The sequence below is a fragment of the Barbatula barbatula genome (assembly GCF_947034865.1).
Source record: "Barbatula barbatula genome assembly, chromosome: 1".
Taxonomy (NCBI): Eukaryota; Metazoa; Chordata; class Actinopteri; order Cypriniformes; family Nemacheilidae; genus Barbatula; species Barbatula barbatula.
Genome location: NC_136766.1, coordinates 11442624 through 11514712, shown reverse-complemented (window position 1 = coordinate 11514712; position 72089 = coordinate 11442624). Strand labels below are relative to the sequence as shown.

At 38.5% G+C, this 72089-nt stretch overlaps 1 protein-coding gene across 2 annotated transcripts; it reads right to left on the bottom strand.

The window, feature by feature from the left end:
• Positions 1-18038: 18038 nt before the first annotated feature.
• On the bottom strand, positions 18039-68263 carry mtss1lb (MTSS I-BAR domain containing 2b). 2 transcript variants are annotated; one of them, XM_079463862.1, is made up of 14 exons: positions 67724-68263; positions 58008-58069; positions 57820-57893; positions 32168-32252; positions 31558-31649; positions 31391-31465; positions 28577-28734; positions 27767-27874; positions 27276-27373; positions 25751-25970; positions 23652-23726; positions 22714-22890; positions 21183-21348; positions 18039-21038 (listed from the first exon to the last, which is right to left on the bottom strand). In XM_079463862.1, exons 1-14 carry the CDS (start codon positions 67805-67807, stop codon positions 20263-20265), a joined length of 2250 nt encoding a protein of 749 aa, XP_079319988.1. In that variant the 5' UTR covers positions 67808-68263; the 3' UTR covers positions 18039-20262. The 2 variants fall into 2 exon arrangements, with proteins under 2 accessions (XP_079319988.1, XP_079319989.1); XM_079463863.1 differs by having other exon boundaries at positions 25751-25883.
• Positions 68264-72089: the final 3826 nt, after the last annotated feature.

Below are 72089 nucleotides of genomic sequence, written 5' to 3'. Positions count from 1 at the left end.
TAAATGGAAGGTACTACTCGCTGATAGGCTAACCCTGCTGTCAATCACCTAATCCCGTTACATCAGCAGCCCTTATCCAATGTGATCGAAGCAGGTCCGTCCCCATGGCCACTTAAAAAGGAGTTTGGACGCAGTGAACACAGTCCTACAAGCAGAGCTACACAGTGTGCAAACTTCCGTCTTTAAATAAAAACACACGCTGAGGCGCAGCGTTCCTGACCGTTAATTACTCCAGTCATCACAAACCCTAAGTTACCAAATTCAGTTTACAAACCACAGTGTGCAAATCCATAAAGAGCCAGTAGACCAGCACGTCCCAAAGTCACACTCTGGTTCTGTTAAGCCTGTTAATAATGGGAATGCAGCTACTTGTAATGAGACAATCAGTTTCTAATTGCACTATTTGCATCTCAGCAATTATTACACCAATTAGTCTTCTTCTAAAACACTTCCAGCAAATATTCCACATCTATACCTACATCACAGTTTTAATTAAGACCTTGTTGAGTTGTATCAAGCTTTCTGCACATTAATCTGTCTGCATTACCATGTTTAACAAGAGTTTTGTGTCAGCAAACTACTCTGATTGGATAGGGGATAACGGCTCCGGCATCAGATTTGCTTTCCCCTGAAGCAACGTTCCATGTGCTCTACTTTTTTATTTATTTAAATTCTAATGGGGCAGTAAATTGCAGTTTTTGGCAACAATGAGGGGTCTGTAGGAAGTGGCGCTGTAATTTTTCACAACAGACACTTAAATAATAAATCAATAAGAGGCAGTCTAATGTAGTTTGCTTAGTCAGTGTGTTCGAACAGGGTCAGAGCGAGGCATTTCATTTTGTGTCTCTGCATTTCCGCATCGTTACTATTTCCATGTTGCTTTCCAATTGCATCCCATTGATGCTTGGTAATTGTTTTCGCACAAATGTTTGTGAGCCTTTATTTGAGGACTTTTTTACAACAGTGCATCTCAAAATGATACGGTAGATGATTTGTGCTGATCTAAAACTGTAGCCACAGGTCTGTGCCTGCTTGAAATTCTGTGTTAAATGCAATGGTAAATAAGAGCCTTTTTTGGGATTTCTATATATGGTTTCATCAGATGCACGCGTCTGGCTCGAAGTTTCCTTCCAGTCTGTGTTTGTTGATCGGTCTGGCTAATAATATAACAATTCATTTTATATTAAATTTTTCCTTATATTCATTCATATTAATATTTTACTATATGTTAATTGTAATAAATTAAAACTACTCAACAGTTATTGATGTCTACCGGAAGATACGTTTGTGCCACATAACGTTTGTTCACGTTGTTGCCCCTAAAACCGTCTATTCTGTAAATATCTTTGTCGTTGTCATACAACAGAAACTATTTGCCATATTTTGTGTTTGCTTGTGTAATCTTGGTTAGTTCACCATCCACATCATTGGTATTTCTGGGCAGTCTTCATCAAAAACGTTGTTGTAAAACTTACTATCACGCTAGAAAATTTTAATCAGTCTTGTATTCTACCTACTCCCTGATCTCAGTTCAGTGTGCACAGTCCAAAATATCGGTATTGTTTCAGCTCTGTTGCATCTGTACTGGCCAGATTACAACAGAAGCTTTTACAAGGTTCACTGGCTCTTATGTATTAACTGGCCCCGGGCAATGTGCACACATTCACGTAAACATACGAGTACACGTGCATGTTGAGCCCACAAAGCGAAGTAAACAAATGTTGATTTGTGTACAAAAGCAAACAGAGAAAAACAAAGATATGGCTCGAGTTCACGTACAGCATTTTACAGGGCTTAAGGAGACATGCACAATCCTCATGGGCGCATACAATGTGCTGTGGTTTGCTTCAGCACACACATAAATGCGCACACACTCTCTCTCTCTCTCTGTCTCTCTCTCGGCCTTACTCTTAACTGTCTCATTAGTAAGTACTGTGCCCTCTGTGTTAGCTTCTCGGGCCGGCAAGACTGGGTCCTTGTCATGTTATCCCTGCATAATCTTCCACTAGACATTTGCAGTTCCTCACTGATTAAAGCTGGCCAGCAGGAAACCGGTTCAATCCTCTTATTGCGCTCAGATTTCCCCATGCCATATCAGCCATGTTCTGAGCCAAATGACTCAAACTGAAAGAATCTGACTTAATTTCTCCTCTTTTCCTGTCTCACGCTGCCTTGTTATTTTAAAGTCAGCATGCGAAACACAAGGCTTTGGGTTTGTCATAAAAACTATGAGGAACTGAGATCTCCCCATGGTAATACAAAGCACTTTGAAATCTAAGTGTTTGGGCTGGAAGACTGGAAAATCAGCCCTACTTCTTAATGTCTGCTGGATCAGAATCATCACAACGTAATCCTCAACGGACACAAAAGCTGCTACATTTGTTGAACCAATTCTCGTGTCTTACTTCTTGACTCACAGGGAATCTAGTTAAAAAATCTAGTTGAAGAGGGTTTGCTTATGGTCTAAGATGGTCATTAGCCAGTCTAAAGGTGTTTGGCTCTTTGCCTGCTCAAAATTCTATGTCAAGATGGGATGCTGCATAAGAGCAAGACTGAATTCTGCCGCCCTGAACCACCTCAGCCACTTGGGTCAGAAGCAGTTTCGGATGCTGACTTGCTTGTGCGAACGAAATGAAATATGAGAAAAAATATCTTAACACATGTATTTTATTGTAAATTGTATTGCTTATTTTCACTGTTATGCAGTAGCGGCGCATTTGATATTTCGCATGCTCATATAGAAGGAAATATTCTTGGGCCCATCAGTTTTCTGAAAATGGTCAAAAAAGATACTGACTGGAAAATACTGGCTGGAAAAGAGTTAAGTTTTATATTTTCATTTATGTTATACTATTTAGGTCAAGTTCAATTCAACTCAATTATTGCTTGAATCCGTATGGACAAGCTTAGAAACCATCTTTTAAGACACGGCTACCGACTTAAGCTGTTTTTTATTCAGCGGGGAAGGAGATAAACTCACAGGATCTGCTTCTATTAAGATAAGATTTAAATCCGATTTCTTCATTGTTATTGTTTATTCATCTTGACCGAAGCCAAAACCTAACTGGGAGTAAAGCGTTAATACAAACATCTTTAAAGCCTTCAAATAAACCACTGCAACAACAAATAGTCACTGCACAACAGTGACCAAAGTGGTTGTAAAATGTAGTACTTGCGTAGTCTTTGATGCAGGCTCTCTGAGTGTGAAATATTAAACTGTGAAGCATACAGTCATGTCATACACTGAGGGATTTTCGATTCACAGGTGAAGCGAATAGAACAGAGAGTCTTTTACTGCAGAGGGTCTGCAATTCACAAGCTTCTAACAAGTGTGAAGAGTTGTAGCGAATCAATGGAATATGGATTGCGAGTAGAGTGTATGAGGACCACGGCAGTACATCAATATGAAATGCTTCATTCTACTTATGGCTCTGCGTAGACTTTTAATAGCTCGGTAACATCAAAGGAAGAAAACAAGCCGTCAGGAGTAATGTGGACCAACAGGCTGTGAAACAGAGCAAAACATCGACATCTGAGGAAAGATGAAAGTTTGAGAAAAGAATGTGAAGACAACGTGGTAAACACAGAGTTACCGAATGACATACGTGGCATTTTTATTTGCAAAAATATACAATATTTTTTTATGGTTGTTATGGTGCCCCATCTCAGCTGCTTACATATTTTCAAATATATCTGTGTGTGTATTGGAACAACTTGAGGATGAGTAATTTGGGTGGACTATCCCTTTAATGACAGAATTGGACAGAACTGGAGTATACAGTACATTGTGATTGTATTGAGTGTAAATAAAAAACTTCCATCAAAATTATGAAGCAAATCACCTTCTGTTTCACAGAAAACTCAAAAGTCCACTGAGAAATTCTATCCGGATATGAATGTCTGAAACTGTGGTTATTTTTCACAATGAGACCTCTCATATATTTTGACTTTCATTAAATATATGTATTCATCTGCTAGAAGTTTTTATATAAAACAGCGCATTTAATATACTACCATATAGTAAGCGACGGTTATTTTGTTCATTGTAGATCTGGACGTTTTTTTCCGTACTTTCTGGGTAAAATAACAGTTGGTTGTTCAAGTAGTCATCCATCTTGTGTAAAAATAGATTGAACTCTATAATGAGAATCTGGATTCAGAGTCTGCTCAGAATGGCCACTGATTTTAATTAATGTCATCCCTTTAATGTTACACATAACATTAAATCATAGATACTTGAAGTCTTGTTTTTCTAATCAAACATCTGCCTATATCCCATCTGAATCAGCATCTGAAATCACAGTCTCTGTTAATAAACTCCAAAGTTGTTGCGAAAACTAATCTCATCCAAATAGTGCTTAGGTCAGTGCTGATTTGGTCAACACCATTTTCTTAAAGGAAAACAGTCTGAGGAATGCTGAGTTGGCTCCTTAATTTAGATGTACTGTATTTTAAAATCAGACCAAATGAAAGACAGTTTCAAATGAAAGTGGGTGTATTATAGCATATACTGTAAATCATCTTCATAATGTACTGCATGAGTGCTTATTTGTTGTTGAATATAGTCAGTAGCTCATGTCCCTTTGAAACTTGACACACTTTAGCACTACAATGTCTGCTGGTCAGACCACTCGAGGACTGGGACCCCAGGGCAAAGAACATGGCAAAAGCCTTTCATTATGATTGGATATAAAGTAGGGCTCCAGATGCCTCTCTGTTATTTTCGGGGCCTTTGGCTCCAGCTTCCAAAGGCTGGAACATGTTAAATTATATTCATAAATGTAATGATCATCACCCAGTTGACAAATATAGAACAGATTTGTATTATTTAAATACAAACTGGGAGAAGGAAAAAGACAGTGAGCGAATAAGATTACGGAGAAAATATGCAAATTGTGCAAGAAGATTAAGAAGATGAGCAGGAGCTGTTGTGTGCAGAGCGAAGGGCTTATGATGCGAGAGGAGGGAAGATCAGACGAACCTGAGGGAAGGTGAAAGAGAAACAAATAAGGAAAATAGGAGACTTGGAAGTGGCTTGGAAGTAGGTGAGAATTGATGGGGGCAGGATGCTGAAAAGATCACAAGAAAGAAAGAAGCATAAATGTACCAAAGACAAACAAAATACAGAAAACAAAGACTGGAGAAAAAGGGGTTATGAGCAAGTCAATGAAGACTTTTGCAGTTTCAGAAGATGCTTTGAGGAAGATAAAAAAGATTGCAAAATAAATGGTTGTTGTCTGCTGTACTTGCTTCTTATAATAAAACATTAATGAATTCTCTTCAAGTCTTCCCAATTAACTACAATTAATTATGTGCTGTCAATATGTAGCTTTCGGAGTAAAATTTTATGCAATTTTTTGCGCTTTACTGCTTCCACTTCACCCTTTTTATGCTATCACTCCATAAATCATCTGTTTCTTTTATTCTTCTAGTTTGATAAACAAATAAATAACAGTTTGTTTCACTAAAGCACTAAAGTCTTTTTTTCATAGCAGAGCATCTCATTTAGGAATAGATTCATTTTCAGCAGTGCCTCTGACTTATCACTGTAACAGATCGGCTAGAATGATAACGGTTTACACAAACTGTGGGGAAAAGAGAAAAGCAGAGGATCATCTAGAATGCAAAGACTACAAAACACTTTTGATTTATTAACCAAGAACATCCAGCTGCATAATCGTGGTATGTCTCCATATGTTAAGTTCTAAAGAAATGTGAAATTTAACTGCTTTCCAACCAAGCAGGAATGTCAAATAGGACGGGGTATTTTTAAAAGATCAAGATTTTATGAAACCCATGCTGACTGCTCTGTTAAGTGGGCTTTAGTACTAAAATATCCTCATTTGCAATGTTCTATTGAAGATGCTGTAAAAGTCTTAATAACATTCATAAAATGTTCCCTGAAAGATATTCTGAGATCTCTGTCATAGCCCTAGACATCGCAGGAAGCAAACATGAGTCAAAAAACGTTTCTGTTTATGTTCTTACAGGGTTTTGGAGACAGGAGAGATGTTAAAGAAACAGAGCCCATCTTTTGTGATTGGTGTACCGCTTAGAGTGTGCCTTGAGAAAGAAAATATCTTCATTTTCAGTGTCCTGCTTATGCTCAAACAGCTTACTACTCACTAACTAAATTTAAGGAAGGGAAATTCCATCAGACCTCTCCTTTAAAAATATCATGGCCACGCAGGCAGAATGATCCACATTGATTACTGTTTTGTATCTATAAGAAAACTATAAGCAAAACATATAAGGTTATGCAAGTCAAAACACAGGTCAAATATCAGACAGACTATACATTCCTTTATGCAGTGTTAATTTAATAAAACTATAAAATTCTTCTAAATTTACCAGATCGGGCTATTAGGAAAATCAACCTACAACATTACTGTGATAGACCAGTGTTTGTCTCTATAACAGCATAACATAATGGATACGTGGCAGAACTTTAGTCATACTGCATTTGATATTCCACTTATATTAGTCTCAATGGTAATACATTATTGACTTCAGCGTAAAGTTGCCTGCTATAGGTCATGGTCTGTAGCTTGATCAAAGAGATATCCTCAGGCCTAGATGAGTTTTATCATGTCATTCATCCATGATTTTTCATTTCCAAATGTCGTCTGTGAACATCAAAGAATTTAGTTTTTATTGCGACTGACCTGCTCCCTGATTCGCTATTATCATTAGAAGTGGTTTCTATTTAATTAAACATCATTTTGGTAGTTAGCTGTAGATGAGAGTGTAAGGCATGTTCAAAGCCTCAATGTCGAAATTGCCTTAAAACAACAGTACTGGGTAAATACAGGTAAAAGTCAATCTTTGATATACTTTTAACATATACACTCACTGCCCACTTTATTAGGTACACCTGTCCAACTGGTCGTTAATGCAAATTTCTAATCAGCCAATCACATGGCAGCAACTCAATGCATTTAGGCATGTAGACATGGTCAAGACGATCTGCTGCAGTTCAAACCGAGTGTCAGAATGGGGAAGAAAGGTGATTTAAGTGACTTTGAACGTGGCATGATTGTTGGTGCCAGACGGGCTGGTCAGAGTATTTCAGAAACTGCTTATCTACTGGGATTTTCACGCACCACCATCTCTAGGGATGGTCAGAAAAAGAGAAATGGTCAGAAAAAGAGAAAATAACCAGTGAGCGGCAGTTCTGTGGGCGCAAATGCCTTGTTGATGCCAGAGGTCAGAGGAGAATGGCAAGACTGGTTAGAGCTGATAGAAAGGCAACAGTAACTGAAATAACCACTCGTTACAACCGAGTTATGCAGAAGAGCATCTCTGAATGCACAACACGTCGAACCTTGAGGCGGATGGGCTACAGCAGGAGAAGACCACACCGGGTGCCACTCCTGACAGCTAAGAACAGGAAACTGAGGCTATAATTCGCACAGGCTCACCAAAATTGGACGATAGAAGATTGGAGTTTCGATTTCTGCTGCGACATTCGGATGGTAGGGTCAGAATTTGGCGTCAACAACATAAAAGCATGGATCCATCCTGCCTTGTATCAACGGTTCAACGGTGGTAGTGTAATGGTGTGGGGGATATTTTCTTGGCACACTTTGGGCCCATTAGTACCAATTGAGCATCGTGTCAACGCCACAGCCTACCTGAGTGTTGTTGCTGACCATGTCCATCCCTTTATGACCACAGTGTACCCATCTTCTGATGGCTACTTCCAGCAGGATAACGTGCCATGTCATAAAGCGCGAATCATCTCAGACTGGTTTCTTGAACATGACAATGACTTCACTGTACTCAAATGGCCTCCACAATCACCAAAATCTCTGAGGAATGTTTCCAGTACCTTGTTGAATCTATGCCATGAAGGATTAAGTCAGTTCTGAAGGCAAACGGGGGTCCAACCCGGTACTAGTAAGGTGTACCTAATAAATTGGCCAGTGAGTGTACATTTTCTGAAAAGCTGTTTTTTAAAGAATGTGTGTAATGAAAAGAGTTATACAAATAAACATGAACTGAATTAAATACATTTTTATATTGTTTGCGGTGACATGTTAGTAGGAATTATGCCCCGGTTAGATTAGACTTTGAGCATGTGGAAATGTGAATTCGGAAATCTAACTCGTAAATCTAACTTGAACTTTGTTACACAGTGAAATATCTTCCGACAGTCTTGCGTTTCCAATCTGACGCATTCGTATGCATATGAATGGAAGTCAATGGAACGAAAAGTCAAGTGTGACCGCTGCATTATACAGTATATGCTTTTTTTCATTATTATCTGACATTAACTTGAATGAACAAGTCATAATAAAAAGAGACCCACATATCTGATCTGATCTCACCATCTTTGAGTCAAAAGCGGTTTTAAAAGCGAAGTGTGATCACACAAAATACTGATTTGATTCAGTTGACAGAAGTAAACTGAGAAATATTCTATTCATTAACCGCATCAAACTTTTCACTGTAATGTCCAGGTAGTTTGTCTCAAACTAATTTGAAGAAATATTAAGTCTCAAAAACTTTTGCACACTACAGATCACAATTACAATAACATTCAATGATAGAACAATATAAAAAAAATCATTTTGCAGATTTGCAGTCTGTGGGAAAATGTCTATAGGGTAATAGTTGAAATGGCAGTTGGTTCCTTCAAGCCTTCTTTTTTTCTACTTCCTAAATGTTAAAATGTTAAACTATTGTATTTTATTCGACTTTACAGTTTCTAATCAAACTCAAAATGTGTAATCAAACCAGATAATCAACTAAAAACCAAACAAGATATGGATGTAATCCCAGGATGTTTATCAGAGATAATCATTTATTTAATCTTTCATTTTGTTTATCAAATAACAAATAGTTCACACTAAAACATCATCCAAAAGTTCCAACATTTGTTCAAAGTTTGTTGTCGGTTTATTTCATGTTTGATTTGGTAATGTGGATATGCATAAAAATTATTTGAACCAAGTAAATGCAATTGAGAAAGTTTGCCCTGTGGGCTTGTGTCTTTGTTTTACTTTTTTAGAGGTCTTTCAAGTGTTATTGCATTTGCAAAAACAGTACATTTATCTCATGAATCTCGCAATTTAAATAAATAATTTCTCATGGCTTATCTTGGAGCTGGAAACATGCCTATAATTACTGCATACACTCAAATATAATTATAATTAGTAACATTCCAACCTTCAAAACCAAACTGTCTCCAAATAAATTGTTGCTAATTATACCCTGCATGGAGAATATGACTTGGACAACAAAAACGAATGAATCCATCTTTTTATTTTCCCAATTTTTCTTTGTGAAGTGAAGAGAAAAACTCAAGAGTTGCATAGACATTCTGCCAGATCCATCACAAATACCATCCATTAAAACATGACGGGGATTCAGTCTTTCAAGATGGCCACTTAAAAACTCCCATGTTACCATGCCATCCTATGTTTGTTTTAAAGTAAGAATTAGTCTTTGAAGAATAAAACAATGATGAAAAGGTCATGTCACACACGCCCAATCATTTTGAGTGTCATGAGACTTCTTATCCTTTTTCACCCTAATGTTCAGTTTTACTGCTGTCTGTGCCACTTTCCTGGCATAGGCTACCAAACTAAATAAGATATGGTAACTTAAAGTGATAGTTCACCCAAAAATGAAAATTCTGTCATCATTTACACACCCTCTTGTAGCTTCAAACCTGTATGACTTTCTTTCTCCCGCAGAACACAAAGGAAGATATTTTGAAGAATGTTGTTAACTGGCACCCATTGCTTTTGTGTCCATACAAAAGAAGTAAATGGGGGCCAGTGCTGTTGGTTACCAACTTTCTTCAAAATATCTTCTTTTGAGTTCTGCAGAAAAAAGAAAGTCTAGAGGTTTGAAATGACAAGAGGGTGATTTTTGTTGTAATTTCAGTTGAAATTAAGAGCCGAAACAAGGAAAACTTACAAGATAAAATGTATTAATTCAGTTGCATATGTGTGAAAAATTCAGCATGCATAACTTATTGCTATAATGCTGTTTTGAAAGTTGTATTGTATTATCAAAATAAATCACTGTAACTGTTCTACCTAAAAAAACCTAAATAATAATACTCATTTTAACCTTAGGAGGCCACCGTGTTCTTTTTCGATGGTGTTAACTGGTTACTCGCACAGCTAGGCAACCAAACTAAACACAGACACACAAATCAGTTATACAGTAAAATAAGGTTCTGTAGGATAATATATATATACTGTATATAATGCTAAAATAAGAAAGAGAAAAAATAAAGACGCTATTTGGTGTATTTTCATACATTTTAATATTGTTTGTCAGAAACAATACAAACATGCATATTAACCAAAATTATTTTGAATTTATTATATACACAATGTCTTAGCCATCATACAATGCATTTTATCCAGATTTTGACTTTCTGATGTTGATTTATCAACATCAGTAGCGTAATGTTATTCTCTCTCGGGGGCTAATATTCACGTGTGCTCTAATTCAGAAAAAATAACCAAACCACAAGCATCTTATTATTGTGTTTATCAGTATATTCTCATAATGTATAAAGTATACGATTATGGTTGATGCTGATGTCTTAAATAGTCTAAAATGTCTTAAAGGCAGTAGTTTAAAGCTTTGATTTAGCTTACCTTGAACAGACGCTTACTGATACTGAACGCTTTCTTCTTTTATGGCAGGCAGGCTGGCTTGTGTCAAGAGGACATACCGCCACCTACTGTCCCTGTGTATTTATATATCTGATCTTATGTTTTACGTGTTATATTTTACTGTTATATATGGAAAATGGGTGTGCTCGGCTGGTGCGAAAGAGAACAGGTTTAGGTTTCAATCATTTGACATCACAGATTTTGATGCAAAAAAAATGCAAAGTGCAAAGTTAATTTTTACTGTGATAGTTACACTGTTTTTTTATTTCAGAATTATAAAGTCAATGCCATTGTTCATATATTATACCATACATCACTATATACACGAGACTGAGGTTTCATCCAGTACACCTCTTTTATGATGCTTATGACAGACAGAAAATTATTGTTTTGACGATTCACTTGATGTGATTCAAAATAATCTAACAAAATTGACAAAAATTGCCCATAAGAATTTTATAATGGGTTGTGTCCAGTGCTTAAGACACATTTGTAATAGTTTGTCGGAGCTGCAATCTGCTCAGTGCATCAGACAGTAGTGCAAAAACTCTTTTAAATGCTCATTTAAAAAAAGGCACTTATTAGAAAGAAATGAAAATGTCACACATGCCCATTATATTTGCTCGCTTCAAACAAGAGTGGTGAAACACTTTTACTAACATACATGTTATTGCTGTTTGAAGATTTCGTGTATCCAATAACTTTACTTAGTATACTATATTATACTGATGCATAACTACAAAAAGCTTGAAAGGACAAACTTCTGGTATTTTTTTCCTATTATTTTACTTTTAATTGCAGCATTTTTACGTAATCTTGGCGTGTCTAAGCCTGAGACAGTTAATGGCATTTTTTTACTTTTAATTCAGTGATATTCAAAGCTTTGCTTACAGTATTCATCACATTTTTTAATGCAAGGATTTATCATATTTTGTCAAAGGATAACCTCAAATATCTGCCGATCCTGGAACTGACCCTGGATTTCGGGGCTTTGTGTAACCTGCCAGAGTTGATTATGGGATGAGTGGCATAAACAACCAGGTGCATTTGCATTTAGCACAGTCATGTCTTGTTTCTTTATGTGTATTTTGCCACAGAAACCATCTTAAATGCATCTTGCAAGGCCTTTATAGTACACTAAGTCTTTTTATGATCAGTTAAATACATGAAATGTATTTCAAAAAGGGTTTTAACACAAGCAGAAGAGATTAAGTGAAACTGAACCCTGAGAAAACAATCAATAAAACTCAAATCTGCCAACGCTCCCGAAACCAAAATTGCGGCACTGGAGTAAATCACTGAGCTCCTCTTAAAGAAAGTGATATCTTCTCATGCATAGTATTAACGGCTAGGTTCAACAATACAAAAACCACATTGATTTTCATTTCCCATTCAACGAGAGAGAAAAGAGTAGAAAAATGCTGCTTTGCACATTCTTTCTGCTTTCTGTGAGGCACTCCACAAAGAATAGCAGACTAAATGAGTTTTGTTAAAATGATACAGGGAGAAAGACATTGAGGTTGTTTCACGAGGGAAGCTAATTTAATTAATATGTTTTTGTGAGGTATCAACCGTATGCTTTTTCTACTAGGGATGACTCTATTTTGTCTATGCACAGACAGAGCAGACACAGAGGGAGTATTGATATGCTAATGTTGCTCCTCATTAACTACAATTAATTAGAACTGGCCGGCTGAGCTGTGCTCTGTTAGCGTGCCATGCTGTTTATCTGGAAATAAGATGCGCTGTACCGTGATGCACAAGAGCGAGGATATGATGTGAGGGTAAGTAACACCAGGGCACCAGACCTTGATGAAGTCACACCATTACGAAAGGTTTGCTTTGAAGAGGAAGAACAGAGTTTGGAAGAGAAGGATGAGAGAAAATGATACAACAGTCTTTCTCTCAAAGCAAGAACCTGCTTTTTTTACCGCTTATGTCTCCATCAGATATCTTGTTTCTGGGGACCACAAAAGAACATTATTTACGACGCAAATTGAATACAATATATTTTACCAACAACCTAACAGAATTAGCCCGATGGAAGCTAATTTTCTTTTACACAGCGAACAAAATACTTTGCTGTTTTATATTACAGCTGATGTTAATGTGACTATATTGGTACACTCTAAAAAATTGTGCTATATAGCACTAAACGGGGTTCTTGGATCGTAATCATATGGGAAACACTTATAGTGCTACATAGAACCATGTTTTGGTGTTTCAGTGGTTCTCTGGGATGACTGAGGTGCTACCGCTGAAGAAACATACAGGGGTTTGACAGATTCTTTATACGGAACTGGTTCTATATAGCACCTTGGTCACCCCAAAGAACCTCTGAATTGAAAAGTGGTTCCCCTATGATTACGAGCAAGATATATAGAAGATATAGCACCATTTTTGTAGAATGCACAGTATGCATTTGTATGTCTTCTTTTTTTAATTCTGGTGCATTTCTTTTCGGCACACATTAATTCAACCATGGAAAGCAGGTTGCGCGAGCTACTTCTGTATCACATCTTAGACTGGACTTATGACCTACTTGCACTGAGCAGAATAGAATCATCATAAAGTGACCAGGAACTGGTGCATCCTGAAATAAAAGACTCTTTCTATACTCCATCAGCATATGATCACGGTAAGACCTTCCCCAAATATATTCTAATGATATCTTAAATTGTATAATTGCCCATTTTACCAAATAATACAATAATTTTAACTATCATTAATATTTCATGTGCATTTATTAAATGATTTGGTAAGCAACAATGACGGGCCGATTGTCCCTTGCCAAATCTTACATTAAGCATCAGTCTCCATCTGATTTCGACTTCTGTCTCCATAAAGTGGTAAGCCCAAAGCTGTTGTGTACAGAGAGCAGATGAGAGGAAGGTTGGGAACGCTGAGTCATGGAGCTGATCTCATAGCAGAGAGATGCAGGTGATGGTGACAGAGGCTGTCAAAACAACAAATCCCATGACTGCAGACTGGCAGCCACACCTCAAGGGCTCCTTTGCCGACTGTCTGAACCTATGTGAACTCTTCCTCTCTCGCTCTTTATCTTCTCCATATTTACTCTATCTTCCCTCTCAGAGTGACATTTAATGTGTGAGTTTTATCGAGAACACATCTTATCTAGTTTAATAACTTTGTATTGCCCCCAACTGGATGAATCACCTCAATAGAATAAATAATGTTCGTGAAGGTGTGTGGTAATGGAATTAAGTAGCATCGCTCACACAGAGAAATATTACGGGATTTGGGACATTCTTCACTTATTTAAATACATTTAAATCAACTATAAATCTATGCTACATTGCAAAGATTATGGCGTAAATGGGTTATAGTTTAAACTGGTTTACCACCTGAAACAATACTATTTACTGTCAGCCTACTTAATGCAATTTCACTTATAGAACTGCTTATTGTACACAGTAAAAAAAATCTAGTTTTGCACTATACACAATTACATAGCCAGTGGGGAATAATATGCAGGTCACAATGGTTGCAGGTTGACTGAATCATAATTTTAACTCATTTAATGGTCAGGATTTATGTTCCTCATAATGTCCAGTTTCCCATTGTACAGGCACGTGCAATTCAGCATCAATGATGAATAGATAAACTGATTTAACAGATAAACCTTCAGATATTCCAAGGTGAAGCTTTGTTAAACAAAAAAAACCACTCTGTAAAACCTAAAGCGTCGTATAGGAATTTTAATTGAAGAAAAACCACAACCAAGAATTCCAGTAACCTTATATAAAAAAAGAAAGAGAGTGTGAGAGTGAAGCAAACAAATTTCAAGATAACATGGACGAAAAAAGATCAAGTACTCTGTGCTTTAGTGCAATTCTCACGCTGTTAAACGCAGCCTGCTGATTTATCAACAAGGTAAAAGGAAACAAAATCACATTCCTCCTCTTAGTTTATTCCATTTAACTACTCTGAATAGTGTAGGTGGAAGAGGCGTGAGAAATCCCCCCTTGAGTCCTGCGGCAGCTCACTGTGTTTCCTTGATAAGTGGGAGGATAATAAGGTGCCGAGTGGACATGGATTTCATTTCACATTTTATTGAACACGTCCACGCTTGTGGGAGAATGGTGCGAGCCGATAGATATAAATTTATTATGGCCAATAAGAGCAATCCGGGGGTGTGAGGGCCAGATTAGAGGGTCCACTCGGCATGAAGGGTGCACTCGTACCATTCAAAAGATCTCAGTTATCTGAAGTGATCGGGGTCAAGCGTGGAAGGTTAGGTATAGGTAATCTATATCAAAGGATAGGAAATTTTAGCAGTTTCAAAATGTATAAATCTATCATTCTGTGTGATTCTTTCAAATAATATCTTTGTTAAAAAGGTTGACATGAGGTTTCACAAGATGCTGATCAACTAGCTATAGAGACCAGTAATATTTACATTTACAGTACATTATGTCAGATGCTATTCATCCAAATCGCATTTTTAAGGTATAAAGTAAAAGAATTGTACCTGTATTTGCGTTCCCTGAATCAACCCAATGACCTGTGCTGCTGATGCAACTGAGCAACAGGAGAATCAAAATCGGACCGAGATTTGTTTGCTCAGAGAACAGTCACAGATGGCCTTTTCCCATCATCTATATGATCCTGTTGAGTACTAAATATTTATGGTTTGATACACTAAACGAGCACACAGTAAATACTCTTTTCATCTTCTAAAATTTACTAAAGCCTTTTATCGTCCCATTGAATATCATTGTTAAGATTTCTAGAATTAATTGTGGCCTACTTATTTTTAATTAAAGTTGCATTTGTGTGGTTTAAGAACACACCAGAGACGTGAGGCGCTCACAAGACGTCCTAATGAAGTCATGTGTTTTATATAGATGAAGCGACTTGACTACTATTGAAGACACACACTTGAGCTCCGAGCAGTCCAGTGTGCAACTGGGACTCTTTATACTCTTACATGGGCTTCCTCTGCAAATAACACGAAGCTGATGGCAGCAATGAAGGCTAAATTGAGAAGCTTTGCCTTTCACCGCTGAAGAGCTGAGAGTGGGATTGGTGCTTGGAGACTGACTCGCTGGATATTTTTAAATTATTTTGGGGTGTGAAAGACAAGAGTTGTTTGTGTTGCAACCTTGCACCTTAGAATAGGCTTTCAGGGTATTTTTAAGATGCAAACGCCACACATTTTAGACCGTCTTTGGCGCCCCCTGGTGTTTAAGAACAACCTTCTTCGCTTTACGATAGTCTAGCAGTCCCTTTAGCAAGGCTGTTTCTATAAAAATGTCAAGATCAATCTTATTTTTAAGTATTTCTAGTAAATATGCCTGTAGTCGCCATAGGTCTCGAATCCCGGCTCTCGTCCTGTCTTCCTCACTACAATGCCATTTAATTCAATCATTTTTTTATGCATTAAACACGTGTTTTATTGTGTTAGTTAGCAGTATTTTATTTAAAAAAAATGTATAGGATCAGAAATGAATGTCCAGTCTTGTGTATAATAACCCCTACAACTGGTAACTTGGGACAGAAGCTCACATCCATTACCATTAGTGTACCACCATCCCAACATCCCTAACATGCATACCTGCCACATTTGACAAGAAAATGAGATTCAATAAATACAGAATAAATAATGAACAACCATGACCTCGCACAGTTTAAGTACAACTTTTATTAATACTGGAATCATCACAGTGTGTTTTGTTACATTAGCTGTGACTAAACTTAACAAAATTAGAAGGATAGATATTGCCAAAAAGGAAATGATGTTATCAGCAACAGTGGCAAAACAGCTTTAGGAAAACGGCACAATAAACTAAAGCAGGAGTGTAAGAGAGGAAGCAGAAACATCACCTGTAGAATTACTCAAATCAGAGGAGGGGGCTGGGTACGAAAAACAAATACACATTAATCTAGTACACAAGAACGAAATTACAAAACGTGATAAAATGCACTGAATAAAAGTGTTGAGCTATGAAGCCTGCTGTTTTGGGTCTGTTATTAAGTTTGGGGAAATGAGGGAGTGCGCAATGCTCATCGTGAGTGTATGTGAGCAGCAAAGAAGAGACTGTGAGTCAGTCTGATAGCTTAAGACACACAGCTCAGTTTCCATGACACCCGCTTCCATGACTTCCTCCGTGAGTACAAGACCAAGGCAGCAAGGGGAGATTGCGATGTCGTGGCTGAACTGAGCGTAGGAGACAGGTGTCTTTCAGGGCATCTTCGAGGAACGGAGCGCGAGGAGGGGGTGTTCCGGTGTGTGTTCCAGTCTAAATTAGAATTTCGTCCCTCGGTTGGCGGTGCCACATGCTCATGTATTGTCTACGGTTATGTGAGAGGTGTGAAACACGATTGGAAACGAAACCGCAGATGGTGAAAAGCTACTGAGGGTTACAGCATGTGAATGTCAAAGGCATGAAGTTGCATAAGGCTGACGTTATATTTAATGATTGTGCGCTAACTCTATACACACATATATATATATATATATATATATATATATATATATATATATATATATATATATATATATATATATATATATATATATATATAATTTGGTTAGTTGTTACTCAACGTAAACAACAAGGTTGGCCAATTCACTTCTATTTGGCATTTGTCTGGCTTAAAAAATTATACACAAAGGCAGAACTAAAGCCACTTGTTTCATTTAATATGTGTTTGTGTGTGTGTGTGGGGAGGGGGCAAATTACCCTACGTTACAACAAAGCAAGCAGTTGTGAGACCATGTTAAATTATTGCCCTCAAAAATAAACATACACACCACCAAAGCACAAATTTCTAAACCACATCTTTCACTATCTGTGAATCCTGAGCTTTAGAAAACAGGCCAATGATTTCATTTTCACGTCTAAACTGTGAGGTCTAACATACGAACATACGGACACAGACTTATAGCACATCATGGCGTACACCAGGAGACAAATGAGCGCGACATGAGTAATGTTAAACATGACTGCACAAACCCGCGAATAATCACCTGAGAACCAAAAGTCGACGCTGCTGCGTGTGGGTGGGTTTAGAGACACTGATGGCTGAGAAGTGACAGATTTTTTTCCATCCCCCAGTTTCACTGTCATCTTTCTGCGTGACCTCGGGGGCAGAACCCGCTTAGACTGACGTTACAATAAAGAAACAACAGTGAGCCAACTACCTGAAATCAGACTCTTCTCTCTTATTTTCTCTTCACCTGCTCTTTGCCTTTCTGTTTCTCTCTCCAATTACTGTCCACCGGCCTCATCTTTCTCACCTCATTCTACTTTCTCATTCTTTTCCATTCAAGTCTCTTTCACTTGCATTAACTCTGCCATGAAAACCAGTAAAATGAAGTTCTGGATGCATGCTCTGGATATGTAACTTATTGATTATGCTTTTTTTGTCTAACATGAAACTTAGAGACATAGAGACCGTTCAACTTCTTGCGTTCTAAATGCAAGTATATGAATATATACAGAGTTATGTACTGCTCTTTCAACGTGGCCTGTAAGGAACAGTTCGCCCCAAAATGAAAAATCTGCCTTTATATACTCACCCTGGAGTTGTTGTAAATCTGTATAATTTTCTTTATGATGAACACAGCGAAAGATATTTGGAAGAATGCTTGTAACCAAACAGTTCTTGGACCCCCACTGACTACCATATTAGGACAAATGTATGTGTTCTGTTGAACACAAAAGAAGATATTTTGAAGAATGTAGGAAAGCAAACAGTTCTGGGGCAATTTTGACTACCATTGTTATTTTTCCATTCTTTCAAATATCTTTCTCCGTATTTACATCAGAACAAAAACACATTCGAGGGTGAGTAGATGACATCGGGGTGAACTGTCCCTTTAAATTGTGTTACCCTTGTTCTTTCATTTGATCTCGCTCGAATATGGTCTCGGCATTCCAGAACAACTCTATTTTCAGCAGAAGTTAGAACATTCACGCACATCCGTTCTCACTGTGGCAATGCAGATGTACTTTGTTCTTTTTTTATGCTACAGGCATTCCTACAACAGAGTGCTCCATTTACGCAAAATAAATAAAAGCGAACTGAAAGTCGGGAAGAAAGTAGTAAGCGGCTGACCTTTGTCTTGGTTTTCTCAAACAACAACACTATTTATGACTGCAGGGTTGACAGGGAGTCTTGGGAGAACAGAAAGTCACTCACAAACAGACACTACAGGACTCAAACTATGTTTAGACCTTCTATATCACCATCCAGTATCATCAGAGCATTGTGTTCCTCCCGTCAGGTGATAACAGGGAATCAGTACTGTGGTAAATAAAGATTCCCGGAGTAACCGCCAAATTTCCGATTGGTAGGTTTTTATTCCTATGTCATCTATGACAGGCAGTGGAATGCTTTTATCATAAATAACTGGATGTCCCTCCTCGAGTTCATTCTCTCATTTTTTCGTCCCTTCTTCCCTTCCGCAGATCCGTTAAGTCCCCAAAAATGCCAGCCAGGTGTGTGCCTTCATCTAAGCTCTTTCAACAAGTTCCTGAAAAAAGATATAATACAAACTCAAATCGGAAATTAAATATTTCAATCTACTTCCTTTCCAAATCATTCTTTTGATTCTTCCCATCTTTGCCTCAAGTCCTGTCCCTCTCTCTGAATGCATCATACGCATCATCATACGCATCATCTCTGTGTGTCGCAGGGCATGGGACCACGTCCTCTCACAGCATTCACCACACACAGTGTGGCCACAGTGACAACTAGTGGTCAAAACTTCACCTTAAAAGTGCTAATTTCTCATCCTTATTTTATTAAATAAGCCACACTTGGACTTATTAAACAAGAAGTAACCGTCTTCAAAGGCTTCTGAAGACACCTGAAACCATACTAAAGCTTTATTAAAAGCAGAACCTTCCCCATCATTGAAAAAAAGGGAAAAAACATTATTGCTCTATATTATCACTGCGGTTTCTCACCTTAACTCCACCAATCCATATACCTGACACAAACATACTACTAAGAGTTAGGTGGATTAACTGCTCGTCTGGTAAATAAAGCAAACAAGAAAACAGAAGTGTATAAACAAAATAGAAACCCCGTCCCTCTACGCCAACCACAAGCTGACCTGCAGCAGAGCCCAGCTCACCTCCAGCTCAACTATCAGACCAAACACTATCAGATAAACACTTTCAAAATGTGGTGTCTTATTCACTGGAGGTGAGGACGGGGTTAAACAGAGTGTTGTGGAGGGCGGAATTTGTGAAACGCCCCTGAAATAAAAATGAGCTTCTCCGGCACTGATCCTGGGGTCCATAGTTTGGGGTGGCTGTTATTTTAGGGGGACCATAGAGGACCAGATAATCCTCCAACGTCCTTGTCCTGGATTCTTTCAGTAGTTCATTGTCTCACTACAGTTCAACTATCCCGTGGTGATGGGCGTGTTAATAAGACAAACATGCGTTCGGACACGCTACAAGTTATATTGGCCTCGGCCTGCTGTTACATATCATTAACTTTTTTCATTATTGTTATTCATTATTTCATCACGTACTTGCTCTAATGACTTTAAACATTTATAGATTTTTTTTTAATCCTCTTCAAACTCATTTTCTTAAGAGTCAACTTGAAGTTTTCTCCGGTCTAGTTTCTCCAGGAGCCATCACAAAATCCTGGGCGCGGAGCGATCGTTGGAGACAGTTTTGCGCAGTCGGACACCTCGACGGATAGAAACCAGCATGTCCTCACCCTCTTCTGGGTCAGGCTGGGACTCGGGGCCTGGCGGAGGCTGATTCGGCACTGAGGGGAAAGGAAACTGGCCCTCACCTAAGGCATGAGCGCTGGCCACCAGCTCCCCGATCTTCTCCACCAAACTGTGACGGTTGGCAGCCAGAAGATGATCCTCTTCGCCCGCTTGGCCATACACGCTCATCTCTAAACCGCCTACGCCACCCCCGCCCCAGGCTGTGTTGGGTAAGCTCAAGCGCTTCGGAGAGGCCTTCACATACTCCAGAGCACCCGGGGAGCCATCGTCCGGCACATAAAAGACACATTCCTCGCTACCCACACGGGCGGGTGGGCCTGTGTATCCGCCGGGTGAGTCAGGCACAGTGGGGGTCTTAACTGGCACAATAGGTGGGCGTATAGGAATTGGGCCAGCGCTGGAAAGGGTGCGTCTCACTCCGGGCTTGGTAGATGGCGTTCGGCGAATGGTGGCGGTGCCGTGCAAACCACCCCCACCTCCTCCCCCAGGTGGTCCACCCAGAGCACCGACTCCGCTGGGCAGGCCTGCCGTGCTGGCAGGGCGTTTAGTCTGTATCATGCGCCGGTAGTTCTGGGCAATATTACTGTGACGGGGAATTGTGTAGGATTTATCGAATTCGACCTGGCCATCGGCCTCCGTGTCTCCATTGACTGAATAGGCATCATAATCAGAGCCTGATAAAAAAACACATCCATGAATAAAATCATTAAAGTCAGGTTTCTACTGAACCCCCCAACCACTTGACTTTTAATATTATATGCACATAATAAAGGCTGTGCGTTAGAGAGTAAATGTGGGCGTTTGTGAGTGTGTGTTACCCTGTGAGGGGATAGTATCTTCTGAACAGGATGGTGTGGTGGTCTGTGTGCTGTATCCACTGGAATACTGAAGGGAATCTCGGCTGCTCTTCTGCTGCTCCATGCTGAGTCCTCGTGTCAACACCATGGCCAGATCACTAGCAGCTGGAGAGACCTCCTCCCCGTGCTGACCAATAACATACAAACATCAGTTATAAAACCGACTCTTAAAGGGATAGTTCACCCAAAAATGAAAATTCTTCAAAATATCTAATTTTGTGTTCAAACTAGAAATATAGTAATTTTTTCTACTATGGTAGTGAATGAAAAATTGCTTACATTCTTCCAAATATATTTCTTTGTGTTTAACTGAAGAAAGAAATGTACACAGGTTTGAAACAACTTGAGGGTGAGTATATGAAGGCAGAATTTTCATTTTTAGGTAACTATCCCTTTAATAAAAAACTCTACATATGTGTGTTTGTTTTAAAGAACCCCTGTGGTGAAATACTTGTTTTATGTCGTATATGTCTATGTGATGTTTTAATATGCTTTAGGACAAACTGTGCAATTCCATCAGTCTAAACCTTTGTTGAGATATACTGGGTATTCCCGAATCTCGTTAAAACACTGCAGTTTACCAAAGACGTCACACAGTGAGCGAGTGGGTCTAGGAGTTCTTTTGATAGATTGCATATTCGTAAATCTGTGTAATTAAAGCAACAAAGTTACATTCAAGCTGTTTTCAAGCAATAATTTTATTTTTCACAAAACCATTTTTTTATTTTGATCAATAAACTTATGTTTATATATATATTTTTTTCACTTGACTGAAATATTACTCGATCTTAAAATTCTGGAGATGCATAAATTTTTTAAATAATTTTTAAATGATGTATCGACTGAATATTAAAGGAAATGGCAAATAAAGGCAAATCAACATAACACAGTTTCAGCAGCAACAACATTAACAAACGTCATGTGACCCAAACTTAACTTCGGGTAGACCTACGCAAAGACTCAACTGTTGAAGAGTTATTTAATTTTATACAATTAATATACAATATTAATATTAAATCAATTCATTATAAAATAAATTGTTATATTACTAGACACTAGCCATATCGATAACCAAACAAAGACGGTGTCTGATGAAACCGTCTATACAATAAAAGCATAAAATATCCCATTGTCAGAACTCAAGAGGGTCTATGATAAAATGAGAGTACATTTCTGCAAATTCTAGGAAAAGTGTACTTATAGTGAAGTTAAAACTAATAAAACTGTTTGCTTTGCTACAGTTTCTTTGCACACATAATTCCCAATGTTACATGTGTGTAACTCCAGAGTTTTGTTTTGATATTGTTCATTTTGAGTGGGGAAAATAAAGCTTTTGAAAGTAATTGTATATGTTTAGATGTATATACCCTCTTTTTATTTACTTTTCATCTTCAACAGGTGCTTGAAAAACTACTAACTATTTTGCTTTCACACAATTAAAAATGGAGGGTATTATGTTTTTGATAAATGTTTCAATTTTGCTGAAGATTACCTTGGCAGCTATAGTAGCCGGGGTCATCCTTGGTCTCTGGGGGTCTTCTGAATGCATCCCAGAATATCCCTGAGACTGGGGAGAGGTTTCTGCCTCCCTCAGTCTATCAGCTTCTTTCCTCCTCTGAACTGTGCTGGCCAATGGCTGCTCAATGGCTGAACCTACCTTGGACCAATCCTGAAGAAGTAGGTGTGGTTAGTTCAGGGTAAAAATGTGCAATGTATCGGTCTCAAGGGCAAGAGAGATCACCGGCCCACTATCCAGCAGTTTGAGTGTCCTTTAAACCCGTTTGGATTGAGTCTTATGTGCTTTAGAAAACTCCCAATTTGCTTGTGTCACTGAACTCACGAGTACCTTCCGTGGCCTGCTCGGTTTAACAAATCTCACGGCCAGAGATTTGAAACCAGGATAAAACAGCAAACATTTATGCAGTGTGTTAAAAAGCAAAATGGCTTAATGAATGGTTAAGCAGGATGAAACCAAAAAAGAAAAAGTGCCAATGGAGACAAACCTTCCAGCAAGAAACCTTTGATGTGGGAGAGGGTGTGTTGGATCCAGGGGAGCGGTTATAGGGTGGGGACGCAGGAAGTATGACTGAGAAAGGCCTGATGGAGCCAGTGTGAGAGAGAGCAGGGCGGAAGGTAGCGAAGGACGAGCCAAACTGCGGAACGATAGAGATAAGATCGAGACCGTCAGAGTAGTGAGAGCATCCCTCCCCTTACACACGGGCAGGGGAGGCTTTGTGTGCGGCCACCGCTTTGCAGACACATGCTGAGAGTGGCAGGGGAAGATCAGATGTGATGAGAAAATGCTGAAACCAGCAAGGGAGTGAAGAACCCAAACTGCCATCATCAGCAGAAACCACATGGGTCTCATATACAAACAATACACGATAAAACATACAGTTACAGAACATTGATGCCATAGTGTAAACTTACTGTAGTAGGTGAGCTACACTCACTAACTGATTGACAGGTCTCAGACGCCTCTGAAGATGCTGAACTCGATGATTTCTGTAAGAGAGACAGTTCCAGACAAATCTCAGAAAGGAAAATAATTCCTAAATGGATGCTTCAGAAATCATGCAGATTTTACAATAACCCTTGTATTGAGTTTTTGTAACTTAAAATGTTTAAATCAATAGAGCCATACATTTAAAAAATATACATACATGTTTAATTTAACCCATTTACAAAAAACAATCCTATATGATTAATATTTGATGCAAAACATTTATGACAAAATGGTGCTTATTGTTTTTTGGCAATAAATTTACTAAAAAGAAAGATCATTTTTATCTCAAATAAATGTAAATGTCTGAGGTTAAAAAAGTTAATTGGATAATTGTTTGGTAAACACTCATTTCAAGTTACTTGGCCTGCCAAAGTTTGTGTTGCCAAGTAAAGCTCCAAAAGTGACAAAAGTATGGCTACTACATGGCTACAGTTCCAACATTTTCCTGGATTTAGACTCAGAAAAAGAATGTACTATGCTATAGTATTTACTATTATAACCTCTAGTAAGATACTGTGGTGTTTTCAAACCTTACTACAGTAAATATTCAAATAAACTACGGTATTAATTGCAGTTTATAATTTTTTATTATAGTAAATATAAAAGTATACTAATATGACTAATACTAATAATAATACTAATACTAATAAGCATGAAATTGCTATTATAATTAGTAAATTGTGGTAATCTGTAGTGTATATAATAAAGTAAATATTATTGTATATCACAGTGTATATTTATTGGCTAGTTTTTTAACGAATTTGATTTAAAAGTTGAGTTATGCACTACATAAAAAGGAAATAATGAACACTGTCTAGTGTGTTTTGGCATTATTTTACCCATTACATTTTTAGAAATGTTGTGAACTGGGCCCCATTCATTTGCATTGGTTTTGTGTCTATACAAAAGCAGTGAATGGGTGAAAGTCAAAGGTTTGAAATGACAAGAGGCTGAGAAAACAGTGACAGAATTTTAATTTGAACTATCCCTTTAAAGTGTTTGTGATATTTCTACATACAGTAGGTAGCAGAGTCAAAGGCAAACTAAACTGCTTTTCCTTCAGTGAGGAGAGAAAGTAGCAGTTTGACTCACAGACAAGTGGATTTCTCTTGCACGTGGAATGTGCTTAGAAAAGCTCTTCTGTGCTATAAGCACATGTTCCACTTACAATGCTACACAAGCTACACTTCCCACGTATTTTTGATCCACACTGTTTTGTGGTGCAATTTTTTCCAGAGAATGTAATAAGCCACATAAAATGGTGTGCGATGTTTAGCCTTGCCCACACGAAGGCACTGTAATACAGATACACACAAGGAATCTTGTTGCTTTTCTGGAGATAAGAATTACATAATGATAAACCCATGTCTATCTCAAGCTCAGATTGAAAACTCTCATTTTTTAAAGGGAGAAATCCGAAGAGATCATATTCACGCAAAGCATAGCCTCTATATCTGCTGTTTTTTATAATGGAAAAGTACATGAAGCATGGCTGATAGTAAATCAGATACCTTTTGGGTTCTTAAATTCATATTTATGGCTTGTTGTCAAGGTGTTATAGTTTACTAAACCTAAACCTAAAACATTTCTGTTTATTGAAATATAGGCATAAATCTCCATTTATTAAACTTAAAATGTTGCAACACAATTTTGTTGAAGTTTTAGTTTAAGTTGAGGCGCAACAATTATGAACTAAAAATGAATCAAAACAAAACTAAAAGTAGAACAGAAATAAAAACTAAACATACATAATAAAATAATAAAGTAATAAAATGACACACAAATAGCTAAAATTCCTGTTTATGTGCAAATGACTAGAATGAACATGAAAACTACAAATCTTAAAATAAAAGCTAATTTAAAATAGTAATAAAACGTCTTCTTAAAACAAAACTATAATAACTATAATAACTTTAAAAAGGTCCCTTTATATGATTTCCATAAAGCAAATCTTGAAACTGAACACATCACTTGAAACTGAAAACAATCTTGAAATCTAAAACAAAACCTCATTACGAAGTACCTGGCTGGTTATATCAGAGGGCATGGGTGACGGGGGTTTGGAATAAACATTGGCGTCCTGCGAGATGAAGCCGGAGTCGTGGGAGGAGACGCTGCTGAGGCGGTGCGCGGCCGTGGTCAGCGGCTGGGCCAGGCTGCGGTAGCGACAGGACGAACCGGGTGAGTGAGTCTGAGAGCCCCCAGAGGACCGAGAGGCGCTACTGTGGGCGCTGTTAACACTGCTGCAGGTGTGAGGGAGGGTGTGACAGGGCAGAGAACCAAGGTACAAGATGTAGTAGTCATGTCAGGGAGATGAAGTAAGAGGAGGTGCATGAATCACAAAATCACAATGAGGATTACAGGATGAGATGTACAAGACGATTAACAAATACAAGGGAGATTTATGAGGGAATTTTGATTTTTTTTTTATATAAAATAAATAAGCAAATATTTGGGAAAGAGTGATGTATTGGTAAAAAGGGAACAAACAAATAAATGTTCGAGCAGTGATGGGTGAGAATGGAAGTTACAGCGAGGGGAGGCAAAGGAAAAACACATGTAAGACAAAGTTTGACAGGTGTGACACAGGGGGCCTTGTATGGAAAGCAAAGGTCGTGTTTAAATGTGTTCGCCGTGTGGAGCCAACACACAAGTACTAACCCCTCTGATTCCATACAAGGCAGTTCACACAAACACAAACAGGTACTGCATAACACAAAGCTTTAATTGGCCCTGGAGCTAATGGTGTAATGAAAACCCAAATGGGACTGGTTATGTAAAAGTGACATTCAAAGCATAATTGTCATATCATTTAAAAGACTAGTCCAGGTTAAAAACAACACATGAATATTAGACGGATGCAGCTGTTGGAGTTTAAGTTGTATTTAACCTGGAATATTCATTGAGGAGAGCACAGCACTGAAGTTACAGCAAGCCTATAATTCCTTTTTCAGCCACTTGATCGCAAATGAATTGTTAATGGAGTAAAAATGCAACAACGTATTAAACAAACACGTTTAGTGTAATTGCTGCTGTTACACTATTGACTTAATTACAGGAAATCAATGGCTGAATAACACAAATCAAAAAGTGTTAAACTGTGTTTGTTTAAAGCAATACAAAACAATACTTATTGACCACAGTATGTGCTGTGAGACTGTACTGTGGTTTCTGATGTAATAAAGGGGTTTACAGATGTGATGTAAACATACAGTGAGATTGTGTGGAGCAGCGGCAGCGGCAGTAGCGCTCTCTCTCACACACTCGCATTCAAATTGTTCCTTCACAAAAACATATTTGTAAAGTGCTACCTCACAATTTATGTTGTGCAGTTAACGATGCTATTTTACAACACCGGGATTCCACTTTGCAACACACAGCAATGTTTATTAATAAAGTATAATATTGCATCAATTTATCAAATTAAATAAAAGCCAAACACACATTACACAACACAAACAATACAGAAAAAATAAAGTTATTACTGTAACCACAAATACATATTCAGTTTGTCAACATACACTAACAGCTCTCGCGCTCTCTCTCACCTGCACATGCTGCTTTTCCTGGAGCCGGAGCTGCTGGGTGAGGAGGGGGGAGTCTGGTAGGACCAGGAATAATCAGACCCCTTAAGATCTTTAATTACCTAAAAAAGAGACAATGTTAGTTTTAGTCTCAAATAATGATAATATTATCAGCCATTTTTGATCTTGCGGGGATATTTTGGGTCCCCATGAGAAAAACTGTTTTAAATCAAACTTAGGGGCTGTGTCCACCGAGGTGCATTTTTACGTGGCTGAAAATGGCAGGAGCTTGGCTGAAAACGCCGGCTGCAGGTGCAGCATTCTGGCCAAAGTTGAGCATTTTTTAACTGGTTGAACGCCTGCACTGATCGTGGGAAAAACGCATAACACCAGCGCTGAGCAATGGAAAAAAGACGTCGACTGATGACTTTATTTAAAAGAGCAGCATTTCCATAGAAAACAATTGCAACATCATGTTGGCCGCAGGCGTAAATGCCACGTGTGTGTGTGTGTACCTGCTCGCTGGCTGGGGGTAGTTTGTGGGGATCAGAGGTTAAAACAGTGAGGTCATCAATAATAGCCTGGAGATGAGTGATCTCTCCCAGCATGGCAATCTCTCCATTCTAACAAAACACAAGGTCCACAAGTTCAAAGGTTTTATTACATTACATTCTAAATTTCATCAATTGCTAATGTTAATCAATTCTGTCATCATTTACTCTCCCTCTTGTTATTTCAAATCCGTATGACTTTCTTTCTTTCGCAGAACACAAAAGAACATATTTAGAAAAATGTTTTTGACCGAACTGAGATGGCAGCCATTCACTTGCATTGGTTTTGTGTCCATACAATAGAAGTCAATAGGTGTTCAAGATGTCAATTCGAATATCAACATTCTTCAAAATATCTTCTTTTGTGTTCTGCAGAAGAAAGAAAGCCTTATGTCACAAGGATCAATAAAGGATCTATCTATCTATGTTAACCGTATATATATGAACTTCTTTACAGAAAATATGTCATTTAAAAGATGAAATAGGGAATGTGGATAAGCAAGGGCACAGAGTGTATGAAACGCAAGTGGCCGTGATGATAACTAATGAAGTGTGCAAAAATAATCAATGAGTTTGATAAATAATTCATTATATCAGCACCATATTATCAGTCATAATCCAGTTTGCCTTCAAAAGATCATTCAGCAATCAAACTCAAAATGACTTCATTTATTTTTCCGATATTTTCCTGTGTAATGCTTATCGAAGACACCTTTAAAGCTAAGCATGTGAAGTTATAGTATAAAGTGCAACTAAAGGGGGGTTGAGTTATACCACAACGGGCTGCAGGAAGCTGATGAAGGTACAGAAACGTCCTCTCTCCTCCACCAGGGCGCGCCGCACCGCCTGCTTCTCTGTCTCCTCCATCAACAGGTACATGTCATTCACATCCTGCATGGCACTGTCCAGCTGAGGCTGAAGGTCTCCGCGGCCTGAAGGGGGCGACAGAGAACACAAACGAAGAGAAGGAGACAGGAGAGGGTATGAAACAAGGTATAAGAATGGACCGAATGCAAAAAAGGTTGTGAGGTGGATGGTAAAATGGAAAAGGGAGAAGAATATGAACATTAGAATATGAGCATCGTTCTGTCTCCCAACAACAACGATATGGATACAAAAAACACAGGACATGATAAACAACTCCGACTAGCACCTACACAATACACGACAACAGATGCCTTTAAACTCGGTACTCGGTCTTCTACGCGTAATGATAAACATGAAATGTCCCAGAAGAAGGTAAAACGTTAACTCATGCAGACTAGATTGTTAGAAATGGTCATAACTCCTGCTGAGGAAGCAAAGTCATCTGCACTAGAAATGCTTCCAGATACACAAGCAGCATGCAAGCTGGGATAAAATCAGCAAAATCATGCAAAAAGTGAGACCATATGGGGGTTAAATCTTACGGTGAATACTTTGTGACTTAGTTGAGGCCAGGTTAAAAGGCCATGCAGGAAAAACAACTAGAGAATCTAAGAGTGCAACAGCTTTTCGTGGAAAACAATACTCACCCTGTAGCTCTAGGGAGGGAGAAGAAACGAAAGAGAATAAAAGAGACAGATATTTAAGAAGGATAAGATAGAGAGAGATAAGAGAGAGAGAGAGAGAGAGAGAGAGAGAGAGAGAGAGAGAGAGAGATAAGAGAGAGAGAGAGAGAGAGAGAGAGAGAGAGAGAGATAGATAGAGATAGAGATAGAGATAGAGAGAGATGGAGAGAGAGAGGGCGAGAGGGCGAGAGGGAGAGAGAGCGAGAGAGAGAGAGAGCGAGAGAGCGAGAGGGAGAGAGGGAGAGAGGGAGAGAGGGCGAGAGGGAGAGAGAGCGAGAGAGAGAGAGAGCGAGAGAGCGAGAGAGCGAGAGGGAGAGAGGGAGAGAGGGAGAGAGGGAGAGAGGGAGAGAGGGAGAGAGGGAGAGAGGGAGAGAGGGAGAGAGAGCGAGAGAGGGAGAGAGGGAGAGAGGGAGAGAGAGAGAGAGAGAGAGAGAGAGAGAGAGAGAGAGAGAGAGAGAGAGAGAGGGAGAGGGAGAGGGAGAGAGGGAGAGAGGGAGAGAGGGAGAGAGGGAGAGAGGGAGAGAGGGAGAGAGGGAGAGAGAGCGAGAGAGCGAGAGAGCGAGAGAGGGAGAGAGAGCGAGAGAGCGAGAGAGAGAGCGAGAGAGCGAGAGAGAGAGAGAGAGAGAGAGAGAGAGAGAGAGAGAGAGAGAGAGAGAGAGAGAGAGAGAGAGAGAGAGCGAGAGAGGGAGAGAGGGAGAGAGGGAGAGAGGGAGAGAGAGAGAGAGAGAGAGAGAGAGAGAGAGAGAGAGAACGAGAGAGAGAGAGAGAGAGAGAGGGAGAGAGGGAGAGAGGGAGAGAGGGAGAGAGGGAGAGAGGGAGAGAGGGAGAGAGAGAGAGAGAGAGAGAGAGAGGGAGAGAGGGAGAGAGGGAGAGAGGGAGAGAGAGCGAGAGAGCGAGAGAGCGAGAGAGCGAGAGAGAGAGAGAGAGAGAGAGAGAGAGAGAGAGAGAGAGAGAGAGCACTGTGTTAGGGTTAGTATTCGAAAGCAATTCAGCTCATTGCATGGCCAAATTGGTTCAGCAAGGTCAAAGCCAAAACAGCAACCAAGTCAAAATAACATATGAAAAGCACTTAAAGGATTAGTTCATCCTAAAATAAAAATTCTACAAAATCTTTTGTCGTTCAAAAACCTGCATGACTGTCAGCAACACAAAATATATTTATGTAGCTAAACATCCACAGTTATCTGTACACCACACACACCTGTCATATGGCAGCTGTCAAAGACTACATTCATGTTAGGATTGTGCTATTTTGACATTTTGGAGCTTGGCAGCGCCTAGTCACCATCGGCTTTCATTGTATAGAAGCCCCGACCGACATTTTGCTAAACCTCTCTGGAGTTAAACAGATAAAAGAAAGTCATGTTTGAAAACACATACAGGGTTTTCATATTTGGATGAAATTTCCCTTTAACACGATAAATCAGGAGCTTTTCCTTTAACAGCAGAGTCTTCCTAGTAACAGATTTGTCATCCTATCTTCAAGAGCAGAAATTATTGGCTGCCAGGATTAGAAGAGAAACTGCTTAGCAAATGATATGAGGGATGCAAATCGTCTTTTTAGCCAGCAGAGGGAGTCACTTACGTTACAAAGTATGTTTTTCTCAGTAGACTATACAACCAGCACATCGTGAACTTGTTTTTTAGTCAATTCGGCTTATAACAAAACATGTAATTCTTCCACAAACGCCAGTGAATAGTGCACATTCAACACTGACATTGATCAAACAAAAGCTTGTTTATGGCCAAAAAATGGCTAGCTTTGACCTTGAAGTAATGTCCTTGACATACACTCAACCTCTCTGCTTAGTGTGATGTAATGTCATTCAACAGGTGTACTTGAAGATGATGGCACATCTAAAGCATGCTGTCATTTTGAGTTTCTTGAGCGGGCAGACACTGTAGATGTGTATTCTTTAAGTTGTTTGTGGTTGCTTTTAGGATTGTACTACCTTGTAGTCTTAATTGATTGTAAGCAACAATGTAGAAAATTGTATTGTATTGTCTTGTTAAGTATTTATTTTGTTTGAGGTTTTACCTTTCCTGGCTTTCTTCTGTAGTTTAATGGTATCTGAAGATTTCTTCTTTATTTCATGACGAGAGCGTTTGTATTCTGTGAACAAACAAATACGTGGAAATTTCGTTGTTGTTCATCATGGTATGAGAGATATAAAGTGAATATAGAAAAAGGCAGTGCTTGGTCACCTTTGGCATGATCCTTGTCCAGTTGATTGGCTGTTTTTTTCCAGTCTTCAATGCGGTCCTGTAGAGGGGTTATTAGGCTCTCCATCAAGGCACTGAGACAGAAAGGGTGTGTGTGTGTTGAGAGTTGAAGAAAAATCAAGTGTTTAAGAGGCCTTTGGGTATTTAATAAACACAATACAACCCACACGGTGTAGTTTACACTGTAGCATGTGCACTACTGGTCAACTTTGGGATCACTCACTCGTTCTTTACTTATATTTTTATTTATTGACATTTTATCCAGCTTCTTGATGTCTCAACCAGGGACGGTTTTTAAACGGTATTGAAGGAATTTCCATCTATGCTGGACTCTTATTGGCTATTCATTATTTTAAAAAATATATTATTTTTGTAAAAATGTAGTTTTCTATATAGAAATTAATATGTTGGCATAATTATATGTTTGTCCACACAAGTGATTACGACCTTTGAAACATACACCTTCTAATGAAAAGATTTTTAAGAGCATGAGAAACATTTTTGTCAAGTCATCTCAAACTTATGGTAGTTTACATTTGGACGTATCATAATTCATGACAGAAAGTGGACGACAGAAGATGTGTGTTCATACTTAGTAAAATGGCGTAGTTTAGCCTCAATGCTGCGATGTCTCATACACATCCGTGTCAGCGCTGATCCAATATCCCTGGTGGCACCTACAGAACACACAAATGATAGAAAACAGTCAGAACAATACTTCACAACAGAGATGATTATAGTAGAATGTACAGGAACAACAATGCCTAGAGAAGTCCTTCAAATATTTACATTGACTAAATGTACACAGTTCAGGTTGTATATAGGAGGCAGTTACATTGAAAGCACTACCTAATGTGTGAGTGCAATCTGTAACCAGAGTATAAATAAAGCTATTTTTAGAAGCGGGTGAACATTTGGAAAATCCTGACCTCAGAATTTGTAACAGGCCGTCTGCTTTCTTCCAAAGAAGGTGGCTTGGAAACCTACTATTGTGTTTAAGTGTATAAGTATTTACACCTCAAACTGAATTGTTGAACAGAGAAGGCGATAAATAAAGCCTGGAAGTGTTAGCTGGACCCTCACCATCCATTTAAACTGACCATGAATTCCAGTCTATGACACACTGTTCTTAAAAAAGATCATTAAACACAACACGAAAACAAAAAATAAATGTTTGAATATAAAAAATAAACACTGACTGGCAAAGTAACTCAAAACATACCAAGGCATCTGTCCAATAAACATTTAATGCCTACAGTGTTTCTAAATGACAAACTGGAAGCAGAAATGAATGATTTCCCCACCTATACCACACATTAGCACTTTCAGCTTTATCTCTGAGAAAATAACTAAATTCCAGCATTCAATCTGTCTCTGAGCTGACTTTAGATCTCCCAGCACCAGACTACAGAATGCCATCCAGCTGGATGACAGTAGTTTAGTAATGGGTTAGCCAGGGTTAATCTAGATGAGACCAACGTCGAGACGACAACCACCCACTGTGACCCCAAAATTCTTCCATCTAGGTCGAAAGTCTCTTTGTGAGACTGCTATTGACTCAAAATAATGACTATTCTCACCAAATGTTAGAGTATAGTCTGCATCATTCCTTTTTTCATTAATAATATCTCTCAAAGAGCAACAGAGCCGATCGAGATGCCAAGACATGAGTTAATTCACTTAAAAGTATCTTCTAAATGAATAAATGTGAATGCAAATCATAAGGGTAGGCTGAGATGTTTTAGAACATTAAAAGGTCAAATATAAAATTAAATACAGGCTCAGAACGGAAATGTGAACTAAAAGGCTCATTATTGACCCCTTAAAGGTGAAAATTGGAAGATTAAGGGGGATCTATGACAGAAATGTAACATAATATACATAACTATGTTCTCAGAGGTTTATAAAGACCATACATAATGAAGAATTATGCTTTTATTACCTCATTTCTATCTACATACACTACAGGTCCATACATGGAATTCGCTATGTTGTTTCTACAGTAGCCCTGAACATCATTTCATAAAAACGCCATTTTCTTCGGGAAAGAAGTTAAAATGTGACAACATCTTAGTGATGTGTCAGCCACCATAGTGCTTCGAAAAGGAGGTGGAGGGGTGGAGATAGCCGTTGGTTGCAATTCGTAAACCATTGGATGTCGCTAAATTTCACAAAGTGGACCATTAAAGATCCCTTCCTGTACATCCTGCCCTAAAATGGATAGCATCGGGACAATTTGGATGTATAAACGTGGCAAACATTTTCAGCAAGCACACACTCAGAAGAGCACACATGCATATAAACACAGAGAGAGGCTGAAGTACGCATGAAAGAAGCTCCATTCATATTTAACACATTCCTGCCTCTTGCCTCCTGTTCTACCCAGCAACCATTCATTAATCCAACCCACACACACAACACAACCACGTCGGAGTCAGCTGATACATGATAGACAATGTCTAATATCAAAGTGCCATAGCACCATAAGATTATGAGTAAAAATTGACCAAAGAGCAAAGGCAACTAGAAAATGTGTGAATGGAGATGGAGGGAGCGAGAGAGCTTTTTTTGCACATTTTAATTGCTTTTGAATTGAGCCGTCGCTCAGCCTGTGCTTGTGTCTGTCTACAGTGGCATTGTCTTTACATTTTCTTTATGCGCAGGCACTTCTGCACATGTCCATGCTACCATTAAAAGGAACCCTAGTTTGTTCTTTCGTTGCTCAGGAGATGGGGTGAAGTTTTACTCTTTTATTTATATTTTTATAGGTAAATGCAGAACAACGAAGAGGCACAAGAATGCAAGATAGGCTATAACCCAACAAGATTAAGCTAAATATAAAATGTCATATGAAAACAAATAAAAGCAAATTGTTCAGCATTGTTCAGTGCAACTTTATACAGCCTTGATGAAAAAATATAAGTGAATGCTGCGAAGTTAAAATGAGCCAGTATTTTTACACCATAGTCTAATGCAATACAAAAGGCACGGTATAATAATTTTTCAGTAATTTGATGTACATAAATGTGAGTTTAAAAAGAAGTTTATCGTTTTTTTAAAACAAAGTTTGAGAATAGTTTGTTAGCATTTAGATTTTGTGACCATTTTGGAATAAGACCACGCAGATCGAATGAAAAATCTGTTAATAGGGCCTAAAGCATATTGCACATAATGCCATAAAAACCATAAATACACACTAAGGTCTGTATATGATCATCATGTTTATATTTACAATGTTCTGTTGAGAAAAACTAGCACATTAATGTTCGGGTGAAAGTTTGGAGTTACTCTGTTAACAAGTGGGTTCCATCACTCTGTTTTTTTGCATTTTGAAGTTTTGCATCCGGAACGAGTGATAGAAATGGCAAATTTCGAATTAAAAACCCTTAATTTGCAAATAAAATAATTTCACATAACTACCTAAGACTACCTAACTAACCAGAGTACTGGTCTTGTTACACAGCACCAGAAATGTTGTTATGGTCATTCTTAAATTACTGAGCAAAGTCATATTTCTGTAATTGCCTCTTAGAACTGTCACGATCTATGTTTACCAAACAGCAGGCATCCACAAAAGCACCATGTTTATAGTGTTTCGTATTATTATATATGAAAATTATTATATTCAGTGGCTTCTGTTACTTTTCTTACTGATATTTAGTGGCAGTTTATTAGGAAAGTGATGGCTGACTAGTTGGATGGAAATGGTGCTTAATCGCGAATGTTTCATGTGATATTCCAATTTTGCACAGAAACACACAGGCTTCCCCGCAGCACAAGCACGGAAGGTGCACACAGCCATGTTTTACAGGTTGGTAAGCGATCAATGTTACAGAAGCGCTGAGTATTTTCGTGTTAATAGGTTTTATAAAAATAATTTCAAGTTTAAACTGAGTTTAGAAGCAGACAACACTATTCTCGCATTTCTGACCTTATGTTTGGTGATTAGGACTCTTGATTTCATCCATGATTTAGCTAAAGACAAATAGTACGCATTTTTTTTTTTTTGATTTTCTAACGGGTTTCTGTTTGCTCTTCCTTTATTCTGACTACTGCCTGTATTGAATATTTTTTATTGTAGAGCTCTCAACTGTGATTTTCTCAACGTGTGTCCGATGTAAGCAATTTAAATGAAAACACAAAACTGAAATGTTTTGGATGTCCAGTCTTGCATGTTTTTACTGCAGTAATCTATATAGAGTGTCAGTATTCACAGAGTGCTGTCGCCTCCATCTGTTACAGCAGTCTGTGTTTACCGTTGCCCCCACTGCTAGGACCCTCACCGCCATGATAGCCCGCACATATTGATTTTTCTCATGGCATTTAGTCACCGCAAGCAGACCACTGTGAAAAAGCACACCCCAAAATTAAAAGATATAAATGTAAAAGAGTTACACGAAGAGTGTAAAAATAATAATCGTCCTCATGAAATAGGGTCACTCACACTTTTCACGAAAGCATCATCAAAACATGTATACACTGTTGATATAAAATATAAAAATATAAAATGAATGCATCATACACAAAAACAACATCACAAATTCCTTCGGGAATTCCTTCAGTGGCTTCTAAACTTAATTGAATAAAGCAACTAGATAGACATGGCCATTTACTTTGCTGGCAACCATCACAAAGACATACAGAGCACTTATACGAGAGAGAAAGAGAGAGAGAGAGAGAGACTGCTTAATGACTATAATGTTGATACTGACTGGGTTTAGGCAATAGCTTGCGCACACGTGTCATAAGCCCTTAACCTGTGATGCTATTTCACTACACGCAAATCTGAAGCTGAGAGTGAAAACATGATCGAAAAAAACAAATCATTCAATGATAGAATAACTGTAAAAAGCAGCAAAAATACTGTCATAAGAGTCATACAAAATAAACTGAAAAATGAATCTACTAATGTTGAATTAGTATCACAGATTTTTCTTCTACTAAACCGATGGGCTGTTTTAACTGGCTAGTTAGTAACTGTCCAGCCTCTTTGCTGTTTCCAGGGCAACAGATGGTGGATGACACATCCCAGACTGTGCATTGAGTGGTGCAAAAATCAATCAGTCTGTGCTGAATTACAGGACAGTAGCCGTCATGACAGTCTCGAGTCATTCAACTGTTGCTACATACCGCCTTAACTTATATGAGTCTTAACAATTAGGCCAGAAGCACCATCTAAAATAACAGTTTCTCTAGATTCTTAGTGATAACTGTTATAAATAATGTACTACATGTTTATAATTCAGCATTATACATTTTGCAGTATTAAAGTGCATTTATCACTTAAAAGTTAAAACTCATCTTTAAGCATGAAGCTTAATTTTAAATATGCAGATTAAAGAATATGCCAATTAGTCCCCACCTCCATTCAATCATGAGCTCGGACCATTGGTTATAGGTACATAGATGCCTCAATCAACATGTGAAGAGTGCGTGCATGTTGCACACAGGTTTATTAAATAAAAACTTTTAAGCTCAAATCTGTTAATGTGATTGGTTAACAGGGTAATGATGTCATAAACAGAGGCAGTTTCAAACTGCAGTTTTATGGAGAAGAAATTGAGGGATTGCAATGTTTTAAAATGATTAATTTTCACATGGTTTATCTTAAAACATTAAAAACACTACATAGGTATATAAACAACATTGAAAAAAATTGCATTACAGGGTGACTTTAAATATTGTGGTTAATGTTCACTTACCAAAACCCACAAGACACTGGTTTTATTGGTATTTCCAACTTAAAAACAAGATCTATTCTAACATAAATGAACTGAACAATACATAAACAAAATGAACTATTATATTTTGAAATAAAGAATCTAGCTCATGATACCTTATGCAAATAGTAAATCTAAATTGCATCAATTTGATTTTGTAGAAAATTCCTCTACCTTATCCTCTCAGATGTTTGCCATGTTCTGAATCTCACATTACGCTGCTCAAACCCACATCTCTCTCTCTATCAGTTTTCTAGCTTTAATTCAGACATCCCTTTCACCGGCGTCACCAGAGATGATGATGTGTGGCGCATGTTCCCTCATGACTGTCTGTTGAGCTGTTCAACATGAAAGCGTGTCGGCGAAGCTTAAGCCTGCAGGGCCTCAAACCCCCACCCAGACCAGCCTCCATCTCTCCAGATCATTTCTTTTCAAATCTGCCTTCATGCCACTCAGCCTTTAATAATTCACTCTTTACTAATTGTGTTTGGTACGCTCATACTGCAAATGCCTATAGATACTAAAGGCCAATACTATCTCCAAAGCAACTTCTTTTAAATCTGAGGTCAAATTTGAAATACGAGCTTGCTATTGATGATATAAAGATGGAGTGTATTTCGGAATGAAAGTCAGGTAGAAAAAGTGATACAAGAACTTGTCACCCTTAAACAAACTTAGTTATTTGGTGATGGGTAAAATCACATAATTTCCATGAAATATTACTTAACCTCTAAAAGTTTCAGCAAGGTTATGGTGACATTTCCGCATTCTCCCTCTCTTGCCTTTGCTCCTTGTGGCTTTATGCCCCTCTTGCTCATGCTTTGCCATAGCAACAGAAGAAATGAAAACTGCTGAAAGATTTGTGCCTGCCCCTTTTCTTCTCACTGCAAAACTCAGATAAAGCACACACTCATTCTCACAAACATACAAACCTTCACTGTTACTACAGCATAAACATAACATCAACACCCAAACTATAGCCTTTACTATTGTCTATATGTGCTCTTTAATGAACCATGTATTCGTTTTTTAGAGGAAAGTGAATACAGGCTATAAAACCAACAGCACTGTTTCAGCAGTAAGACAGTCTTACAGCACAAAAACACATTGCATGTTTAGAAAAACAAACAAATTCCATATATCTATGCATACATTTGTGCCATTTACCTGTGTGTTAAAAAACGGATAGAAAGAGAAGTTGTTTAATGCTGGAGAGATTCAAATCTCAGTGTGTCATTAGGGGTCAAGCTCGATTTGCACGAAATTAGGTATATTGCATCTAGAGAAAGTGCTGACAAAAAGAAAACAAAGGATTTTTGATTGGTCGATCCGGTCTCGTACAGCACGTCAACGAATTTGACTGGGAGCTCACCAAAATGGATTTGATGCTGCACCTTCACCAAACTTTCAGGTATTGACACCTATTGGTAGGTGTCATCACAAGCCCGTCCTGAGGTAACAACTCTGTTTCGGGGCAGCGCCACCTAGTGGTCCTAAGTTACAAAAAATAGCTGTTTTTGCTAATAACTCCAACTTTTACAAACTTTTACAAAAATCGCATTGCTACGCAATTCAGTGTGTATTCAGACCTGTAAAATGTATTAAAATGCTTTTAACATAAGAGGAAATCATGTTATTCGATTCACATTTGTTTATTTGTTGGCTCAAGGCGAGTTCGTTGATATCAAAGATTTCATATTCCACCATACTTCCTGTCTGCCATATTGAATTACATAAACATACTTTTTCGAACTCCTCCAACAAAAGCTGTCTGGTCTGCACTGATTTTGTTATATAGCTTCTAGAGACACCCTTAAATAAAAGTAAATAAATCTGATTGATCAAATGGTTCTCATATACAGACTCAATGAAATCAAGGCGAGCGCACCAAAAGGTCATGTGGCTGTCTCTATGGCGACACTTTTGTGTATCGACACGAAACTTGGATCTTGTTCCCTCACACAAGTTTGGTAAATTGTTATATGCAATTATATTGAGCTCTTAATTCTTTTACATATCTGCTGTGCAGAAACTAATCATCAGAAATGTCCACATGTCTTTCCATTTGTGCCCTTGTAGGGCTTGATCCCGCAATCGTTGTTTGCAGCTATATTTTTTATTGCATTTTAAGTCCATGATAATTGTCATGTAGGAATTAGATATTATAACATAATGGGCCCCAAGGGTCACACTGTGGTTGCTTGTTTGTGTAAGAGTGAACCACACCAACATGGCCTAGTTCCCAGGACACATTATATCCCCTTGAAACAGACATTACTGGCCATTAAGAGTGTTCTATACAAAAATGTACCATACACCAAAAATATAGTTTTCTTACATAGACACATTCTAATACTTAACATTGGATTTGATATGAACATACTATGACACATGATAATCCTTTCTGAATACTTGCTTTTGATTGGTCAATCACAGAAGCACTTACCATATTTCTGAATAATAACTGTTAATAAGTAAGAGGGATGAAGTGAATTTCACAGAATACACTGACTAAATGTCAACTGAATTTTGAATAATAACCATTCATGAACTCTTTTTTACCTCACAACCGGGGTAGCCTGTACCTTCACTCTTATCCTGAAACAGCACTGCCAACATCAGGAGAACAACACATTCATTTCAAGGAAATTGAGCGCGCCAATAAATTCATTTAGAACGATCTAGGATCGTGGCTCATAAAATCGGAATTGCAGGTCAGAGCCATCAATTAAAAATTTTAGGCATAAATGTTGTCTGTATATCACTAGATTCTTGATTTGAACAAAGACACGTCTGTTAGATGTGAAAGATTCGCAAAATGTAGGAGCAGTAGTCCGGTGTTAACGGCTGCATATCAAGGCAGAGCAGAAAGAGAGAGAATGAGTGAGACAACAAACACTGACTGCAGCAGTACATGAAATAGAATAATTCATGCGAGCCCTGGTTCCCCCTCACAGCGTGTGTTCATACCTCAGAGCCCCTGCCCCCAAAAAACTGCTTCTGATTAAATACTTCTGAGATGCTCAGAAAAACCGTCAGTGATGATGACACTGTAGTTTGTGTCAGGCCTGACACGACCTGAATATAAATCAAAGAAGCATACAAGAGAACACACGCAGTAGTAACAAAAGTCGGCACAGCGAAGGTCCAAAAATATATAAAAAATACTTTATTATTTAAAAGAATTTTGCATGGTGTGTGACGTTTCGAGCACACAGGCTCTTCATCAGACTGATGTAAATGATGAAATAATTTTTATTTTGGGGGAACCATCACTTCAAGCCCTGGTAATCATGGCAATATCGATAAGACAGAATTTACCATTTATTTGTTTAGCACAGTTGTTTTCAACCTTTACATGGTCGCTGTGAACCCCCACCCCCTATACTGCACATTGAGGATATATAAGATAATGTGTATATAAAGAATATAAAAATCCCTGTTTATGACTAACTGATCTGAAAAGATCAGATTATAAATGTAACAACCCTGCTGAAAACAAAACAAAAGAAACCATCCGAGAAATTAATGGATTCCATTAAAATACCACTGTAAACCATTAGCTTTTGTGTGCAGCCTAAAATTGCACTGCGCAGGACCTACAATGAGCCTGCAGGACCTACTAACACGCACGACATTGCCCTCCGTCAATTTGCAATCACGTTCCTCCTTGCATTCGCTTTCGAGTTCCAGGTAGGGGTTTCGTGGAACCGCCGCACCTGCAGTACCTCTGCGCCCCCCCGGTAAAGAACCACTGGTTTAGCGGATGCTATTATCCAAAACCAAATCCACGTACAAATGAGAAAGCATTTAAAATTTTGTCTCAATACATGCATATAACACACACATATGTAATGTTGCAATGCGCTGGTCATTGGCTAACCAGAGAGTGTCTCGTAAGGTCAGGCGAGTGGTCGCGCTGAGTCATGGCGTATGTGTCATTCTGCATTACAGCAATTGGCCTGACCATGTTGGTGAGCTGCAACTCACATCATGTACAATGCCTGGCCCAGCTTACTCAAACTTTACCACGGATGATATTCTGATATTTATCTAAAGATCTGAAACTGATCATTTACAGTATATTGGCTGAATTCTATTTTTTTTTTGTGCTGAGACATGTTGATAGTACGTCTCACTGGATTAAGCTGTCCTCACTTCTCTTTTTGGCTGTGAAGAACACAGACACGTCTGGAACAGTTCACACTTGTTCACAGGGGCAATAACAAACAATCCAGAACATAAATAAGAAGATCCAAAGATCCTTGCCATCTATAAGTAGATGTGCATTTAAAGGGTTCACCCAAAAATAAAAATATAATCATAATTTATGATTTACTCACCTTCCGAAACTGTAGAAATGTCTTTGTTCCGATGAACACAGAGAAAGATATTTGGATATATAATGCTTGTTCTTGGACCCCAATGAGTCCCACAGTAGGAAAAATATTTTTTACATTTTCTTTTGTTCTTTTGAACAACAGATAAGATATTTTGAAGAATGTAGGACAGCAGACAGTTCTGGGGCACTTTTGACAACCCATTGTAACTTTTCCTACTATGGTAATCAATGATTTGCAAGAACAGTTTGCTTACAAGCATTCTTTCAAATATACTTCTCTGTGTATAACCAAACAAATACATTTATACAGGTTTTGAACAACTAGAGAGCGAGTAATTTTTGGGTGAACTATCCCATAATACACTCCACAAAAGAGTGCCCGGCAACCTTGACAAATATGTATTGCTTCATAGAAAATTCCAAATATGTGAGGCGCTCAAAAATATTGAAAATTACACAATGATCCGCATGTTTTACACAACACAAATCAAGAGCGAGGGCAGTGAAAGTTCTGAAAGTTTCTCTCAAGCCAAACAGTCTATTAACACACATTACCAGTAAAAACATCTAATTATGAAAGAAAGTAGGTCTGCAGGCCTCAATGTCCTTCTGATTGAGGCCACAAAACCCTCAGAGACACCAAAACACCAATCATGTACCATCAGAATCAAGATATAAAACTTTACGACAGAAAAGTGAGCGCTAGATCCGGATCACCACACAACGGCCGGTGAGTATTCTCCTCTCAAAACCTTCTGATCTCTCTGACCAGGCCTCTATTTAGACATGAAACATACACCATCCCAGGCCCCCGTTAAATCCGTATTTGACCTGTTTCAAAAGATTTTTGAAAGATTCAAAACATTTCTGAAAGATTACCCTGTTTATTCAGTGACCTGAAAGATGGACAGAATTGCTCAGTTGAGTGTGTGAGATTAAATCAGTTATGTTTATGTAAACATTACAGTATTTTCCTCTTTTTCTTGCAATGCATAACCCACAATACATTAACATTTCGTTTAAAGTGTATTAACCCTTTTCGATGTCTAAGTTGACAGAAAGAATTTCTAACTCTAAACCATCCTCAGGATCTGGACTTGACAGTTTCCAGATGGTACCATATAAAAACTCAACACATCAAGGAATCTCCACCCAAAGCCAATGAGAGTTAAAGGGGTTTTACAGGATTAGTTTAGTTTAAAGGTGAATTCAGGGTGAAACTTTTCATTAGATGTGCCGGTAGGTTTAATGCAGATAATCATGAATGCTGGCTTAACTTATGGCTGGCACTTCAAAGTGTCTGATCACCTGCATAACATGAACCCAAAACTGAACAGGTCTGAAGATACAAGACAAAAGCCAGTGGTCCAATCAGCACAGCTGTTAAGTATGGTGGCGTAATGGAGGATGATGGGAATCAGCTGGGCTTCGGGCCATGACAGGGACTGGATCTGATTAGCAAGCAGTTACCAAACCCCAACATCCCCCCCCCCTTGAGGTTGAACGCAGAATGAAGAAGACATTGGACAAGAAATATTTACTCTAAAAGGAAGTTCCTGGCAAAGGGGACATTGCCGTTGCTAAAAATACTCCAACACCCCAGCTGAAACCAGATGTCTTTTTCTTTCGGTATAAAGAATACAAGGGAAAAACGGCATGGCCTCTTCCTGCCCGCTTCAGTTCGTCTTTTTCTTTTTCTTTCAAATTCTGTGACTTGCCTTCTATCTCTAATTTTCTGTATTTTCTCTGGCTTTTTTGGATAGTTGCCACCGTATTTCATGAAACCCAATGACTTCATGGCTGGCGTGTTGGAGGATCCATGTACAGTAGGTGGTAAAAACAGCACTCGCAGGACATGAGCTCACTGACGCTAAACAATACAAACGCTCACTCATTTGAACTGTTGCCATAGTGCATGCTGAACTTTCTCTTTTCTTAACCCATTCTCACAGCCTTCTGAGGTGTGGACTGTAATGTTTCATTAATGTCGACATTGAAGTACTAAAATGTTGAAGAGGGGGAAGCATAAGAGATGAATATTCCCAGGATTCAAATCAAAGAACAAATTTCATGAATTGAAATGAATAATTTTACACACAGTGGACAAATGACATAATTCTAACAACAGTACAACTAAATACATTTAATGACAACTTTAAACCAGCTCGCATTTTCCTGCTTTCCAAATCTGACCATTCCTCAGTCCCTAACATATAACCAGTTGGACACTTCAAGGAATAGTTCGCCCGAAATATACAACTTTGTCATCATTTATTTACCCTAATGGTGTTCTAAACCTGTGCGTGATTCTTTCTTCTGTTGAACACAAAATATTTTGAGAAATGTCTCAGTGGTTTTGTGTCATACAGTGGTAGTTGATTGGTCCAGTTGTTTGGTCACCAATGTAAAAAGAATATCTTCTGTGTTCTGCAGAAGAACGAAAGTCATACAGATTTGGAATTACATAAGGATGAAGTAAATGACAAAAGAATGGTATTTTTTGGGGGTGAACTCTCCTTCAAAGATGTAACATATTGGAACAGCCACGGGAACACCTTTTTTCTGAATTTCCTGCTGCTGCTGTGGGAGGCAGATCAGATTGAGCTGAGACTGAAGCCACAGTCATTGTAATCTACTCTAAGAGTACGTTTACATGATGAAAAACTGAAAAGTTTTTCCTTTGTGTTTTTGAAAGGTTTCACGTACACATGACAGAACGATCTGCATTTACATGGATCTGGGAGAGCGAGTAAAAACGCTGTATTATGCATGCCAGGTCAGTGGATGTCACGAACCACAAGCATGCAGCATTATTGTAATATGTAAATGAACAGCCAATCCGTTTTTACACTGGCCTGGCATAATACATTGTTTTTTTACGGATCCATTAAAATGCAGATCGTTTTGATAATGCTGTTGTGTGTACGTGAAACTATCCACAAATAACTTTTCTTTTTTTTTCGTTTAAACATACTATAAGATTACGCCACATAAAAACCTTTACAACCATGAATGCATTCTGTTCTCTAATGTTGTTTTCCAATTTCACCTGTTTTCTTGTTTTGATTGTGATCATAGAGCATTCCAGAAAAAGCTTACTTTCTGATGCATATCAGAAATATTTACTGAAAATATGTAAAGCAATCTTAAGATAAAGTGTACTGGAGATCTCACCCAGCCTCTAGGGGAGAAAATACATAAAAAAAGGACGCAACCACATGACGTTTCATGTCCAGCAGCTTATTTCCTGATGACCACAGATAATGTATGAGGAACAGCCCTGAGATGAGATTTGGAGAGGGTGTGTACTGTATGCGTGAGTGGAAGTTTCTGGAGGACCGGATAAGTAATGATGCAAAGAAGAAGGTTAAGGTCCTACAGACACTCTCCAGGGGCTGGTTAGCATTAGCGTTTAACCCCTGCTGGTAGATGAAAGCAAACTCACACTCTTTTGTTCTGAATGCTCTAGTATTTTCAATGTTGTAACATGCTGCAGTGTGTTGTTGTACTGTTAATGTGTGTGTGTGTAATGCATAAAGTTACAAACACATGCTTCTTTTAGATCACACAAGTACTGCCTCTCTCTGAACTCTCTCTCCAGCCTGATGGTTTCAATAATAACACTAGCATCTGCTAAACTTTGCCACACACACATGTATGTAAGTAGAGGCAATTTGGTGTGTGTGTGTGTCACACTGAAAGAGAAGGTTATACACACACATAATCACACAGGCATATAGAGACTTTGCTATTAGCACTTATGTAACACTGCAGTTATCAAATTTACAGCATGTTTAAAACATGCACAGACAAAACCTGACTGCACAAGCAAGATGTTACAATTCCCATGACACTGTAACCATAAATACACACACCCAATTATATTATCTCTCTTTGTCACACACATCTTTGCAGTGCACTAGAGGAAATAGTGTCCTCTGATCTCTGATTCTTGATCGAAAACAACTTGCAATGACATTTCTTAAAATATTGAAATGTGATTGTTTTGTCTCAAGATGTACACCAGTAATGTTTTTTGTAAATATATATATTTTTAATTACTTAAATATCTTAATTTTACTAAGGCCTAGTAATGGCTGAAGCAAAACCCTGTCCGGGAAACTGCCCCTTAAGTGTTTTAAAGTGTTTCTAAAACCATTTGTGTTAAAAAGATTTCCAAAATCTTTTTGTTTGAAAAAGGATTCCTCCGCAAGAATGTAAACAAAAAATTGTAAAATGCTGTGCGAGGGTAATATGACCTAAAAATGTTATGTAGTAAAATTCAAATAATAGTAAAAAAAAACAATATCATGTATATGACTAAATCAACTAGACCGGTGTTACACCAAATAAATCAAAACTTTAAGGGATAGTTTTAAACCCCCCCAAAACATTATGTCATCATTCACTCAGCCTCTTGTCATGTCAAACCTGTATGACTTTCTTTCTTACGCAGACAACAAAACAAGATATTTTGAACAAAGCTGGTAAGCGAACGGCTCCCATTTACTTCTATAGACACAAAAGCAATGCAAGTCAATGGATGCCGCTTAAAAAAATATTCTAAATTATCTTTTGTGTTTTGCAGAAGAAAGAATGTCATACAGGTTTGAAATGACTAGAGGGGGAGTAAATGATAACAGGATTTTCATTTTGGGGTGAACCGACACTTTAAGGGTCAGATTAAGTAAACATATCCTCAAAATAACAACTGCACGCTTTAAGATTGCAGGGTGAATTTCGCTCATTACATAGCAACAAGATTTGATAGGAAGGACAAAGCGGTAAAAGGGGCATTAAGAAACTGAATAAATATAGAGAGAAGGTCAAAACATTGCTCAAAACTTGGCGCATTTTGTGTCAACTTCAGCTCTATTACAGCATAACTGTGTTTCAAGACTTCTCCTCTGTCATTGGTCCAGATTTCCATTTCTGCAATAGGCGGAGGGGCTCCCAGAGAAAGGCCCTGCTAACAGCAATCCCATCTGGCTGAGCTCCAGCTCTCCTTAGTCTACAGGCTGTGGGAAAAAGTGCCCTGCACAGTAGAGCCCTGAAATCATTTCATCAGGGCTGAAAACCAACAGCCCTTGCTGACCTCTCCCGTGTCCAGAGTTTCAAGCATGACAAGACAATGGTGACAAACGAGACAAACACACAAATGGCCAAAAAGGCCATTCACAGAAACCTTACACAGGGCAAAGTCTGCACCTTAATGCACTCTATCCACTTCTTGGGGAGACCTGAGAGATTCCCAACAAGCCCTGCAGAGGAGGGGGTGAAGTATTTTAGACATTTTGTCTATACAATTTTTAAAGACAATTGTTACAATCAGTATATTTTGGTATATTCTGTTGAATTCTGTCTGGGGCCAAACACAATCTCACCCATTCTCTCTTAGCCTAAAATGTATGCTCTCATACATTTATTTCCTCCGCCAACATACATGCATATACAAAACAGCATGAAAAGAGCAAATGCAAGTCAAACAAAGACACGGGCGTACACACAAGGGCATTTAAAGACATTAAAACCTAAATCAGATCATGATTTGTAGAGGAGATTTCCATGCCAACACACCCAAAGAACCAACAACACAGCTGTGTGAGAAAACAAAAGAAACAAAGATCAGTGAATTGAAGGTAAACAAGAAGAGGTAAAAATAAATAAATAAACACAAAAAGGGCACATAAATGCACTTTCTTTACATAAAGGAGCTCCTTCCACTGGGACCAGGCAGAGAAAGTGGACAGAAATTAGACTATAATAGTAAAAGGTGAGGAAGGATGGAGATTGACATTGTGCGAGCCGAAAATAGGATGGCCACTTCAAATATCCATAAATCTTTCAATGTCAATTCATTCTGGCACCATTCATGTTCTAATAATCTCATCATGCATTACAGATCTGTGCAATCTATATTCATTCTATGACCCTGTCATCTGGCCCTCCCATGGTGCGGCACTGCTGATATGGTGTGTGGACTGTGGGTTTCGTGTCTGCACAGTAGGGCTCGACTTCAGCAGTTTATAGCTTTTCCAGACATTTACAGGCAGTGTTAAAAAAGCACACGACCCAAGAAGACATTTTCTCAGGGAGTTTGCAGTAAGATTAGCTACATTGGAGGGTGCCTTTGTAGACCATATGTAAAGTAAACGTAAAAGGACACACAGGAACTAATTATGCCGTATTAAAGCACATGGATAGAAACATAAAGGATACATAGCTCAGGAAGAAACAAAGCTCTTAGATACAACATAAGAGGCAGTAGAGAAGGGTTTATGAAATGTGTGATGATAGGAGCAGCTGAGCCAGCAGTAGTGTCTGCACATCACGGTTGGTTGCTGATACTTAATAGCAAGGATTATTCTTAGTCCAGCCCGGGCTGACCCACTGATCACATTCATTCATGCATTTAGTCATTTACATTACATGCATTTATTATCAGCAGATCCATACAGATGCACGTACATCGGTTGCTTCAGACATTTTCACTCTGTTGTCAGTTCTAGGGCAACATTGCTAGAACCAAGTACACGCAAAATTTACAAAAAGAAGCTTGCAAAAGCCTCTCGAGAAAAAGCTTTTTAATGCCCGTCTCATCTTCGCTCTCATTCCCTCTATTCTGAGAACTCGTCTCTGTTCCTATCTCATCCTCTTAAGTGGGAAACTAGGCCATCTCCACCTCCCTGAGTCAGCCATTTGTTTTTGAGAATGTGCTACAAAAACAACATTATTGTCTTTAATTAAGCGGCATTCACAATGCTCATCTATTTGCTTCTCTTCCTCTCTCTCTCCAGCTCTCTGTGAGGACACTTCCTTCTGTCACAGGCTCTCTTTGTGCCTGCAGCCAGCAGTACGTACGTGGGAAGCGGCAGAAACTAAACCTCTCTGCCAAGGAAAGTCTCCCATCTTCTTAATGAGAGCAGAGGGTGTATGTGCATGCATGTGTGTATGAGACAGACATTGTGTTTCGGAGGACGAGAGACACTTCCTCCTCTCTGTTAACCCATCAGTCCTGGTTTAATTGAATCTACATTTATACATGTAGCAGATGCCTTCATCCAAAGCACTTCACAGTGCATTCAAGGTCCATTTTATCAATTATCTGTCCCCCCTGGGAATCAAACCTGTGACCTTGGTGTTGCTAGCGCCACACTCTACCAATTGAGGAACACATATATGTTTAATTTCGGTTTGAAGCTCTGCTGCTAACTTAGTCCATGGATAATCAATCCATCCCTTGCATTCCCTGCGCGCAGAAGATTTGAAAAACAGTGAAACAGCTCGTGACAACAAACTAATCTGATTGTAGCCTACCATGTTGCTATTCCGCAAACACCATAAACGACTGCAACATTTTCCCCAGTTACTTAGCAACCCTACAAGCAACAGGGGCACCTCTGTCTCTGTTGCTAGGCAACACCGCAGGGACCGCCCTCTGCCTACGATGAGATGGCAGGCGCTGGGTACAGACTCTACCTGGGTTATGTGCCACTGTGCCGCATCCAGTGTTGCAGATTATCTTTTGACTAACTCGAGAAAAAATACTCCACATCCTGTAGTAAATGCAAAGTGCCCCGAAACACATATGAAGTTATCCACATGGATTACCCTGTTGTGATGAGCACAACCAATCCGAAGGCTAAAACAATCTGCAAAATATGAGGCTGATAAAATATTTGTGACATAGAATAAGGAATAAGTATATTAAATAATATATACTTATCCCTTACACAAAAGGACAGAAATCACAGTCATTCAATCATTATTTGACATCTCTGTCAGTGTCTGTACAGCTTCAGATTTGAACCCTCTCAGAGAGACCGATAGCTGGAGGGCCACACGGACACATATCTTAATCAGGACTTTAATCTGAAATTCTAATTATTGTTAGTATTTTATAAGTAATAATGAAAAAATGAGAATCCTACAGCCTATTTTCCATATTGCAAATACACTGTTTGATAGGTTGTACCAAGGCAAGAAATGTACAGAATAAATCTTTAAATAATAAAGGTTTAGTATAATGTTTTGGTTTTACTCTCCATTTCTATGAGTCATACACATTTTTCCTCTTAAAGGAATTGTTCACTTCCAACATACGTTCTCATGATAATTTACTCACCCATGTTGTCATCCAAGATGTCTATGTAAGATGTCAAAAAATTAAAGTTTTTGATGAAAATACTCCAATATAATTCTCCATATAGTCGACTTCAATGGACTCCAAATGGTTGAAGGTCAAAATTACAGTTTCAGTGCAGCTTCAAAGGGCTTTAAACGATACCAGGCGATGAATAAGGGTCTTGTCTAGCGAAACAATCGGTCATTTTCTAAAAAAATAAAATGTATAAGCTTTATAAACACAAATGCTCGCCTTGCTCTGATCAGCAATCAAGACTTCACGTAATACGTAATAACATTGAAAAGGTCACGCTTGACGTAGGCAGTACCCATTCAGTGTTTACAAATGTGGAGAAGGAGGACCGTTCAAGAGTTGTTGAATGTTCATTGCCACATATTCAATTGTCTTTGTGTCAGTTTTTTGCTGAAAATTATCATTTCGTGTGCGTATCGCTTGCATTATATTATGTAGTAATAAACAATATGTAAAAATTGCTTAATGTTCTGTTACAAACTCAAATAACAGGCAGTAATTGCACAAAATGTATGCATTGTTTTCTTAACAGGTGCAGCTTTTAGTAAAGAGCTTTGGTTTTCTCTATATGCTTTTGTGTAGTGCTCGTGTTAGCAGAGGTGGCGATCAAATCACAGGGTCAATCCTCCTTCCTCCACTGACTGAAACCTCATAGCCTTCAGAGAAACTGTTAAAACTACATAATCCTTACAATCCTTACATTGCACTAATCCTTACACAATCCAGTGCCTCAGAGATTATGTATTTTTGTAAAATGACCCGGAAGCACCGCACTTCCTCGACTGAAAGCCAATGCATTTATCCTATTCGACTTTTGGAAGAGCGTGAAAAATAAGCTCTGTGACAAACAAAGGTTTTTGATGTTTACACGTTTTGTCATTTTTACAAATGAACACAACATTTGTTACCGAATCCGCAGAAGTTAAAAGCTAACACGATGCTATAAACAGACTACACTTAAGGCCGTTCAATATCAACATCTCCAACACAAAGCCTCCGACAACACTTTAAAACTTTATTAAAAATGTGTGTCCTAGTAAGTAATTACTCCATGAATGAATCAACATCTATCTTTTAAGAGAATTGTGCCCATGTTGCATTATTTGTTAGCTTTATATGCATGCATGATGATGTCTAACGTCCCCGCCAAAGGAAGTAGTCGCTTTAAGCAACCGCCACAATAAGGCTTTAAAAATCACAAGGGGTCATAATTGGTGTGTTTTATGTCATAGAATAAAACGTGAAAATATTTCGAGCTTTTGTTTACCACAGACCTTATTTCAGGCGATTAACTTTGGAGCGAGGGAAACGGAAGTCCTAAAATGCTAACTCGCTTCCGGGTTTTGCATACAAAAATCTGTCTTCTCTGCGGCTCCCTTTTAGCATGATGCAGTGCTGGGCTCGAAATTGCGACCATTTTAGGCACATTTTAATGCTCCCTAAATTTGACCTGTGCTACCTCAAAATATATTTGGAAGAATTTGTGTGAGTGTTCATTTGTTGTGGTGCGACCTGTTTTCATTACTGTACAGAACACGCTTAAGACTGCACAAAGTATAAGCACTAGTGTATACGGTCAGCACGCGGCTGAACAGCAGCTGAATGTATCACAAATAGCTAATGGTTCACAATGGTATTTTATTGAAAACCATTCATTTCTGTGATGGTTTCTTTTGGGTTTCTTTTTTACTATTTTACTCTTTATCCTCAATGTACAGTATGGGGGGCGGCAGTTTTTTAAATGGGTTTACAGTGAGAACTACTGCTTTAAAGGGAAAGTTCACCCCCCAAAAGGAAAATTGTGTCAGGAATTACTCGAAAACCTGTATGAATTTCTGTGTTTGGTTAAACACAAAGAAAGATATTTGGAATAATGTTTTAGGAACTTAGGTTCTGAGGCACAACTAACTATCACAGTAGTAATAAAAAAGAGCTGTTTGCTTTCCATAAATCCCTCAAAATATCTTCATTTGTTTAAACAGAACACAATAATGTTTCCTCCGATGGTAGTCAATATGCCTCAGAAATGTTGCAAATATATTTCTTTCTCGTTCAACAGAACAGAGAAATGTATACGGGTTTGAAGCAACTAAAGGATGAGTAATTTATGACAGAACTTTTTTGATTGAACTATACCTTTAAGAAAAAGATAATGTCAGAAATAAACATATTAAAAAATAAAATAAAATCCTGATGTGCATCCAAATGATACCTAATAACTGCTGACAAGGATTGATAAGAAGAGTCTTTCTCTGCTGGTGGTCATTATTTTGGTAGCCTTCAATAATTTCACCTCAAAGACAGGAACAGCTTTCAAACTTCTTGCCTTTCATTTACCGTTTGTCATGATAATGAGGTGTTAAAGTTCTATGTAAAGTTTGGGAGGGTCTGGGAGTGCTTAGCTGTTAAAGTATCTCAGTGAGAACAGGTGTTCCCATGAGGAGCGTGTCTGTGTGTTTGTGTGTTTGGGAAGCCATATTGGAAAAGCTGAGTCAGACTCGTCCTACCAATGGGGAGTTCTGCACCATCAAACCGCCCTGTAAAATTAAAGACCAGCAGTCATTTTCTTGTGAGTGTGTTGATGGGGAGGGTAAAGCCAAGGATGGTTTGTAAGAAGAGATTCTTTCTTATCTTTTTAAAAGGATCCTTGGGGATAGAGTGACGTATGGCTTAATATATGAACAATGGCATTGACTTTATAATAGTGAAATAAAAAAACATTCTAACGGTCACAGTATTCAAAAACTTTGAAAAACGTTTTACATTAAAATGTATGAAAATACACCAAATAGCGTCTTTATTTTCTTTCTTTCCTATTTTAGACATATAAACTTATTTTATATATAAGTATTTTATACATATATGATCCTACAGAACCTTATATATACACTGAAGAACTGATTAGTGTGTTTAGTTTGGCTGCCTAGCTGTGCGTGCAACCAGTTTACACCATCTAATTGAAAATATTTGGTTTGTTTCAAACAAAAAATGCTAGTATTGTAAGGCTATTACAATGCAACAAGGTATCGAATCATTAAAGGGACTTTTTCTTCTGCAGAACACAAAAGAATGTAATGTTGAAGAATGTTGATAACTGAACATCGGCGGTACCCATTGGCTTGAATTGGTTTTCTGTCCATACAATAGAAGTCAATGGGTACCGCCACTGTTCGGTTACCAATAGTTTTCAATATATTATTTTATGTTGTGCAGAAGATAGACAGTCATACAGGTTTGAAATGACAAGACGTTGAGTAGATGATGACCGAATATTCATTTTTGGCTGAAACAACCTATAACAATGGAATGGGAAGCAGGTGGATAAATGGAAAAATAAGTTAAATATAAATGATATACTTTAAAGCATTTTTCTTCTAACCTAGCATACAGTCTGTAGTGGTAAACAACAGTACACTCACAGACAGATCGGTGTGCTTGAATCAGAAACAGAAGTGCAAAGGACACTGAGAATGTTCCTTTGACCCTGTTTGCTTACATGCTTGTGTGAATAGTAACACCCTGTTGCCTTCACCAACTGTACGTCAAACATCTGGGGAAATACTAAACCCCACCCAGACTGATCCTTCAAATAGCCCGTCAGTTGCTGAGCTGGCAGACATTTTTCCCGTTACTCGTGACTATGAGGGAAGCCATTTTGCCCCCCTGGTACATGAATCAGATTTATGATGTTCATTATGCTCGCTACAATTCGGCTCATGCAAGCAGGGCAGTAAAACGCGCCGGACGAGCCCTCTGCGCACACATCTGCAGAGCGCCTTTTTTACGAGCGCCCCTGTACCAGGCTTCCAAAACAGACTGCGATCTATCAGCATTCTCTCTTGCCACAGACAAGAGAGAACAGAGTGGGAAAGAGAGTCTCTGTGTGAGAGACTGAGCGAAAAAAGAGAAAGCGAGACACTAAGAGGGAGCTGAAGAGGACAAGCCAAAGCACTTTTTGTTTTGATTCTGGCTCATGAATTAGGGTTCTCACAGACACAGCTAGACTCCCTCATCTGAATCCATCCATACAGAACAAGATTATTATCTCGGCCTGTTGACGCAGTGTTCTTTCCCCCTGCCACTTATTATACACATGTGAAAAGGGCAAAAAAACTTTTCTAAAGCCTTAATTTCGCTTAAAGGGAAAATCCTGTCATGAATGTCTCACTCTCTAGTTGTTCCACCTTTATAAATGTATTTGTTTTGGTTGAACACATAAAAATATATTTAGACAAATGCTTGTAACCAAACAGTTCTTGGGCAACATTGACTGTCATAGTAGGAAAAATTACAATGGTAGCCAAAAAAGCGCCGGAACTGCATTCTTCAAAATATTAAATACAATTTCCTACTATCATAGTCAATGGGGTCCAAGAACTGTTTGGTTATAAGCAGTCTTGTTCTGTGTTCATCAGAACAAAGAAATGTAATCAGACACCTTGAAGGTGAGTAAGTGATGACAGAATATGGGTGAATTATCCCTATACCCCTAAGGAGCCGGAGACCATAATCTCAAATTATTCTATAGCCCTGCCGATGTGAGAACACAGATAGAATTGATGGTGATGAAGAACGCTGTAGCTACAACCAGCTCGACACGAAAGGAAGACCATAAGGGTGAGGATCAGTGAAAGGACACTAAATGAGAAGCAGATTCTAGGTAGTTACTGACAGGAAGCATCAGTTTCCTTCCCCAGTATAGTGACAGACCCCCATAGAGAGGATGAAGGCCTGGAGTGCGTTTGTGTGTGTGTGTTGTTGTGTTTGCTTCCGTTTCGTTACAGTTCACTACCGTCCCCTCCTTAGCTTCGTGGCAGTTTGTGCTGTTGTGTTTGGGAGGGGGTCTCCTAAACATAAACTGTACCAGGCAACATGACGATGTACTCTGGAGTTAATTTTGACTCTTGAATGTTAAAAGAAAAGGATAAGTAAAATGTCTATTTATACAAGGGTTGGCCAAATTATTACGAACACCCATTGTTATAGGGGTTAATATTATTTGTGTTGAGGTTATCTTTTGTGACTACAGTATATATTGTCCAGGTCGCACACCAAAAGCAAGTTTGGACAAGTTGTACCAGACTAAGCTGTTCAGCAGTGGTTAATACAAGAATTTGGTCAAATAGGTGACCTGTCAGATATTCAGATTGCGGGAGAATCTGTAACCCTACAGCCTGAGCCCAACTCTCCAGAACTATGAGAAAACTGTGAAACCGGTTTCCTGCTTCAACCTCTCTAAAGCATCTGGAAGATTTTCTGATAGACAAATGATAAAACATTACACTGGAGACTATTAAAAAAGTTTATATATCTATTGCAAGGTCAATTGCACAAAGCCCAGGACAACATTTTTTTGGCATCCCTAAAAAAGCACAAAAGCATGTCTTGATGCAGTGTTTACACTTGATATACAACCTTTATCCTGATATATTGCGCTCTAATCATGGTCTCATATTTTCTGAATATCATATTCTCTCTCAGGTCTAACTTTGAGACATTTAACTTTTTCTCTGTGTCCGTCAGCCCTGTGATCCATTGACTATATCGGTTTGCCTCTCTCTCTTACCGTCTTTGATGTTGCTCCAGGGCATGTCTGTGAGGTGTTTTAAAACCTTGGTAGCTGCCCTCCCTTTGGCATTGAATAATTGTATAAGTCAGGTCACATGATCACTAAACGTAAACTGCCCCTGCCCCTAGTGTCCTAACCTGAGCTCAACCTCCGGTTTATCTCTTTATTGACTTTGATGGTATACTGAATTGTTTTTATGTTATTCTGAAAGGTAAAACGAAAAGCTTTGTCATACAACAACTACAATCTTAGTCTATGCTGACCCAAAGGTTAATTGTTTACTTTGACCCATCTTTGTCTAAATCAGAGATGACTAAATTTGACCCCAAGGCTTGCATATCGAATCTAAGATAAGCTGAATGTCACAAAACAGGACACAAAATAAGACACATTCTATAAATGAAAAAGGTACCAATATACTAAGCCAAAATACACTCATATAGGAAATGCATTATACTCTTAAAAATTAACTTGCTTAAAAGGTTATTCACAGCAATGCCATAGAAAAACCATTTTGATTCCACAAAGAACCATTCAGTCAAATTTCTTTCTTACTTTTTTATAATCTAAATAACCTTTTTTACCACAAACAACCTTTCGTGAAACAAAAAAGCTTTTTCAAATGTTAAAGATTCTTTATGGAACCAAAATATTTTTCTATGGCATCGAAAAACCTTTTTTAGCACATTTCTAAAGAGTTTAGCTGAGAATGAGTCTTTATATCTTAAGATATTTTCGCTTCTAAGGTTGTGAAATAAGATTACACCAAGAGACATTGAGATGCCAAAGAAAACTACAAGCTATGTGTTTGTCTTTAAAGCATAACTTTAAGAAATCCAATAGATGGGCATTAAGAAGTACTGAATGGTCATCACAATCAAAGAAATACTGTAAAAAGTACATTCAAGAACATGGTAATAAGGCATATGGCAGAATCTCTACATACCATCACAGTATATATAGAAGATAATCCAGATGGAGTGAATAGCAACTAATACGCCCTTTTCATTAAGTGTTCCCAATATCTCTTCAACCATATTTCTATTTGTAGCCCAACAGTCTCCATGTAAAACAGCCCCTTATGGGTCATATGGGGTGGGGGTCGTATGCAATCCTAGCTGCTTTTACAAGACATACAGGAAGCTCCCAGCTCCATCAGCTCATTAAAATCACAACATGCCCACACACACACAAACACAGATCATCATCCTCCATCAAACGCACTATTTACCTCGGGCAGCCCACTAGACGACATAAATTCTAAAGCCCAGACAATAGAAAAGGAGCCCAATACAATAATTGAATATAAACTGGTAAAGTGTGGTCTTGATAACGTTAAGGTCACGGGTTCAACTGCTAAAACATTTACTCAAATTAACTTGCTTTGAATAAAGGCGACTGCTAAATAAATGTAAATATAAACAACAAAGCTTGTGGTTTTCACTGTTTATCTTTTATTATTCAGATTCTTTGTTGGACATTGGCTCTGTCAAGTAACGACTAAAGCGCTACATAAAAACACCCACAAATCCTCTATACAGAGCCATGTCTTTGTTCTATTTTTAATCCATTGTTGTCAATTCATCAAATCATCAGCCTATTTCTGCCACTGTACCACGCAAGTGGTACAAAGTTTTTTGTTGTTGAGCTCAATTATGAAATACTTTGCTAATAAAATCCTATCAAGAAAATCACAAAAGATTGATAGATCACTATAAGTATTACAAGAACAACCAGGCTTACGAAAAATGAGCCCCTTGATTTTCACAAATTTCTGTCTTGCAGTTCTAAACACACCCCCATATGACATATTCTGACTAATGTGATAATGCATTCGACCACCAGTAAGACTTTCATATCAGTTTGACACAATTTAACATGTGTAAAGCCATTTGACAGAATCCCACAGATTTTCCTAAATCTGTGCTAAAATATTCATCAGATTATGTCTGGACCTGGTAATATCAAGAGACACATGTGACATAAGGATTGTCATACACACAAACTAACACAACCTCACTGCAATTCTTATCTATTTTACTAGGTGGCTAATATGTATAAACTCGTACGGTCTCACTTGTAGATTTTAGTAAGGTTTGCTTTCGTCCCAGTGACGTTTGGTTTAGGATCGGGTTGGGATGAGGCTTCAATATTGCTTTTTTCTAATAATCGTACATTTTTGTATAAGAATTAGCAACCTCGTAAAAAAGTTAAACATTTCCTGTGAGATCAGGCTGCATTAACATAGGCATCACATTTGCTGTGCCAAATGAAGGCATTCAATTCGGAGGGGCTGTACCTATTATCCTCAGTTTTGGACGCCCCGGGTATATCTCTCCCTCACCAGTCCAGTTTCCTGCATTGCATAGAACCTCATACTGGGAGATACCCATCCTCGCATACGGAAAGCACACACCCTCACACCCACACCCACACAATCACAAGCGTTGCCTACCTCTTGTGTTGGTTGCCATATCTGCCACCTTCTGAAAAGCATCAAGGAAGGCCACAGCTGCCAGCACAGTGGTCCTGAAAAGCACAAAACCAACATGATAAATTCGATGACACTGTCTTTTCTCAGAATTCACGAAAAACTTCCTTTCAAAACGACAGGTGTGGATTTGCGGCGGATGCAATATTTACCGGAGTTGAGAGTGCAGCTTGGTGGCCTTGGCACTGAAGTCTTCCCACACAGGATATGAACACTGCAAAAAGAGCAAAGACACAAGGTGAGCTGAAAGTGTTTGCTGGGCAGTTCGCGTACTTGTATGAGCGTCTATACAATAAGTAAATGTGTTCAAAACAAAGCAACATCAGTGATAATTAACAGACTATGGGATGCAATGGCATTAAGATGTAAAAAACTGTAAGCCTTTACATACATAATGTGTGTGTTTATAGAGTATGGATGTGATAATTTTCAATGGGGTGTGGCTTGCCCTGGGGCAAGAGGAGGAATGTTGGCGATAAGAGGACAAGCCGTGAAAGTCTCTCTGCCTTGTTTCCATGGAAACGCAGGCGGCAAAGCTTGCGTGTTCAGTCTGAATAAAACAGGCCACGGGCTAAACAGAATATCACAGTAGCTTAGCAGAAACTAACAAGCATGACCACTAGTACACACAATCTTATGACTGTCATCTTGAGCTATATTGCCGTTTTTTCCCCAATCTCATTTATAACATGTTCAAACACAAAAAAATGTGTTAAAAATAAAAGTTTGTGTTTACGTAATATACAGTTTATCTGTGGATTGTGCATATACATTTTGTATTTATGAACACATTCATGTATATATTTAAAATATATTTTAAATAATTTCAAGTTTAGTCAGTTAGTGGTAAATAGTGGTAAATATAAATATATCAAAATATATAAATACAAAAATGTATATGTACAGTACACAGACATACTGTATATTATGTAAACACAAACTTTGGTTCTGGATGGGATTTTTCATGATAAATCATTTGACAGACTTTAAAAATATATATAAATATATGGACTCTAAAAATATATTCATGTAAATTATAACTAAATATTTAAACATATTGAATATTGCATTATCATGTTTACAAGTGCAAATTGTTATGCTTTTTTATTTTAATGAATATTGATTTACTTACATTTAAAACTAGAAAGTATTGTGATCAAAAAACTTCTGTAGTTCAAAAAATTATATATAATACAACATCTGTTTACTTGCATAAACAGGGAAAGGCTTTTGCAAGTCATCAGCGGCTATAAAATGTCATTCTTATTTGCACAACACATTGTCAGCCACAGCTGTCTTAAGAATGCTGCACTCGGTCGGGCTTTGAACCGAACAGATTCAGGCCTCTGTGTGTCAAGAGGTGAAATTAGCCATACTTGAGAGCCTAGCTGGAGGTCAGGCTTGTGCCCAGCATCTAAAAGAAAACGCTCCTCTACCTGATACACCCACCCACACATTACCCCCAAACACCAAAAGGGTCAGTCAGATGGAGACAGGAATAAAATAGCCTGAAAATAATGAGGTAATAAAGTAATAATGCAAAAAAGAAAGATAGAAATGGCAGGTGACGGTGGATGAGTGCAGAAGGGCAGAGTCATTGGTAACACTACAAAAGCCGCTGGTACACTGACGAAGATGGTGAGTGTCTGCACTTTCTCGTCCTGCCTGTTTGATGTCTGCTAATTTGCTGTGAAATCTCATGGCACTGTTCCCAGAGGGATCCCTGAAGTGTCTCTAATCTGCTGCACAGGACTGCGGGTTCATCATTTTTAGGGGGTCTTGTGCGTGAGTGATAAGGTGCATGACACGCCTCTTTTATCCATCCTGGGACATTAGCATATTCCCTGGGCTAATCCAATACCAGAGAAGCCCTGATTCCAATTATACAAATACTGTCAGCTTACCGATATTCACCCGTTATCCACCATCTTTTTATCCCTTCTCTTTATGACCCCGCCAAGTGATCCACAAACAATTGGATAAGTACCTCCATAACATGCTAACATGCTTCCTGTAAAGCAATAAGGCCATTTTCTGTTTTGCCAAACCAAGTGGAAAAACTACATTAAAGGTGGGCTTTAATAAGGCCAAAACACAGCCAGAACTCTGGCAGAGGATGAAAGCTAACTCCACGTATTTCATTCCCTTAAGCTACAGTGAGGTTTGCCAACGTTACCACAGCTGGCAGATGTTGGAGGACTTAGAACCTCCATAAGCACAATGACTGTATAGACCAGGTGCAGACACACTTTAATATAGGGTATGCATTGACGTCACTTTCCCACATGAACATATCGGGGCACTCCCTGTGACTAAAACACGCAATTATTTGCTGAGTGTTTTGCCACCCACGGGGGCGCGCTCCGGCATGCTAACGTGGTGTCCACTTGGTAAAGTGACGACACGTCCATACCCTTCATCACTGCAATGCTTAACATCTTTATTAAGGATCTGTGAGAAGCCTATTGCTCATGACAGGTGAATCAACTGCACGATGAAGTATTGATCAGCCACTGCACTGTTTACTCTCATTGGATCTATGCAGTTTCTGTCAGTTGTTACCCTACTTGGTTTTTAGAGGTCTCCAGGGCAAACAAACCCAGGGCCTTGATAATACGGTGAGGATTAAATTCAATTGATTATGATGGTGGCACTTGTAAAGGTCAGCTCAATGCCTTCAGAAAAAAAACTATCATGGTCAATTTAAGCTCTATCATTGTCAATGATCCTTAAAGATTAAGCATCATGACCATATCAAATCGTTTAATCATAAATAAATAAATGTATAAATTTAAAATAAATAGGACAATGTATACATGAATGCATTTGACAGGCACTTAGAGCTGCTCGATTATAACACAAATCCTAATCACAATTATTTTGGCCAATATTGAGATCCCAATTATGTAAGACGATTACTCATTAACCTTTAAAACACCATAGAAAATAAAACAAAACTTGGCTTTTAAACTCTTAATTTAACTGGAAAAGAAATGTAAAGAAATGGCACTGCTGAACCACTGTAAAGGAAAGGGTTTGCGCTGTGGATTTAAACTACATCAAAAAGAGGATCCTTGCAAAAAGAAATGCGGCACAATAATCGTTTACCTCGATTATTTTGTTTTTGTAATTGATGAAGGCCAAAATTGACGATATCTTTAATCTTTAAATTAATTTTCAATTAATTGCACAGCCCTACAGGCACTTTTCATCCAAAGTGGCTGCATTGAAGCCTAAGGTGCATTTCATGGGAATCAAATTCATGACATTAGCATTGCTAGTAGGGATGGGCACAGTACTCGATCACTCTTGTACTCGAATGCAACAGCGACGATCGATCATAAAAACGATGATCTGAGTTTAAAAAAATACTTCTGATTGGTTATAGCAGCCTTTTGGGCGGCACCTTGAGCACAGATTGGTTAGCGTTGCTTGAGCGCGGTCCAAAGTCCAAACCGAAAAACAGAGAAAATGGCTTGGAAGTCACGTAGTGATGTCTGGCTTCACTTCGAAAAAATAGATGAAAAAACAGTTCATTGCAAAATATGCAGCGCCAAGCTGTCACACAAATCTACTGCGAGTAAGTTCGCGTAATCATCTAGTATTTGTACATAAAATGTCTTCCGATACCACCAAAGATGCAACTCAGACGAGCATCGCATCTTTTACCGTCAGACAGAAATGCAGCGCAGCCAGAGTTGAAAAGATACACAACTAATCACCGAAATGATAGCGAAGGATTTGCTGCCCATTCGTTTTAGCCAATATATTGTTAAATAACATTTTGGTTTATCAGAAAGTGCTAATGTAATCCAAAGTATTGCTAAAATATTAAATTGTGATCATTGTCTCCATGACGGAGACATTTTGTCTTGTTTTAGTTAAAATATTAAACCTTTTTAAATCAATACACAATTACTTGACAAGAAAAGTGAACTAAGATATTTAGTCTTGTTTTATGAAAAATAATATAAGAATTAAACAAGTTTATGCAAAAAAACAAGCAAAAGAATTTGTCCATGGGGTGAGAAAAATGAATTATGTTCTTGAGAAAAAGGTTAACTTAAATCAAGTTTATTTTTCACACCCCCTGGACAGATTTTTTGCTTGTTATTACCATTAACGTATTTAATTCTAAAATAAACTCTGTCTATTATATATCTACACTCAAGTATAAGTGACACAATGCTGAAACTAAAAGACAAAGCATTGCCCCAGATGTCCGCAGCAGTGTATGGAAGACTGTAAGCAGAAAAATCTGATTTTCCTGTTACCGATAGCTTAACAGAATAGCCTCTCTGGCATTTTTTCTTGCTAATGGAATTCCATTGAAGAGCCACTAAGAGCTTAAAGACACATTCTGTCAAAGTTCAAATGACTCAGTTTTATATTATGCTCCTAAAATGAAAAGCTCATTGCTGGCTTAATATCTTGTTTCATCCCCGCTGCTCTCACTGGTGACTGCAGAAGACAAAAGTGGAACTGCATTAGCCTAATGCCATTTCTACAAATGTATCAATTCAAACACTCAAACAAAGACTAACAATTAAGCCGCAATGGATTTTTTATATTACAAATTCATAGACTTCGAGATAAATGTTGCCCCATGTGTCTCAAGCCAAAGTTCTAGTCTACAATATCACTTGAGCCATTGAAGTCTGTTATCAGCAGTTTGCTGTCCAATATTGAACATTAAAGGGATAGTTCACAAAAAAAAGATTCTGTCTTGATTTACTCACTCTCGGGTTGTTCTTGAATACACTTCTGCTCAACACAAAGGAAGATATTTAGAAGAATGTCAGTAAACAAACAGATCTCATCCCCCATAAGATAAATTCTATGGGAGTCAATGGCGGCTAAGATCTGTTTGGTTAATGACATACTTCCAAATATCCTCTTTTGTTTTTAGTAGAACAAAGACATTTATACAGGTTTGGATTTGGAACAATCTTAGGGTGAGCAAATGATGGCAGAATAAACATTTTTGGGTGAACTATCCAAATTTAAACACTATTCATAGTATACTTTTTAACAACAGTATGCTGTGTTTGCTTCTGAAAGTTCTCGATTCAATAAATTTAAAGGCTACAATAAGAAAAATGTGACAACTGATAAGTATGCAAAGTCGCAAAGAATACACAATAAATCTGTCTGTACTATACCTCAGTTTCAATCAGATGCTGAATGACGTGGAATATAGTTTGTAGCATATCAATACTAATAAAAGTCAAACAGTCATCCGTGAGTATCCTTGAACAATAAATACCAGATGAAAGGGATAGTTCACCCATAACTTTAAATTCTGTCATTTTCTCAATCTCATGTCATTTCAAACCTGTATGGTTTTCTTCTGCAGAACACAAAATAAGATATTTTGAAGATGTTGTTAACCAAACAACAGTGGCCCCCATTGACGTCTTTTGTATGGATACAAAAACATTGAGACATTTCTCAAAATATCTTCTTTTGTGTAATCTACACAACCTGAAAAAAATATGACAGAATTTAAATTTTTGGGTGAACTATCCCTTTAAATGTAACACAATATCAGTTACTCTTGTTAGAAAAATATATTTTGCATTTGGTATGTGAAACAATGTTGCTTGTCTGCAATACATCAGATTTCTTAAACACCGTTTGGCAAATCACCAAGCTTGACTTACACTTGCAGACATGCTGTGAGATGAAACAGTGAGATTGCCTTTTTTATCATTTATGATTGAAGCAGCTTACCTATACTGCATTAACACACCCAGTAAAAAACGGATGTCTTTGCAGCTGCCTTAATCAGAACACCTTCAATACATGTTCAACATTTTTGTCATTGTGAATATTTTCCTCAGTTTAGTTTAGTCTCAGCTTCAACTAATGAAGGGTCTCTTACAAAACCTGGGGGAGCTTGATATGCTCTTGATAAGTCAATCTCTCCGCTGAAATACCCCTCCGACCCTACATTGAGCAGATAGAGAAATTAATGGGGGGATGAAGGCATGCGCATATTCAGAGACCAGACATCGGGGGGTTAGTGGAAGCCGTGATGAAACGTGATTGGCTGTTCTGCTTCCGCTGGGCTCCTTTGAAGCGGCAATGATTGGCTTTGTGCCTTTGTGGGCAGAGGACACAAACTGCCAGTGTGTCCAAAGCTGTCAGGCCCACAATACAGTACACAGAAGTCTTTGGTGCTGATGAATGAATGAAAGAGGCAGATCATCTCTATTTCTGACATTTACCAAAGGAGTCTGAAGCCATGCACTGATGAATAATAGAAATCATTTTACATGATCGCCATGCCGGTTCTCCATGCATCTCTCTTTAACTCCATTCTGTCATAAAAATATTCAGGCGTCTGCTTTTCATTTCCTCTATCATGTCTAATATGCGAGCATCAGTTGTTTCCTCTCCTCAATTCTGACTACAAGACATAAAATTGGAGGAGAGATATACACTCATATCAGTCTATTTAAATATGAACATCTCGAAAGCGTTCACTCTTCTGAGACCCACCCCCTAAACCTTCCTCGCAGTCAATATATAGGAAGTGTACCTTAGTCTGATTGAAAACTATATGACAGAAACCACTCAGAGATTCTAGATGCTGTATATCCCTCAGTAGTACATAACTGAAATGGAAAGGAGGTTACTGTGATTGACTACCAGAAAAATGGTGGAACTTTAATGGCAGGGTTGTCATCAGACTGAAAGGACAGGTGCCCTTATGCACGATGATATGGGTCTTGCTCTGGCTTTCTTAAGTGAAAAACACAATAATTTATGTCTAGACCTCTTCCACAGATTAAATTAAATCCAATAACTGTCATTTAAAAAGACACTTTCTGTTCAAAGCCATTTAAAGTATACAATCGTCAAGAAGGGGCCTCAAGATTAACCTTGCCTAATGGCATGACGGTGATAGTAGGATTATGCTATCAAAGCTTCTCCTGGGACCTCTTTAATTGGCACTGAATTTGGAAACTCTCTGTTGACAACCCCGATGCTAGCCATTAGGTTGCCTCATGTGGGAAAGATGGGGCTTTAAAATGAAATGCAGTTTAGGTTGATACATATTTGGCTGTGGGCTCAGCTGAGCTTAAAGCAACCCAGATGGGGATCAAACCCAAAATCCTCAGCTTCAAATTACCCTGGCGCGAGAGGCTACTGGGCGCACATGTATTCCCAAAAGCAAAGCCCCCTGCTTTAATAAACCTGATCGCTAAAACATTAATTTGACATATATTTCAGTGTCTTACTCATCACTCTATGGGAGATTTTACTCATGTCAGCAGACACAAGAGACGAGATACGTTTGACAGGCTCAACAAAGACGCACTGAGCGGTGCAGGCACACTGCCAAGGGAAAGTACTCCATTCAAAACCAGTTGATTCGTCTTTAACAAGCCTAATAAGAGGCCAGAGACAAAACATGCTCATTTTGATAGCGTAAGCCTTACACCATTGTCTCGGCGGACCCCTAAATTAATAGATAAATAAATAATGAGTGGACATGAGGTGGGCAGTCAGAAGAATTTAAACATTAAAGCTTGACCAAAACAAGACCGGAAAACAGTGACGTGCTCATTCACATACTCTTCTGGCAAGCCTACAATGGGATTCCATCAATGGTGTCCAAACAGAAGGCATGAGCTGTCATGTAAGAATGGAATAAAAACAAACGGAAAATCAAGCTATCAACAAACAGATATTACTTAATCGGTATCGGTTTTACAGTAGTGCTATCCGCTGTTTAACACATCTCACCACCTTCCTCAAAATAATGTGGATTTTCCCCTCAAAGTCGGCACAGAAAATGCAGGAAAGCAACACAGATTCCACCTATCAGCAAAGACAGAAATGTATATACCTTGACCAATGTATATCCCAGAAAGAACATTTAGTTCATGAAGACATAGTTCAGATTTAGTTGTTATAGGCAGACTGAAATCTAGACAAATGTATGTTTTGAGTCTGTATGATCTACAGGCCGGTATGTTCATCCCAGTGTAAGGCATGCGAACGTAAACAACAGTCATACAACAGACATCTGTGTGCTTTTGTCATCCTCATGTCTAATTCTGGTGTGTCTCTCTCTCTCTCTCTCTTCCTGAGTAGGACCCTTTTGTCTAAGGGGAGGGGGGGTAAGAATGCGGGCCTAAAATGACAACCACCCCACCTCTCCATCCCCTTTCAAATCCAATCCCCCACCCCCATATTCCAGGGTCATACTCATAACAACCTTTTTATAACAATGCTCTCCCAAGACTCAGCCAAAAGAGACGCAGATAGAAAAACACTCAACTATCCAGCTAAACCAAACTGACATTACGCATACATTTCTACCTTTGAAATGAATCTGGTGTTTTTTCCCTATTCCTGCAGACTGGAGTGTGAAGTGAAACCATACTTCATTGATTCAGGTGAAAATTTGGGTCCCTTCTTGAATTCTTCATTCCACCACTAGTGGGTTTTAGAGACAGAACAAAGAAGATCCAGCTGACATTCTGGTGATGAGACAGGGATGACAAGCGAGATGCCATGGCCACAGGCAACTTAATGTACAACCCATAAACAAAGGCACGCAAAGGCATAGACAGTGAGCAAACAATGAAACATTTGTAAGTCTTGGGGTTTAAACACCAACTTTATTTTCCAGTCTCATTAATAAAATACCGGTACAGGGTTACCAGAAATATGAATTGATATATTAGATAGCCTATATACAATATATCACTAGGAAATGGTTCATCCTTAACAACTCTTGTTAAACTGCATGTCTGCATTGCATCCACACGTCAACAAGGTCCAAATCACAATTTGAGAATGAGCAAGGCCAGGAATCAACCTGCATCTTAAAGGTAAAGCAATGGTCCTTGTCAGTCAGACTCAGCACTCATGTATGACTAAACTGCGGCAAACAGAACACCAACATTAGAGCTCTGAGACAAAAAGCATCGACTCTGATGCCAACGCCACAGTCTACTCAATGACACGATGGCTGACCCACATTTTTCGATACACTTTTAATGGCGTGGAAGCAAATGGAAACGTTGTCCGTCACATGCTGGAGAAAACAGGGTTCAATTATAAATGAGAGGAGAATGTGTGTGTTAGCGTGTCAAGAGCAGAGGAGAGATCAGAGACACGTGGGAGTGTGCTGCTTTATCAATGCACTGTGTTAAGAAAATCACTTCTACTGTGAAATACTGTAATATTAACAAGCTGCCTGAAAGCCTCTCATGGGAGAAAGTCATGTGGTCGCTGTTCTCGTGCGTAACGACTGCCTGAATTGCCTGAGTTGTATTGCCTGTCAGAATGCATGCATGTGATGCGATGATTCGTTCTCTTTACGATGTGGTTAAAAACATGATACTCGACAGAAGATCAATACGTTTTTTTCCACAAGCCTTTAATTCCTATACACCCGGTGATATAAAAGCACGCTGGAATCCGTTAGGCAGACGCAACAAATCTCTCAGTGACACGGAATGGCGCACGGCCGCATCTGCTTATTCAGCAGCGGTTCGGTCTGTTTCCTATTGTGTGTGAAAGCCCCCCTCCATTTCCTCTTTACGCACAACATTCCCGTGCGGATGATACAGTGCATGCCACTTCGTGCATGCTGTATTAACGCAAACGCCAAACGTATCATGTACCGAAACACAACACGCCATGCTGATTTAACGTTCCGGTACATTGGCGGCCAAGAAACGGAGTGTCATAGTTCTTCTGTCATTTACGCCAAAATATTGCAAGACGGGTACTTGCTTTAACGCACAGAAGGGATAACGGGTTTGACACCTTCACTATCTGTATGCAGGTCACGCTCGTGAAGAAAAAACGGTTACATGTGCATAAAATAACACCGATGCCTCACCTTCATATCGTTGACAATCGCCTGGAATAATCCCCCGAGCGCTCCGCACTCTTTCTCCACAGACTCCACGTTTATATTATCCATCTTCGCCGAATACAGAAAAAAACGAATCCTTGTAGAAATTTACGTCCACAATATCCTATCCACCCCTGTCTTTACGCTGAAAAGCAAGAATGCGTTTGTGGATGAGCTGTAGATTTAGTCAGATTTGCGATACGTTGCGTCTTCAGCTGTCGGGTTGTTGCCCAGAGGACTGAGGCAGATGATGGGGAGAGAAGAAGAGAGAGATGGTTGACTCTCTCTCCTCTGCTCCGGATCTACTCTCCGCGGTTGGAGGAGGTTAGGCTCGTGGATGGACCCGTAAAAAACACGGTCATCTTCGGATAGCGAGACGAGGTCGATCTGAATGGATGTGAGAAGCGCAGAGTGCCTGTAGAGCTATGGAGCGGTGCGCCACCCGCCCGGGAGAGACTGGAGCGAGTGAATTGAGCAGCAGCGGTGCGGCGTGAGAGGGGCAGTAACTCGATCCATAGGAATCGTATTGGGCAGAACAGTTTTGCTTGTCACATGGAGGCCAGAGGGAGGGGAGATTGGGACACGCCGACACACTGTAAATTCAAATATGGACAAAATAATTTAAATGAATGAAATACGACAGCTAGCTTCCAATCAAATGTGTCTAATGTAATAAAATAACAGTGATACAATTTTGGAAGCGAATCCGGTATTTCTCACTTTTGCAAATAGTAGCCTATGGCTACATTACACACAATATAATTCTGGGGTAGGGTTTTGTTGGGGGTAATAAGGAATATTAGGATTTTTTGTATATTTATTATGGTTTACTACAGTTAAAGCCAGGCTTACTACAAAATGACAGTGGTTTTGCTACAAAAACCACGGTTAACCATAGTTTTGCCAATGGTAGTCAATATACAAAAAACATGGTTACTGCACTTTTACTATAACATTTTTTAAAGGTGGACATAAAGTATAAATGCTACACACTAAAAAGTGCTGGCTTTTTTCTCCCCATGCTGGGTAAATATTGGAAAGAACAGAACACACTGCTGGGTTAAAAATGACCCATAGCTGGGTTGTTTCCACCCATGGTTGAGTGAAGACAACCTAGCGATCGGGTTAAAAATATCCTTTTGGGTAATTTTAACCCACGCAGCAGTCCTTACGCATGGTTTAAAGCATGTAGCAGCGACATATTGCAGTACATTTCAACCTTCATAAGTACTTGTATTATTGGAAATTGTATCATCTCCTAAATACCCAAGCTGTGTGTGATCAGCTCTCCTGAAACTATTAACGAAAAACATTAATTTGCACATAAAGGGGGGGATTCAATCTTCCGAAATGCATGAGTTCATTAAACGCAAAGTTATTCAATGATAAATGATAATGAAGCTGAAATGAGATTTCATGATTGTTTTCTTGCTCCGATAAAGATCTGACCACCTTGTCCTTCTTTCACAGTGGGAGGGATGAATCCCTATTGTAAAGTTTCAGAACCAAGGTCATTGCCTTACTGCACTTTGTATGCAAAGCAAATTGTCATATTTATAGCTTTAAGGTCTCGCTCTGAGCCTAATGTTCAGGGACTACCGATATCTGTTGTGGTTGTTGGAACTTGTTTCACAGATGCTGACAACAAAATCCTCTAGAGGGCAACTGGGTGAGAATTAAAATCCTACCTGAGAGAGACAAAATAAGAACGTTCAAAAATGTAATCAAAAGCAAATTACAGTCAGTGAGAATGAGGGTTTTTCATGGTAAGTAGAGCAAACAATAAGCTAAAAGTTACTTTTTAAAATGTGTTTCAAAGATAACCGTTATTATGTAGCCAAAGCTTAAATAAGAACATTTCTGACATTGTCTAGCATAGCAATATCTGTATTTTCACAGTGTGGTAATTATATTCAGTCTAACAGGCAGTCAGAAGTTTAACATTTACATTTATTCATTTGGCAGACGCTTTTATCCAAAGCGACTTACAAGTAGTTTTTTACAGTTGCACATTACTGCAGAGCAATCAGGGGTAAGGCGCCTTGCTCAAGGGCACTTCAGTCATGACCTGCTGGCACTGAGATTTGAACCTGCAACCTTCTGATCACAAGCCCAACGCTCTAACCAGCACATCATAAAACATTATTAAAAATAATTGTCTACTTAAAGTATACAAAAAAATTTGATTATCACCTTTTTGTGCCCAATTCATAGATATGCATTTCAAAAACCACAGTTTTAATTTTTTTTGCACACAAGGACTAGCACAGCTTTAATACAGCCTTAACCAAATTCCAGGTACATTACATCAGATTTATTTCAAGCGGAATACAAACCCTTTCCAAGCGGCATTCTTGAGCTCCTTACACTATTTATACTTTAAAAGGAAAGAGAGAATGTGGAAAAAGTCATTTGATTCATCAAACTATTTCTGGGAAAGATTTCCCTTTTGTAAAGCCAAAGATAACCCACCATCTCATTTTGAGGTCTTTCATGCAATCATGTCCTCAGAATACTAAATAATCTTGTCTCCTTTGCCAAGGAACATGGTGTATGGAGTGACGACATCTTCACCTTATGACACATCAATCAACTCACAGTGCTGTTGTAACTAACTAACAACTATCTTACGTACAAGGACCATCATTCCTGATCCGTCTCAAAAAGTGTATTTACATTAGAATTTCCTGAATTATTTAAGTCTCAGAGAATTATTAATGCTAATTAATAAATAGACACTTTTCCCTAAAATAAATCAGCTGTGGAGAGTAGAACACATTTTAAAGCACGGTTTTAGGGTGTGAAATGGTTGAAATGTGTAATGTCCTTCCTGCATTTCAGTGGCTTTTGTAGTTTCCTATTGCCAGTATAGTCTGAGGTTAGATACACGTTGATTAAAATGACAAAATATTACCAAAAAGTAATTGAATGCGCAAATTTAAACTAGACGATGTAAATACTTCCCTATACTCTATACCAAAATAATAAGTATGCAAGTTAAAGCATTCAATTACTCCAGAGCAAACTAGTTGACCTTCCTCCTAAACGTATTGTTGATCATTTAGTTAATTAAAAATAAGAATAATAAATACATTTAGATTTGTAGTCCCCAAAAGGCACATTTAAATTAGCGCAGTTCCACATTATCCGCACTTACCCCCATCTTAGCACTTAAACTAGGTCAGAATGAGTCATACAACCCACTCTCTCTCCTTAGCTCTACTAGACAGTACAGAACCGCCTCCAGTTCTCCGTCTCGTGTTTGAAGTCTATCACACTCCTCTGACTAAATAGATGGTTTCTATGAGAGCTGACCAGCTGCCAACAGTTGTGCAGCAGTGGCCCTTTGGCAGTTGGACGTCAGACGTCTATTCTTCAACATATTTATGGGCAAACGTTTACGTCTCTCCAAGCCATCCTGTAGAGACATCTTGTCATATTCACAGACCTAAAGGAAATAAAGGCCTCTTTCACTACATGGGCAAATATAACCACAGAACTATAGTGTGACATAACAGTCTTTCCATCATCCATCTCTGCCTATATATTTAATACACGTTGGTCTATCTGATCTTTTCAATAGAACACATGAGCATATGGGGTTTTCCATAAAGTGTGGTTTTGTGGGTAGTGGGACAGGCATCATTAGACCCCTAGGTTTAGAGTGTATCAAATATAGCATACCAATCCTCAGGAGTAGTACAGCCTACACTGTACAGTATATGTTTCTTAGCCCTGCCAACTTTGTACTTTAAATACAGAATACAAATAGTCTTGCTTAATTTACTCAAGAAACAGCAATTACCGATGAGTAAGCACTATAGTTCCCTAAAAAGAATACAAAGTCCTCATTTAACATTTTTGTGGCATCCGGGAAAACAGAGTGTAAAAGTTGACAAGCTCTGTTATTGAAACTTTATATTTACTGCCATCAAGAAAATGATTTACTATATGCATGCTATACTGTATGTACACTTTTCTTTAAAGCACTGCTTGGCATCAGTCCCCTGGCTCGCCCCATAAGCTTACTTACTGTATACCATTTGACATTTTAGAGGTGTGAATCGTCACTGATCTCACAATTCAATTTGATTACGATTATCATGTCAAAAATTCGATAGCTCAATGCATGATGCGTTTCAACTACTGCACAAGTCTATCACGTTACACTTTTACTGTTTGTACAATGTCATACATATCAACCCATCTGTATCAGTTTCTCTATAAGCATACATTATTTATTTGCATCAGTTACACATCTGAAATAAAGCTGTGAGGTTTCGTAAAAAAAATTATGTCACGGCTGTCCGAAAACAGAACAGATTTCCATCATTCAGGGGAGCAAACCAGA

Bases quoted from the DNA above. Each gene is read 5' to 3' on its own strand.
- mtss1lb (XM_079463862.1), bottom strand. From the start codon at position 67,807: ATGGATAATATAAACGTGGAGTCTGTGGAGAAAGAGTGCGGAGCGCTC. The intron at 31,650-32,167 runs GTATGAACACAC...TTTCTGTCTCAG, and splicing joins AAACTACGCCATTTTACTAA to TGCCTTGATGGAGAGCCTAA. The intron at 25,971-27,275 runs GTGAGAGAGAGC...TCACACCTGCAG, and splicing joins AGGAAAAGCAGCATGTGCAG to CAGTGTTAACAGCGCCCACA.